At 48.8% G+C, this 55,252-nt stretch overlaps 1 protein-coding gene and 1 non-coding gene across 2 annotated transcripts; both read left to right on the forward strand.

Moving 5' to 3' along the window:
• Positions 1–29,174: 29,174 nt before the first annotated feature.
• On the forward strand, positions 29,175–51,023 carry HSPA9 (heat shock protein family A (Hsp70) member 9). Its single transcript, XM_074915891.1, has 17 exons — positions 29,175–29,346; positions 30,395–30,453; positions 31,820–31,907; positions 32,021–32,202; positions 32,709–32,833; positions 34,334–34,407; positions 34,488–34,594; positions 35,403–35,565; positions 36,209–36,301; positions 37,975–38,184; positions 40,567–40,794; positions 41,597–41,701; positions 42,766–42,883; positions 45,214–45,308; positions 47,518–47,610; positions 49,300–49,440; positions 50,243–51,023. The coding sequence occupies exons 1-17, from the start codon at positions 29,260–29,262 to the stop codon at positions 50,300–50,302; spliced, it is 2,028 nt and encodes a 675-aa protein (XP_074771992.1). The 5' UTR covers positions 29,175–29,259; the 3' UTR covers positions 50,303–51,023.
• On the forward strand, positions 41,044–41,115 carry LOC141965286 (small nucleolar RNA SNORD63). The gene has a single exon (XR_012634447.1). It is a non-coding gene; the product is annotated as a small nucleolar RNA SNORD63 (small nucleolar RNA).
• Positions 51,024–55,252: the final 4,229 nt, after the last annotated feature.

Consider the following 55,252-nt stretch of genomic DNA (forward strand, 5'->3'; position numbering starts at 1 on the left):
TTCTGTCCGGTTGCCTCTGCGTCTGTATTTCTGCAAGTGGGCAGCAAGCTGGGAAGGGAAAAATATGTTGTTCACTTTTCAGACCAAGGGCAAATGATAACTCATTGGAGCAGAGCTTCTCAGGCAGTTTATGCCAAGAGCTGGCTCATCAGATGTCCCCAGTGCTTTTCCTCCCTCGTTTCCAGCTGCTAAGCTGTCCATTCTTAGCCTTCACTTTCACTGTGAGCTTTTCACACCTGAGAAAGGGGCAAGGTAGTCCCTGTGGTTGCAGAAGGTGAATTCATTGCCCATTGCACAGGTTTTGCACTAAAATGTGGTCTTCACCAGGAAGCAAGTATGGAAACCACTACCTTTAAAATGTAAGCCTTGATGGAAAGTTGCTTGGGTCTGCGTGCCGAGAACAGCTGCCTGCCCTTGGCTAGGGCAGTTTTGAGATCTGAAGGGATGACAGGGATGGCTGATGCTCTTTTGGGGGAGACTTGAATTTCCCAGTGCAGATACACCCTGCCAGAGCTTTTAAGTTCCAGATAATTGGAAGGGATCATCTTGCGGATGGTACTCGTTCATGGCCCGGTGCTCTTCACTGGCAACCAGAGATGGTAGGAGTCAGAGTGAGGATTTGTTTGATATTAGGTATCTGTCCCAAATCATTATTTTATGCATTTGCACTAATCGTGACTTCTCAGAAAGAGGTAACACTGTGCAGACATAACAATGTTCAGATCATAGCTGGACTTAGGGAAATACTTGTCATCAGTTAGTCTGGTCTTGCAGCTGAAAGGCATGAAGGATGAGTAGGAAAGCAACTGTGACTAATGGAAGCTTTTCTCAAATGTATGTAGTCATAGGAGTTAATGAAAAGAGGAAAAAGAGCTGGCTCTTGAACTCTCCATCAGGATAAGTGAAGTGTAACTCTATGCAGAAAAAAAAAAGGAGCTATCATTTTCAGATTCTTTTCCAGCAATTATTTTGCAGTTTCAAGTCTCTCTGAGCTCCCAGATCAGCTTAGGAAACTGAATTTTCTGAATATATCCTGGAAAGACCCAACACTGCAACAAGAAATCTTGCTCTCGTCACATTCCGACTCTTCCTTGCAGAAGTAGCAAGTGCAAGGGGAGGATTAGCTGAACTCCTGTCCTGACGGATGCTTATCCCAAATGAACTATTTTATCACCCTAAACCTGGCTCTCTCACCTCTCCCAGTGGTATCTGCCTGCCACTCATGCAATAAGCAGCCCAGCTACCAATTCAAGCCACCCTTATTGCATTCAGGAGCGTAAGTCCAAGCAGCTTAACTTTATTGCACTAGGAAAGTTTGTAGGAAGGGCTCCTCTATGAAAGCAAACAGGGGAAAGCAAGTAGCACCACAGCACCAAAAAACTCTCTTGGTTTATGTGAAAAGTTAGAGCTGGATTAATTATTTGTGATCCTTTATGGGAGATGACTACATGTTGCATAGTGGATTTTGAGGTCTTTCAAAGAAAAGCTCCCTTCCTGCTCTTCAGTCTGGGCAGCAAGTTTGGACAATTACTTTTTCTACATCCATGGATTAATCAGCACTAATCGAAGCTCCGTCCTCGGCAGGTCGCTTGGCACATGGACCAAGCACACAACTCGCAGCCTGGGAGCCTCTCCACTGCCTCCCATATCCTCTAGACCCAGACCATGTTGCTCATGTCATACTGATCATTTAGTTAGCATCTGTTTCAGACATTTAAATGGAGAATGCCTCACATGATGCATTTATTTGATTAATGCAAAATATGTCCTCCAAATTCTGAATTCAAGCATCGCAATTGGAGCTCTGCAGCAACCCCCCGTGCCAACATAAGCCTTGGGAGCTTGTGCTTTCCCAGGCCAGAGGCAAAGCACGGTTTTCCCTGCTCTGGAGGGAGAGAAGCACTCAACCCTCTCAGCACCCGAAGTAGGCTGTGTACCCCACAAGCCTGAAACCCCAGGGCTGCTGCCAGCTGGGGAACTGCAGCGCAAGTGGAGCTCTTGGCACATCCAAAGCCTCCAGTCTGTGGCAGAGCAAGGATAAAAGGAGCTTTCTTGAATTTGGCTCTTTTATTCAAGTTACATAAAGCTATTACCCAGCTTCAAGAGAGCTGGCCTATACCCTGCTGGCTTCGGTTTGCGTCTACCCTGACAGATAAGAGTGAAGCTGCCTGCTTCCATCAGACAGCAAACAATCTGGGTACAGCAGGTGCTTAAAATATCCACAGGAGGAAAAATCAATTAAAGAAATGAAGGGCTGCTGGGGCAGGCTAGGTGCTTGGAGGAGAGTGAGGAGAGGAGCTGGGAGGGCTTTTAGGGGTGAGGGATGCTTAGGTAAGGTAGAGAGGAGTAGGTTGGGGGGGGGTGGTATGGGTTAGGGAGGAGGTGTGGGATGATGCTGTGCCTTGAGGTCACTGGCTCTGCATGAGAGAACCGTCTCCTTGCTCCTATGTATAAGCTGAGCCCCTGGGCTCTCTCTGTCCCTTTTATCTCCCCTTGATCCCTGTTTCAGGTCTGTAAGGCAGTGTGTTAGCAACCTGACTGCCTGGGTTGCTGGTGTGAGAGTAGGAAGACCTACAAGGACTTTCTACCTGCTTTAATTAAGCTGGTTTTTAACAGGAAATCTCCTTGGGTAAAATATAGCCCTGGTAATAGTTAATAGCAAAACTTTACTGACTATAGAGGAGCTAGGATTGTCCCTAATTAGTCTTTGATAAACCTGTTTTGGTTTTGTTTTTTTCCTGGTTCTGTGGATGCAAGGGCTCTGCCTGCAGGGTAGGGCTCACTCTGATCCTCAGTACAAGATTTGTCCTACCTTTGCTGGGGATGCAGGGTGCTGGGGCTGCACAACCTGGTGCAAAAGCCATGGTGCAAGCCCTTGAGAGGCTAGGTCTCCGCCACCACATGTGCCTGGGAAATCCCTGCAGATGTGTCGGGGAGTGCCACATGCCACGAAGACATGTCCAAGCTGGGTGAGATCTCTAAAACAGCTGCTTGAACCCATTCCTTGTGTTTCTACCTGCTTTGACAATATAGTTTTTAACTGTCCTTCTTGTTTGGGATTTTAGCTTTAAAAAAATCAAGATTACTGCTGGCTGGGAGGCAAACGGCAGCAGGAGCCATGGGAAAGTGATGGGTGAGGTGGTTTTGGGGATGGGCAGGGCTCCCACAGTGCTCTGGCTTTATATTACCTTCCTTTGCTTCCTCTTTTATAGTGCTGGTGAAAGAGCCAGGCTGAGCAAGGCTGGGGGTTACTGTTGAGGGTTTTTTAATGCTTCTGCTTTTCTTCCTTCTTTATCAATAAGCCAACTTTGAAACAGAGGGAGTGAGTTTCCTAGCTGGTTTCATTGGGGGTTCTCAGTGACCGAAAATAGCTGTCAGACACTTAATATGCTCCTGCATTTTGTACAACTGAGTCTATATTCCAGTGTATTTACCATAAAGTGTGTTAGATTCTGGCTGTATATGTTATATTCTAGCTTTTCCTAATTTTTTAGCTTTTAAATATGTTGGAGATGCCCACTGAAATCAATAGCAGCATCAACAATGGTTTTGCTGTGGATTTCACAGTTCTGGTATTTCAGTAAAGCTCAGGGTGTAATTGTGGACACAGCTGAGCAGCGGTGTTGAACATGCACCCTGGGGTGTGTAGCTGGCTGTTGGGGGGACACAGGGCACCCCACAAGCACAGGGGGCTCCTCCATGTCTGTGAGACCTTCAGGCAAATGAGTCAGACTCTAAAGGCGTGGAGGGCTTGATGTTTTCCACGTGCATCTCCTGTAAATTATGGTCTGGAAAGCAGCAATGTACTTATGTGGATCTTGATAGTGAAAATCTCAGTTGGCACAGGAGGAAAAACAACTCTGCAAAATTTTGCTAGCCCCTAAAATTAAGGGAGGAAATCCTGGCAGTGTGACCTTCCTGGGGTTCAGAGCTGATGAGCTAGACCCAGCATTTGTTTAGGTTTAAACATTCTGATATTTAAGACCCTCATTTTTGCGGGGAGCTGGATGTTCCTTGCTGAGTGCTTGGAGTCAGATGCTGCCACTGGAAGTGTTGGTCTCCCTGGACCACTGGTGGAGATGGGTTGGCCAGGGCTGTGCTTGTTGCCTGTTCTCTCTCACAGGCAGATATTTACACCAAGGCAAAGTGGGGATAAATTACAGCCCATGTGAGCTGTGTTGGTTTAAATGAGTTTGCAGAGACGCGAAGCGGTCACTGGTCCATGGGCCCTCTCCATCAACAGCTGTGTCCATCCCTGTGCCTGTCTGGGGCTCTGGGTGGTTGCAGAACTGGGGTATCAATCCTGTGGTTCAGGTGATAGTCCTGGGAGCCATCCAGTGCAGCAGGAGGAGTTTGAAGAGCTTGCCATTGCATGGAGCTGCTGGTTGTTCAGAGCTATGCTGCTGACCTGCTACAGCCTGCCCAGCAGCACGACCAGCAGATTTATAATGACCAGCAATAAATGTTTTGGTAAAATGCTGGGGTGAGCCTTAAGGACATTTCATCCCTTTCCCCTCAGGAGATATTGAACACACTGTTTGCTCAGGCAGCAGCTGATGCTGTGTTGGCCTGGCTAAACAAACAGCTGAATCCAGTCCAGATCTCCTTCACAAAAACGTATCTCTCTTTTTTTTTTTTTTTTTTAATTTTATTTTTCCTTTAAAATCTTTGCACTTTCTCCATGCTCTGCAGCACTGTTTGTACATCTCAGGGCAGGCAGGACACCTGAGCTGCAGCCAGGCTCCAGACTGCATGGAGGGGGACAGCTGAAGCAAGACCCTGCCTGCTGACTACATGCAGACCCAAAATTCAGCCCACCAAGTACCAGGTGAGATTTTTTTGCCTTTTCTTCCCTGCAATGCAGACCAGTCCAAGCAGTGCCCAACAGGGTTTGCTGCCCTGAGTCCTGGAAGGGTGTTTTGCTGGGGGTTTTCCCATCAGAGGACTTACTGCTCATCATGACATCACCTGCATTAAGTCATGGCCTTCACTGGGACCTTGTGTGCCCAGGACAATGCCCAGAGCTCACCAGTCAGCCCCATTTGTTTAGGAAGCAATCCCTGCACAGTCCTCTCCCTGCCAGGCAGGCCCCCCAGCACACTCATCAGCTCTCTGGAGCTGATTAATGAATTCATACCAGCAAACTTTTATCTCAATTTCACATCTGCATGTTCTTGCCAAAGTAACTATTTCTTGCCGTCTGTCTGGGCTATCTTGCTGAAGGCTGAGGTGGGCTGGAGGGTCTGAGCCTGGCTGACCTGGACCCCTTGCTCTGGGGTTCTGCCTTCAGCTGCTTGGTGCAGGGGAGGCAACTGCTGGAGAGAGCAGTGAAACAGCAGCACCCCCCTCCTAACGATGGGGCCAACACACAGTCTCACTGCCCCAGTGCTATGTTGCACTCCCTGCTGGGTGTCTTCCAGCTGTATCAATACTAATTTCAGACTGATCTCAAAGCCAGAGACCCCCAGGTTGGTCTGAGCCTCTCCTGTGGTGCAGGGCAGTGCAGGGGACCCTCCAGAGCTGTCTGCTGGAACGGGGCCACTCCAGCCTGTGGTGCTGGGAGGGTGAAGGCTGCATGGGAATGGCAGGACTTCAGCGGGATATCCCTGATGAGCCACTGAGGTATCTCTGGCTGTTCTCAGGACCTCTCTGAACTGGAACAATAAGGACTCAAACCCTCCAGTGTCATCAGGTGCCTCTGAAGCACATGAAGATGTGTTCTTCATTGACAGACCTATGGCAAACTGGCTGGGAAACTGAGACCAGGACACCCCTGTGCAACCTCTTCTGCAGCATGGCCAGCATGGGTAGGTGCTGGGCACCCTCTTGTTGTGCTCTGCTCAGTCTCCAGGCTTTCCTTGCAAGGTACCTTTAGACTTCTCCATCCAAATATGCTCCTGACAACCTCATCCAACATGCTGTAATGGGAATACAATGCCAAAGCATCTGCTTTTTGGAGCTGCTGGTGGCTCTGAGCTGCAATGAGCTGTGCTATTTGGGCTCTAGGTGTAGGTGAAGCAGATCACAGCAATTGTGATGGATTTTTGTGGCCTGGAGAGCAGAGCAGCCTCCCATCCTGTCCTCACTCCCTGCACTGGTAGGACAAGGGAGAAAGCAAAGGGGCTGGTCACTTTGGGAGAGAGGCCATAATGAAGTAAGAAAAGTGTCCTTTCCAGTGTCTTGTTGAATTTTCAGAGTTTCGTTAAGGGCTCTCCCTGAAGCAGGCAGGGACATTAGAGCCATCTTTAAAAGGGAAAAAATAGATGTTACCTGCTGTTATGCTTAACACAAAAAATGATAGATCCCAAAGACCCCTAATGCTCACTCTGGCCACTTTAAAGCCTCTGAGATGGCAATGTCATTAGCTGCACAGTAGGACAAGCATTATCACTGCTTTCCAGTTTCCCCAGTCAGTCATCCAAAACTGCAGAAGCACAAGGAGATGAGCCCAGGCAGGCATTTCTGTCACTGATCCAAGTAGTGAGAGATAGTGGGCACAACCGGCCGAGATGTGGGCTTTCCTTGTCCTGCTCTCATTGCCAGCTCAGAGCATGAAGGACACCAGTGCTCTGTAGTCTGAAGAATTATTTCTGGGTTTTCCCAAATACAAAAAGCATTTCAGTTTTCCAATCGCATATCACAATCATATTAAGGTTTGGTTTTCATCAGCACCTGCACAGGCTGTTTTGGAGGCTTGCAGCACCTAAACCAACTGGCTGCCTGGGAGAACGTACCCTGAAGTTCTGGGATCTGCCATGCAGGAGTACAGTAAATATTTAAAGCCATCAGACCAAGGTTTCCAAAGGACTCTAAAGTGATTGATTTCTCCAAAACCCTGCTACTGCAAATGGAAATTTCATGCCAGCTTCCTTTCAGCCAGCGTTTCCCAGAGGGTCTAAATGCAGATCTCAGATGTACTTGACGAAGTCGGGACTCGCAGTTCCCCCGTCAGCCGCTGTGCCGAGAGCCCTCTCCTTAGCGGTAGCTGAAGTACACGGGCTGCTCGCAACGACATGCTGTTCTGCTCAGACATGCCATGCTGTAGTTTTTCCTGTGATTCAGGATGTCTGATCATGTTTTTCCTGTTGGCTCTCTCCATGCATCCTCCATCTCTCTTTTTTTTTTTTGACTGAGGGTTAAATGTGGCATCTCAAGCCAAGCTCAGAAGTGCCTGGATCTGAGGTAGGGCGAGGCTCCAGCTCTGTTTGGTGTACTTGTGGGAGGCTCAGGCTGGGAGGATGCGCTTGGCAGTTGGGATTGCACCACATGGTGGTAGAGTTCTTCTTGAGAGCCTCCACCTCCAGGCACAGCACCAAGTTGTGCACAACACCACCACCAGCACAACACCAAGGCTCAGCCTGCTCCCAGTCAGTGGGCGTCTGGCTCTGGAGCAAAGCCCAGCACAGGGATATGTGGCCATGGTCCTTTTCTGCAGAGGCCACACAACCCCCATGACACCCCATCAATCCACATGCACCACGGTGATGTAGAGGGGGGTCTTGCTGCTGCATTTTGGGGCCTCTTGCAGGGCTGCACCTTGGGTGGTGACAGCAGAAGTTTGTGCTCTTGCTGCTGAGAATCCCTCTCCCCTCATCTTGTGATGTTCCCAGGCTTTAAGTGATGGCTGGTACATCCCAGGCAGTGGTCGGTCTGTCTGTCCAGCTCCCACCAGTCCCCTCCCCAGCAGATCTCCAGCAAGGGAATGGTCTGTGATAAGAATTAGTAACTAGGCAGATGATGCACCAGGCACAGAGATTTGGAGAACCTAGGTGCTTTTCCCCACTTGAGCACTGACCTGGTACCTGCGTTGCTGCTGGTATCTCCCTCCCGCTCTGGTTTGTCACATTCCTGCATGTCCCTGCACAGACACTTTGTACTGTGTATAACTATGGTGGTTTTCCAGGTCTGGATGTTAACATTAGTGAGGAAGGACCTGATGTTAGGGAGCTCATTGGGCTTGCTGAGTGCATGCAGCAGGGGAGGACCAGAAGGAGAGACACCCTGGAGCCTTCAGGTGGCATCCCTGACCACCCACCCGGAGGCAAGCAGCCAGGTCGCACCAGAGGATCACAACACATGAACTACCACATGGCTGTGGAAGGGGTGGGTGCCCCAGTGTGTGGGGCAGGCGGGGAGCACCGTGTGGGGGAGCACTGCGTAGGGTACCCTGACCAACTCAGCCTTAAGCCAAAGAAGCATGGGAATTTGGATCTCTACTTGTGATGATATCAATTGTTCCTCTCTCATGGCAGTGAACTTCAGTAATACAGTCCTTTATCTCCTTGGATGCCAGAGCAGACAGGCACTGTTATCTTGGCATTGGCCATGAGGAAATGGGGGCAGAGAGAAGGTGCTGACTGGGTGGGGGCTGGTGCAAGGCTACAAGCAGCTCTCCTGTTTCTGGCTGGCACATGGCCCCTGCAGCCACTCATGTTACCGACTCAGGAACGTTTCTCCAGCTCAGCCCAGAAATGCTAAAACAAGCTCTGCCTGTGCTTGCCCGAGGCCAAGCGTGCGCTTATGAGCAATCACACACTGTGAAAGGCAAACTCTCTAGATTAAGGCCAGAGAGCACCGTCCCCAAACTGTGTCAGGGAGCACTGAAGCAGTGCTGGCTCCAAAGAAATATCGGGCAAGATGAAAAGAAGAAACGTAATAATGTCAATGCAAATTCGGGCTGAAATGATGTGAGTGAAATCCCCAAAGATGTGATGCCAAGAAAAATAAAACCCAACAGATCAGAAAACCAAATTGCAACAACTAACATAAGGGGGATGGGGGGATGGGGGGGGGGGGGGGGGAAGAAAAAGACTAATAATGTGGAACAGGCAGAAGAAAATGCAGGCGAGTGGCATCAAACTGGGTGGTACAAATCCCAACACCAGCCAGTCACCAGGAAAAAAACCCAGAGGAGATGATGAGTGATGCAAGGCAGAACCGGGGCAGAGCGACGCTGCGCAGAGCAGAGATGGGGCTGCGTGGAGTCACAACGGGCTGAGAGTGACTTGCAAACCAAACAGCGATTCAAGGGCAGGAATAAACTCGTCTGAAGAGCAAAAGGTAAACTGCAAAGCAGAGTGATGTCATGCCGAGTGCAAACAGCCAGGGCTCCTGGAAACACAGCTGTTTGAGGTGGATTGACACTTTGTGACCAAGAAAGCCAAGCTGGGACGAGTGCTGAGGCCAGGGACCTGGCTTTGTGCACGCTGGGGCATTGTGACTCCCAGGACAGGGCTTGTACCGTGCCTTTGCCATCGGGCTGCCAACCACTGCAGCCACCTGAGGGAGCTCAGCTGCTCTGTTCTGCAGATGAAGAAACAGGCATGGGGAGGGCAGGCAGCATGACTTTCAGGTGTCTCCTTGATGTTCTCCCAACCCTGCTGTCATCCTGGGGCCAGGATGGGAGTGGGAACATCACCCAAACATAGCCCTAATGTCCCTGTCCCATCCCTGCCACCCCGCGCTCTCAACTCTCCTTGAAACCTGCGCTTGTCTCTTACTGCAGCTGAAAATCACCTTATAGAGCAAACCTTGATTTCTGCATTTGCCCCAATAAAAAGCACCAGTGAGCGCCTGGCCCGAGGTCAGGCAGCTCTGGGAAGGTGGGAAGGGCAGCAAGGATGCCAGAACTGGCTCCAACCACTCCTTCCCACAGTGCCCATGCGTTCAGGCAGCCCTCCCCAGCACAAAGCCCTCGATGTTAAATTCATGCTGCATGCCTTACAATAAATGGAGCTGCAGAGACAATAGCAACCCTGGTACATTTAGTACATAAATAACTTTAAAATATCAGTATTGTGGAAGGGAGATATCTGTCATTTTACTGCAGTACTTTTCCATCAATGCCATGTGCTGCCTGTCCCCTGTTTTGTGGAGGGGCAGGGAGGGATGTGCAGGCAGGAGTGAGGCAGGGCTTGCACAGATAGGGCCAGGCTGTTTGTGTGAAATTGGGGCAGCCAGGGAGGACATGACTTCATCTTCCAACAGCTTCATCCAGCCTTTTGCACTTGAGTCTATGCTGGGTTACTTTTGCTCTATCACTCTGTAGTAAGATGGGGAGAAACTCTCACCCCACCAGTGAGAGGGAATTTGGACTTTAGTGAGGCCCTGGCTCAAAGCAGCAAATATACCAATTTTCTTTTTAATTTCACCAGGAAATCTTTGTTTTTGAAGGCTGAGTGGCAGTGTGAAAGCTGAGAAGTCACCTGGGAGGGATCTGACCCAATACAGACAAAGCCCGAAGGCAGCCTCTCTTCTCTGTTTTCCTCTCACTCTCTCACCAGCCCATTCCTGGGGGCTCAGGGTCAAGGACACCCCAAAACCACCCTGTCCCCATTCCATCCCCTGACTCTTGACTTCCTTGCATTTGGGACAGATTTAAAACAGTGCTACCAAAGCCATTAGTCATGTGGGGAACGTCACCCTGCAGTGGGATTCATCCCTCCTTTGTAACTCCTTCCTGTAACCTCGGCTGGAGGATTATTTATATCTGGCATGAATTGTCCCCAGCAGGAGAGTGAGGGCAGGCCACCATGCTCTGGAGAACACCTCGGCGTGGGGGACGTTGTCTTCCATGGGGACATGTGATGGGGTGGCTTGGGACTGGAAGCCCCCTGGGCCAGCCCTTAGGTCATGGGGGCACCATGACTGAGCCCGCTGAGGTTCAGAGCTCCAGAGGGAAACCCCTTCATGCTGTCAGGCTTCCCAGAGCCCCAAACCCGGGTTAAAGGTGGGTTTGGGGACTGGTAGCTCTCAGCCCTGCCCAGGCTCACAGGCACTGGAACATGCCGAAGGATTCCTCCAGCATTGGCACTGCCAGGTCCCCCCCACCGCATGCCATTTGGGGGCTGCTGCTGGGGTCCCTAGTCAGTGCTGCCTCTCAGTGCCAGGAGTTTCATCCCCATGAGTCCCTTGGCACCCAAATGTGTTGCTCTTTAGGGCACCATAGGAGATGTAGCAGTTACACCAGCCAGGGAGGGGTCCGGTGGGGCAGCATTTAACAGCTAGAAATTACTTCCCTTCCCTTTAAATGTTGTGCATTGAAGCTTTTATACACCAGTGACTTCTGCAAATTAAAAAAAATAAGCACAAGAAAAGGAATAAATATTTAAACGGTAAGAAGGCCATTTAGCCTCTCACAAACATCTATATCCTGGAGCAGTTTCTCAGTGAGCAATTTGCGTTTCATTACGAGGAAAGTGGACATGTGCTAGCAAAATCCATCCTTTGTTTATACCTCCAGTGACCAAGGCGCTAAGCAGCCTTCCTATCTTTTTACAGCAGCCTCCCAGCAAATCAACCCGCTTCATGTCCCATTAAAGCCTTTAATCAGCCACCTCGGTGACTCGCAGCAGCTGAAACACAAACAAACCCTGCCAAGGTATTAAGAGGACCCAGCACCGGACTTTTGGGAGCAAATCCTGCATTCAGTGGGGTTTAGTGTGATGGGGGTCCCAGTAGTGTCTCAGTACTCTCGGGTGCCACCTCCCCTCTGCGTTCAGGGATGAAGAAGCTTCCCCCAAGCTCTCACCTGGCAAGATCGGAGGGCATGTCCTCTGTGGAGCTGCACTGGGACCAGGTATGGAAGGGGCTGTGGATAAGCTGCCCCAGGAGCAAACCCTGCAGCACAGGGCTTGAGCACATCCCACTGGTGCCAACTTGTAGGGATGGAGGTCAGGCAGGAATGGGCAATTTCACGGGGCTGCATCCCACAATGTTTTGTGTCTGCCCTTCTCCTGGCTTTTTGGCTCCCCGATGGGGAAGTTCAGGCAGGCAGGGATGGGACCCAGCCCAAATCCTGCCCAAGCCCGAGCCACTACAGGGGAAGCAGGAGCTTGACCCTATTTATCTTCTCCAGGGAATGGGAGAGGTGGGAGCAGCAGCGTGGCTGGTCCCCAAACCAACTGTGGCTGGATTTGTCCCCAGTCAACACCCCGTGCCCAGCAAGGCAGCAGGTAAGCAAGTAAAAGGCAGCTCACACCAATGCTTTACGCCGGGATGTTTCCTAGAGCCCGGATCCTCAGCCCCAGCCGGGCAGTCTGGCTAGAGCCTGCGATACAGGGACTGCCCACGTGCAGACACAGACCCTACGTGCAGCTACGGACCGGCGGAGGGGACAGCTGGGTTTAATCAGCCCTCCATGCTGAAGGATTAACAGCAGCAATCTTGTTTCCAGCCAACTTCCAGATGATACAACATAACAAGACATATAACAGCCTCTTGGAAAAAAGAAAGTTATAGTTCCCACAGCAACCGTAACTCAGCCATATTACACATATATATATATTAAGGCATAAATTTAACAACATATATTTTAATGCAAAATACCAGCAATACACACAGGGACAAATAACAGTGGTTGAGGGATCCATAACATTTGGCTCTCCCCGCTTCCCGCTGCTTGAATCTCTGGCAGCAGCACAGCAAGGAAGATGAGGCTGTTCTGGTTGTGAACCCTCTTCCTCTCGCTCCCACGTTTTGGCCCTGGGAGCAGCGCAGGGACACACACAGGGACCTATAGGTGCTCAGCCGTGTGCGCAGACATGGCGTGATGTATGGAAAAGCTATATAGTGTAACAGCGCATCTCACGGGGCACCCACAAACGTGCTTGGATGCGGCAAAGATTTCTCCTGTTGCTCATCAGGCTGAATGCAGAATGAGATCCTTTCAACAGATTTCTGGGTGTTTTTTCAACTATCTGGTGGAACTGCACAACGGGGATATAATTCTCTATTACATTTTATGAAATGGCTCAAACCCATGTCGTTTTAGCTCATTTTGCCAGCCGTCTTCTGGATGCCAGTAGCAAAGCATGCGCGGCGCTTTCCCTGCTAATGCCACACAGGTTGCTCCTGACGACTTGCAGGGGATAATTGCAGCTGCAGGAACAGAAAACATTGCGTGGGCAAGCACCGACCTGGTCACTGCCTCTCCGAGTCCCTTGCAAACGGAGATCCCCTGCTCTGCTCCCCTGCAAATGGAGTCATGTGGCTGGTGGGATTTGTCCTGCCCCCACCATCACTGCTTTCCTTCCCAGCCACACGAAACCCATCCTGGAGGAAACAATTCCTGCTGGGGAAAGGCTGTGGATTATTGCAGGTGATAAAAGTGCCTTGAGAGGCTCTGAGCATCGGGGTCCTGCTGTGGCACAGCTGTGCCCAGGGCTCCTGCTGCTGGGGCAGCGGGTGCTGAGGAGGCGGGACCAGCCTCACCGGGCACCTTCCCCCTTTGCTTGGGAGATGCATTCAAGCTGAGGCCTTTGCTCTTCACTTGAGCTATGGGGTGGCTTTGCCTTGTGCCTTGCCAGCCTTGCTTTGTGGGCATGGTCCCCAGGCTCGTCCTCTGTTCTGATCCATCACCGTGGCCTGGCCATCCCTGGGCTGTGGTGGGTGCCAGCAGCAGGCTGGCTCTGCTCACCTCCCTCAGGCCCCACGGATCTGCACCCCGTGGGGGGTCCCTGAGGCAGGGAGATGACTGCTTCCTCTGCCTGTAGCATTTTATGCCTATATCTTAACTCTACATGGCTTTATATCATCTTGATATTGCAGTAACAGGAGCTGAACAAGTGGCTGCAGTTATGGCTGATGTTGCCTGAGTGTCTGTTGGTATAAGCACCTACATTTGCACTTAAATTAGTTTGCTTAATTGCATCATCCCCTATATGGCTGCATTATGGGGAGAGCTGGGCTGTGCTACCAGGCTTTGCTGCACTGCCATGTTCCCTCTCCTGAGATCCTGCAGGGAAGCAGAGCTGGGACCTCTGCAAGTCTGAATTCTACACTGCCTGATTTAAAATAAAATAAACTAAACACATATATATGTATGTGCACTGTTTACAAAGCAATCACAGCTAATCTCTCTATCTAGCTGGGGCTTTAGGATGTCCTTTCAGCAGGGATTTTCAGAGTTTGCTACAGTTATTTCCTAAGAATGCATTACCCGGCTTTTCAGATGAATAATGTAGGTCCTTGTTCAGCAAGTTACTTACAAATGTTGAACCTTAAACCACTGAAGTCAATGGATCTACTTGTGTACTTAAAAGTTAGGCACAGACTTAAGTGCTCCAGTAAATCAGGGCCTTATAGCCTAATCTGGCACTCCTAATAAGGTCTGCTGATATAAATAGCAAATGGTATTGACCCAGGGGTACGTTTGCCTTGGTCAGTGCTGCATCCTGCACGACAAACGCTGATGGTCACGGCAACGAAACCAAAATATCTGTGTGGCTCTGCTCCGGGTGTCCTCCGCGAATACATGGCACAGCCCCCCTTCCAACAAATGCTTCTGGCCAAGGGTCTGTGCTTTGCAGTCCGAGGGTGCTTTTCATTTTAAACCCCCACTCTGAGGAGAGGGAGGTAGTCCCCTCCCTCCCTGGAGGTGATGGATACGTGCGCTGTGTGCCCTCTGAGGAGCAGCTGAGTTGACCTAAGGGTTTGCTGCTGCTGGGAAGGGGACGGGACAGCCTGAGTACACAGGCTTGAGCTGGGGCTGCCAGCTGCCCAGGGCCAGGAGCTGGCTGTCCCCAGGGTCCCCTGGGAGGTCCCTCTGTGCTGTGCACTGCTGCTTCTCCACCACGGAGGAGGACGGGGTTCTCTGGGAAGGGTTTCAGTGCCAGAGCAGGGCAGATGTGCTCCAGAGCCCTTTGGCAGTGCTTGCAGGAGTTAAATCCAAGCTCTGTTGCCTGCACAACCCCAGGGCAAGGGTGCCCTGGCAGGTGGATCCCCTCAGTCACCACTGGCCCTGCTTTGGCTGGTGCTGGAGAAGTGGACCACTGGGCTCACTGTGGCGTGTGCGGAGCCATCCCAACCACACACGCAACTTCACCCTGAAGGCTGAGCTGAATAAATGGGAAGTGCAATAGATCTCCCTTGGATGTTCCTGGCTCCGTGCCCTCAGTGGAGCCAGGGCTGCAGCTCTGCCCAAGTCAGCAGGAGCACTACGTGAAATACTTTGGTCTTGTCAAAAGTGATTGTTGATTATTTATTTATTTGTTTAGGCTTGTGTGTGTGCAGCACGTGTGCTACCAATGGGGTGGGATGGGCAGAGGGTCCCTTTGGAGCAGGAGGGACCCATCTCAGAGCAGAGCCCACAAGCACAGAACAGAGGCTATGTTTCAGCAGAGATCTAATTAGTGGTTCTAATTAGTCCTGATTTCCTTGTCACCTGCAGGTCTCAGCTACAGCTCAGGCTGCATTGCAGACGTAAAACATCAAGGGGTACATGTGGGTGGGGGATCCCTCACAGCAAAAGCGCCCTGAGATAGCACAACCCTCTTCACCTCCCTGTTTCCACATTCCCTGCTCATCCTGCCCAACTGCAGGGACACCAGCGGGTGCAGAGGAGCAGACAGTGAGGCAGAGGAGTGCTAATTAAACTCTTCCCCAACCTCCGCCGTGCTGTCAGGGAGCTACTCCAAGGGGAATAAAGAGTCATCGTAGAGTAGAAAAATGAGGGCATGGGGTAGAGGGGCAATAAGGCATAAAATCACAGCTGGACAAAAGAGGATGGAAAACACTCACAAGCTGTGAGCTTTGCCCTCTAATTTTCTCTTGCCTGAGCAGCCCTGGGAAGAGATGCTCCCGGGTCACAGCCAGCCCGTCCTTCCTGGCACAGCTTGTCCCATACAAGAAGGCCAAAGTCACATCTTTATCTCAGACCTGTTGGGAAGTGGCTGGGACAAGCAGCGTGGTGGTTGGGATGCCCTTTGGACAACACAGAGCAGGAGAAAGCAAAGCCAAGCTTAAAGCACATAAAACCATGGTTATCCTGGTGAAGAGGGAGTCACAGACGTGGTGCAAAGCAAAGGGAGAGTCTGTGTCCCCTTGGAGAGGTGGGTGGGCTCTGGCCATGGCACTGGGAGCCTGCAGGCAAAAATCTTTATTCCCCATCATGGTCCCTTCCCTGCTCTCCAGAGAGGCTCATGCTTCCCATGATTGCTTGGACAAATTCTTGTGAGTGAGCCAGCAGCTCTCCTCTTGTCTCTTGTAATTACTGTCCCAGCATTCTCCTTGAGAGAGTCCATCTGCTACTCCTCCATCACCAGTCATCTTCCCATCTCCCTGGCTTAGCCCTTTCTCCAGAGAATGTGGCTAATTGTGCTGATGGTGCATCTCCCGAGGTCCTGAGCTTCTTGTTATGCTCAATCAGATCAAAGGCAGCTGCTCCATCGGCTGATGCACCAGCCACACGCTTGGGGGGCTCTGCTGGTCCCCCACCCCCAGTCAAGAAATGAAAAGTCAGCCTGGTGTCCTTTGCTCTCAGCAATGGGAGCTGGTGACCCCACAAACCCTCGCCCCCATCTCTCCGTGCCTTGCATGGCTGCCGAGAGGACCAAGGCTCTGTCTGTAGGGGAACCCCAGGACCTTTTCAGAAGTCATCTGAGGGGTGGGATGTCTGCAGAGAGGCAGGGGCTGGGTGAGGATGAGCAGCCTGTGGCGGACGTGTGGGGACCAGCCCAACATGGGGCATTTGGGAGCAATGGAGTAACACCGGGCGCTGTTTGGGGGTGAAGCAGCTGAAACAAGGAGTTTTGGAGTCAAAAACAAGATGCATTTTGGAGATTTTGGGGGCTCCCAGGAACAGCAGGGCCGGGCTTCGAGTCAATGCCCCGGCAGCGGTGCGGGCGGGAAGCAGCACAGCACTCAGCTGCACCACAGTGCCCAGTGCTATTAGTCTCTTGCTTTTAATCAACAGCAAATGAGACTCTGGGGGCCTATTCTCTCACTGCAGGATACCAGAAACTTTCATTGAAGTCAATAGAAGTTACTTGTACCCTTAGGCAGAAGACTGTGGTCCTGGGAAGTTGCTAGGGAGCCGTGATTTATGCTGCATGTCACAGACTCAACCAAAGCTAGCGCCTGCCTCTTGGTATAATTCAAAACTAAATGTACATTTATATAAAAAATACAGTAAAACCATCACTTTTTATTAAGGGAGGGCGTGCGATAAATTTTTACGTCGAAGCTTCCCGCAGCCAAAGATGAAAAGCGTCTTCAGGAAAATCACTGCCATGGCAATAGGCTTTCATCCCACCCCATCAGGTGGCTCGTTTGTATTTTTAAGGAATCGCATTAGAGCATTAAATGATCTGTAAAGGGTAAAACATCTTTTTTTTTCAGTGGTTCTGGTGCTGGCCAAGCTTTGAGTCACCACGGAGCAGGGGGTGGGGGGCATATAGTCCCAGGCACAGACTGAGCCTGGCCTTTCTCTGCCCTGCAGCCCCATTCCCAACCTGCCCTCAGCCAGGCAAGACTGCCATTTTTTATTCATGCTCCTAACATCCTCCTAAAAGCCCCTATAAAACTGATTTTTCTGTCTGTTAATCAAAATTATTGTCTACAAATATATACATACACCTCCTCAAGAATTTATCCCAAAGCTTTAGCTGTGTATTTATAGCCCCACGCCTGCAGATGAGCCAGGTGCTGCCTGCGAGTCTCCTCCATCCAGCTTGCCCATGGCTTTCCTGGCATGTAAGTGGTCCCACGTGCCAAGCACCGCGTGCCGACTCCTTGCAGGCAGCCTCCAACCCTCTGGGCTGGGAAACCCGGCTCCTGGCTTTTGCTCCTGCACTCTCCTCCTGCTGTCCCTGCTTCATTCACCTGCATCCAGAAGCTCGTGTTGCTCTCCCCTCATGAAAGCATCTGCTGGCCCATCTGTGAGGCTTTGAGAAAGGGCTTCGTGGGCTCTACGAGGCCCTTCTGCTCCAGCTCCTGCCCTCCCCTTCCAAATCCCACACCATGACTTTGTGAGTGTATGCTGCAAATGAACAGTTTCTAAAGACAACTAAACACGTAACATCAGAAATTCTTAAATTGTTCCAAGGCCAGAAATAAAATCTAAAACCTGAACTCATGGAATTATTTCAGTGCAGCATTTCAGGTTTGAAACTGCTTGAGAGTTGGCAAGGATGGTTTAAGCATTTACAAGCTTCAAGGCTCACTGTATGAAGGAAGAAATAAAATGGTCAGGACAAAAAGAGATGAGCCATTTTGCAGACATTTGTCCCTTCTTTTAGCAGCATTTCAAGGACATCTGGCACCACCTGGGCTTGGTCAGCTCAGCAAGTGCAGCAGCTCTGCAGAGGAGCTGCGGGACCTTCTGTACCAAGACGATGCACTGCGAGGACACATCTGCAGCAGGGATCAGCCCCGGTGCAAGGAAACCATTTGCAGTGAGCCCCTAATGCTCCTGTTCATCCCAGCCTGGAGTGTGCAGTGGCTGCATCTCCAGCAACTGGGGCCACCCGCCAGAACCAGCCCAGCTGGGCCAGGAGAGGCTGGGGAGGGAGCCGATCTGCAAACCTCTGTGATATCTCTGTTATCCTCTGTGTAGCGGTTCCCAGCAACATGCGCTTAATTCCCATGAAAGCTTCCAATTCATTATTTTATAAGAAGATTGGTTTTCACAAATGAGTAGGTTCTAAAAATGTCTGAGTGTACATAATCAGAGCCTTCTGAACTTAGCCAAGGTTGGACATAAAACAAATAAAGGTGTGTGGTTGCTTTGCTTGCATACATACTATATTTTAAAAAATGAATAATTCACAGAAAATTATCCCTGTTCCTGCACAAGAAGGACTTGCAAAATTTGTGAAGTGCTCAATATTTTTTATGAAGTGTTTCTAACCCTCTCTCTTTTGTGAAGAAAAGCTTGGCAAGGGAGAATCTTACCTGTTCATAAATTAGCAGGCAAATTAAAGAGGATGTACAGTCTTATTTTTTTTCTCACTATGTTTAACCCAGCTCATGCTTTTAAAATGTCTAGGGGTGGTAGTGCTGCAATGGTGCTCTAGGAGAGGAGATTTGGCTGCCAGGTGTGAGGCTGGGACCAGGAAAGCAGCAAACCTGGCTGTGCCCAACATGCCTTCATTGCATCGATTGCATCCCTGCCCTGCATTTATAACAGCAAAAGGAGAAGCGTTGCTGTGTCATTAGCTGCTGAAGTGCTGACTGATGGAGCCTGGGAGCATGTACCAAGGGCAGGATCATTTTATATGTGGCCTAGATCCTATATTATTCCTCTGGCTTTTGCTCCCAGGCTCCATGACACTTGGCTTGGCCACGAGTAGCCCGGCTTTGGCAGCCCTTGCCCTCCAAATGTGCTCCTGGGTTTCACACCATGTGGTCACCAGCACTGCCCGTTCCAAAGCTCTGTTAACTGACATCTTGACCTCTCATTAAAAAGGGGGAGGAGGCTGGAAAAAGGAACCTCAATTAAAAGAGGTGAAAGTTAAAACATCAGGAAAAGCTTTTAATTGAAGAGCAGCCCTGCGGGGAAATGCAAAGGTGAGTCGCCTGTTTGGCAGTTTTACAGATAGTGATAATGTCACACTTTTTGGAGAAAGGAGAGGAAAAAAAAACCCCCTAGCTGGGGTGGTCAGGAGCTTTGAAGAAGTGCTGCTCCCCATCACAGCCTGGTCCCAGGGACGGGAGGGGACCCAGCACCTCCCTCCCTCTGGCCAGCACCAGCTCCTGGGGTGCAGCGGTGCTCCCCAGAGACGCCCAGCTCAGCCAGCACATACAGAAGTCCCATTTGCCCCGCTGAGTGTTTGAGACTCTTCAGGCTATGGAAAAGTTTCCCCTATTTAACTCAAAATGTTAAGGGAAAATACAGTTTCCTATTAATCTTATTATGCGGTACTGGCGCGGCTGCCCCAGCCAGTGTGCGGTGCCTGCCTGGATGCCGCCTTGGCAGCAGGGACCCGAGGGAGCAGGACCACTGCTACAGCCCTGCAGTTCTTCTTTCTTTCTTCTCCTCTTTCCACTCTTCCCCTTTTATAATTCTAGCTGCGTTTTTCTGTTGCCCCCAAGTGAGGAGAGGCAACCAGCGGCAGCATTTTGCACAGAAATGTTTTCCACATCTCTGCAGTTTATGATCTGGAGGAACAATTAAAGGAAGGTTTGAATCCCCCTTCTACATCCTTAGAGAAACCACCCGAAAATCTCCTTCCATTTGCAAACAGGGTGGGAATAACTCAGATAATTCAGTATTTTGCCACTGCAGGATTTTGGTGAGCTCAAATTTTTGCTTACGAGGTTTCACTGCTAATAATTCCTGGAGGGCTCTCAGCATTCATGCTTTGACATCCCGGATCCCTGATTACTGCTCCCAGAAGATGTTGCCCTCTGCAGGACAGGGTTGCAATGGCTCTTAGTCACAAACGGAGCTCCCAGGAAGAGCAACATTTTCTGTTCTTTTTTTAGGATACAGTCACCAGGGTTTAATTTCTCTGGTTACAAGCACACTAGCACTACCCTGTCCCTGTGCTCGCTCACTCACTCACAGGGCACAAAGCCAGCATGGGCTCACTGGTGGAAAGCACCTCAAGGAGTACAAGGTATGGCTCAACCCCGGCTTAATCAGTCTCAAGAACATAAATACTCCCAGAGGAGGGAGTTACGGCCATGAAGGTCCCGTAGCTCTTGAGATTCACCTATGTTTTATCTCGGCTCTGAGTTAGTGGGAAGCATCAGCTGCCGTTCTCGTTAGAAAGATGCTTCTCTGAAGGGCACCTTGCAATGAGGAGGTGGAAACCTTGGAGCTGCTGAAACGGAGGGGGTGCTCCCTTTGGCAGTGTCTATGCCTGGGACTGAGTTGTCATTAATATACTAGAGAATTGGTTTGCAGGCAGGACTGTTAATAAAAACGTGACAATTTACAATTTGATCCTGTAATGAAAACCACAAGACTGGTGGAGGATTGTGAAGAATAACAGTGAAATCACAGAAATCTCAGGGCAGGCTGGGAGCCAAATTGAATGCTGGATTTGTGGCAAGTCAAATTTTAAGTCATCTTTTCCCTAAAACCCTTTTCTAGGTTTCAGATCATTAAATCAAGGGAGGAGACCTCCACATCTGACCAAAACTAACCAGTCCAGTTTTAGTTCTCAAATTTTGTCTGGAACATGCTTACAATGATATGCTGAGGAGCAACCTGCAGCTGGGGAGTTATTAGCAAAAATCATTTGTTGAGTAGTTTGGAACAGCAAATAAACTTAAGAAACTTCAGCACTTGGCTGATCACAAGGAAAAAGAAGAGGGAAAACTTGGTGCCTGAATTATTTGTGATGAGTTAATTACACCAGCAAAGGAAGATGGGATGGAAGATAGGAACAGCAGTCAAAATTTTCTGCCTTTCCACCTATGCAGTTTTCTTAGATCTACTCAAAATTAATGTGGTGTTCAATATCAGACCCTCTCAAGAGCCATGTGACTCTGAGCCTAAACATTTTTTGATTTACTATTCTGTTCAGTAGTACTGTGCCTTTTTTTTTTTTTTTTATCTCTCCAAGATGTAAATCAGGTGGGAAGTGAAAGGCTTTGATAATCCAAGGTCCTGCTTCTGCAGGGGAGGTGACAGCCCTCCCTAGATGACCCTAAACACTTCAAGATGGGACAGAGCCTAGAAATAATGCAGTCATATGAAAACAAAAGCAAAATGCGAAGCCCAGGAGGTGGTGGTAGAGGAAGATGAAGCACAAAGACCATGAGCTGAGAGCTCCTGGGGACATTTGGACCTGGGAGGCGTGAAGCCAGGGGGAACATTTCCCATCAGGGCTGAGCTTGGTGATCCGAACCTCCCCACAGCCCTGAGCAGGTCTGTCCATGCCCAGCCCTACGGGACTGGCACTGGGGGCATCTCTTCCCAGATAACTGAAGGATTTACGCAGCTCTAATTTTCCATCCCACTAAAAACTGCAGAACTCCTGGGAAAGTGTCTTTCCCATGAGACTTCCCACTGAATCTTGCACATCCCAGAGGGCTGCAGAGCACCCAGCAAGCTCCGGTATGTGTAGGCTAAGCTAAATCCAGAAGCACACAGGGTATTCCCCATGGGGGTGCATTACCTGCTCTTGTGCACACAGCAGCTACCATTTGAGAGGAGATGAAAACCCTGCTGGGATCAGCGCACCTTTAATTAACGGCAATTTTGCAGAAAATGCTGTATGTCCAATGACCCTATGAAGCATTGAGGCACGCTCTCTTGCTCTGTTTTTTTTTTTTAATCACATGCACTGGGATTTATTGAGACATGCAGGCTGTGTTTTCTGAGCTTTAGGAGACTCTTTCTATTACAAATCCATGGATTTTTATGCATTTGGTAATGGATTGCTGATGGAATTTTGAAACTGGAAAGAAGCCACTAGTGGGGACTCTTCAGGGCATTGCTCTTGGCACCTAAAGAAGAAAAAAATGGAGAGGAAAAAACCTAATGAAAATATATATTTGTATAAACAATCAATGAAGATCGCGTTTGTGTGTTAAACAACCACCTTGAAATTGGTCTGTCTCAAAGGACTGAGCAATTGCAGACTACCTTAGCATGAATGATTTATGACATTCATGAACTTGGCAACTGCATCAGTTTTCCTAAACCTGGCAGCAAACACCACCTGCATATTAAGTGAAGATTTATGATTTATAAAACTCACCTCATTATGCAGAGGAACATGAATTGTCTTATGTGTGCAGTCTATAACTCCCGGGACAGATGAAAAGGCAGCTATGACACACAATTTATGTGTTCTTGCTGCTGAAGCTGGTGAAGGAAAAACAGGAAGAATAACTAGGTCTTTGAGTCGGGTATCTTCAAAGCTGTCCACATCTCTCTCCCTCCCCCCAGCATGATGCTGTGGCTGAAATTGCCTGCTCTTCTAGAGAAAAGAGAAAAAAATTTTAAAAAGCCTTGCAAAGATTAATGGTGGAGGTCATTTGAATCAATGTGCTAAATGATGCCCTCCCACCAAAAAACAGAGGAATAGGAAGCATCTGAGATGCTTCCATGGAAATAACATGCTTGGTGTTGAGCTCATCACTCATATTTTTCCCCACTCTGTCCTTTTTCTGATGCAGGTTCCTGGCTTCAATGAGTGAAGATTTTTGGTCTTGAAAAGACCAAAACATGGCATGTGGTTAGGTGTGGAGCTCATGTCCCCCAGAAAGGACTGAAGCAGAAAGCACGTGAGCTCAGGGTACAGCTGGTTTCCCAGTCAGGGGTCAGGGAAGCATCTGAGGGGCCTGAAAACAGACAACATTGAGGGACTGAAAAACGAGTGACATGACCCAAGGAGAAAACATGCCAGGGCACAATTTACCCCTGACCTACCATGTGATTTTGAGTGAATCATGGTTCATATGTCTCGTTTCCTCATTTGCTTGAGAAAAAAACAATGCCTGGAGAGCAGATGCTGGTACAGTTGGATAGGCAGTGCCGTTGGGGGCTGTCGGGGGCTGCTGGAGCTCCCAGGTTACTGTTGAGAGCAGGAGAAATCCCAGCCCAGGGCTTCCCCTGTGTGCCCAGGGCTTCAGAGGACAGAGACATCCTCTCCTTCACCACCCCGGCCTGGGCAGGGCTCCCACAGACTAGACAGGGCATCTGTGCTGTCCCCAGGCTCCCAGATGCATGTGTCCGTGGAGCCATTGCTGCTGCGGGGCTGGAACCCCACGGGGACAGCAGCGCAGGGACGTCACTGCTGGGGGCTGAGGCGCGATGCCTGCTTGTCCTGCCAACCCCAGGCTGCCCCTGGGTCTGGCCGGGGGGTCACAGGCAGGACACAGGGGCGCAACGGGGACATCAGGCTCCCTCTGAGGCTCCTGGTATGCAGCAGAGCAGCCGTGGGCAGGTACATCGGATCCAGGCAGGCAGCACCTCCCCTGCGTCCTCGCCAGAGCTGTCTCCTTTTGACAGAAAGGATGTGACCTGCGAGCAGCAGTTTAGAGCTCAGTCGTCTGAGCTGGCCCCTCAGCCGTGCAGCGTGTTGCTAATTACACCCAAGGGTTTTGGCTTCTCTTGCAGGAGAAAAACATGTGCGAAGACTTTGGGTTTGTAATTAGCTGCAGTGCTACTTAAATCAATTTAAGCCGCCTCCATGTCTGGCCTGGCTGCTTGTGCTCAACTTGCGCCGCAGCTGTCTGTGCAGGGAATTGGCTTGGGGAAGTGAGCTGGGGAAAGCCAGCCAGGCGAAGGGGCAGGGAGCCCTCTGGCAACCTGGGCCCCCACAGCCCACCAGCTGAGCACCCCCAGGTAAGCAGGGGCTGTGGGAGCTCTCAGAGATCAAGATGAAGAGATTTTAGATGCGTCCTCCTTCAGCAATGAAGGGGTTGTCTCGTGCCAAACGTGTCTGTGCCCTGGCATGATGGTGGGGCTTGGCTGAGCGGGAAGGCTCAGGAGGAGGTGAGGAGCTGAGGCTGGAGGCAGTCAGGATGTGTTCTCCTGCTGCTGCTTGGGAGGGACACAATTCACTGTTTATTTTCTGCCGTAAAAGCCTGCATTGAAGCTCTTCAAAATATATTTTGGTGCTACTGGAAAGGAGGGAGTCAGGAATGTGAATGATTTTATGTTTTCTTCCCTCAATGTCTTATTGCCAAGGTAGCAGAGAACAGCATTTCTTCTGTCTAAGCACAAATCGGGAATTTTTCTCCTCCAAATGTTACCCTTTTGTTTCATGCCTGTCTCATGAGGCTGATTTCCGAATTAAATTGTTGGAACTGTACGTATTAAATAAATTGCAGGCTCTACCTGGGCCGGGTGTGTTGGCAGCAGCTGATCCAACAGAAGCTTCCTGGCACAGGCCCTGCCAGGCAACGAAGAGTTTTTCTCTCCTGGCTCTGTATTCAGACAGTCAGCACAAAGCAAAGTGTGTTTGCACAGAGGAGCTGCACGAGGTTCACAGCATTGTAACTTACAAAGGAAAGGACATGTATCTAGAAAATAACAAAGGAAATAGCAAGTATGTATCAATGGAGTGATTTGTATTGTTTTCAGCATAAAAAGCTGTATTCTTTTTCAAAAGACAAAGAGGCTGCCTTGGGACTTACGTGCTGGCTGGGGAATTTTGCATCCTCGAAGCTGCATCGGGAATGGGAAGCGATGGTTCTTGGCTGGGTGGGTACAAATCCAGAGAGCAGGTTAAACTAGAACAGGTAAAAGGACAGCAGGTAATGGGCACTGCGAGGAACTAGCTCAGAGGGAACGGTGTGGTTACACACACTCGTGATGGCCTGGAGGAGGGCGTACAGAGCACTCTAAGTTCCTCCGGCTGTAGATTTGGTGACTCTGCAAATACCAGAGAGGGCAAAAAGAGTGGAAAGGCTGGGAGGACAGGAGGCTAGCAGTGAGGGACAGACCCATGCCAGCAGAGACGTGTATGTCACAGGATAGTGATCCTGCCAAAGCCATTTAATGAGGGAGATATTAGGGAAGCAGAAATGGGGAAACAGGCTTGGGTCTCATGTTGGCATGCTGGAGGGTATGTGGGAGAGCAAATGAGCCTATTCTGAGACACTGGGCAGAGCAGAGGATTGACATGTGCTGGAAAAGCCCACTGTGAGCCAAGGGGAGAGGATGCATCCAGCCCTGCTCAGCAAAGGGCAGAGGGGAGATTGGTGTCAATGCACTTACATGAGCCCATAACGGAGGGTCCTCAGGGCTTCCCCTGCCCCGAGGTCAGCTGGCTGAGCCCCGTCAGCCTTCCCACCCTGGCACAGCTTGGCTATGGGTGACCTTCAAGCCAGCCCATCCTCTCAGCAGGGCTGAGACCAGCCTTCAGAGCCACAGCATCCTTCCCAAAATCACTCTCTCTTTGTACCTCAGTCGCTTCAGATCAGGGTCAAAAAATCAACAGAGTAGAGCATTTGGAAGTTTTCATTTGTAACACACTAATTGCCCTCATTATTATGGTTCCTGGAGGCATCTCAGATCCTTATTACGGCAGCTGCAATTGTATAGGGGCGAGATGTGGTTTTCTGCTCCCTCCGGTCGCCTGCATCCTCAGCTGAGTGACAGGTCTCTGCCACATGCACTGTAGGAAGAAGGTCTGGTGAGCTGCTGGCAGACTCATGGGCAGCCGTCACAACTGTCTTGTTGCTGGTTTGTTGCTTCTGTGTTGCTTTCTGAATTATTTTGTGATGCTCTACAGGCTGATGCTTGTTGCCAGCCTCACTGGCATCATGGGGCTGAAACCAGGGAAGCCTGGAAGGCTGCTGTGGGGTTGACCAGCTCTGTGTTGAATGCCCACCCCAACCCTTGTGTCCCTGCTGCGATGCCCCCAAGATGATTACCCAGCCAAGCATCAGACTAATGATTCATTACAACACTGGTACATAGGAGCTATTAAACACCCAAGCTGAAGAGAAACGCCTGCATCCCTTCCTCCTCTGCAAATGGGAGGGCTTATTTTTGCCCTCTTCTCATCACTCCAGCCCTCCTTTCCCCCAGCCAGCCCTTCACTAAGCATGTGGGGATAACCCTGAATTCATATACGAGTTTCCCCTCCTGCGCACTGAGTGTGGGGTAGACTCAGTTTCTGATTCACCCTGACTCAGGGTGCAGCCTGATGCCACGCTGTGTTTGATCCATCACTGCTTTTTCTATTAGACTCTGTTTTGGTGGGCAGCAAAGCAACTGAAGGGCAGCTGTTTTGGCAGCTACCTCAGCAAGCCTTTTCACACTGGGTCACCTAAAGTCATGCTGTCATCGCTCGGGGTAACTCCAATGCACCTAGGAGCCAAAGATCAGGAGCTGCCCTTAAATCTTTGCCAGTGGGAAATAATGAAGGTGGAGAAGCTAATGCAGAGATCCCTGCAGGCCTTGTCACACTGCCAGCAGCCCCGGCCTGCCTCAGCACGAGCAGATGCCTTCAATGTGCTTCTTCCACTGAAAACTGTGTATAACCTCCTTGCATTTTTGCCATTTACAGTGACATCCTTCTGAGACAGATGCCTATGGAGCTGACAAATGCAGCCAAGTGGCTTGAGGCTTTGTATGAAAGGAGTTATGGCCCCACTCTGCTCCTGCAGGCATCAAGCAAATGCTCTGCTGCTGATCTCTGTGGGAGCGGGGACAGGACATCCACGTGGAGCCCTACGTTTGCAGCTGCCAAAGGGCTGCCTCGCTGCGAGACCAGTCTCTGCAGTGCTTCAAAGCAGCCTTGTGTCTGGCAACAGTTAACAGGGAGAAAATTAATTGGGTCCCCACAGGGCAGCTCCTTCACACTGTTTCTGTGTCACTGGGTTGTGGGCAGCTGGTACCTGGTCCTTGCTGCAGATTGTCCGAGAGGAATAGTATCACCCTCCCTCCCTGGCAGTCCCTCACAGTTTTTTGCCTTTCCTTAGGAAGGCTCAAGGGCAAGTAAGGGCAAGCTCAGGGGCCAGTCCTGCTTGATGCAGAGCATCCTCTGGTCACTTGAAGCCAGCAAGCTGGAAGCTGTGGCTCTCTTGCAGGGGGAGAGCAGAAGGTGCAAAGGACACCGCAAGTGGTGCAGCTGAGGGCAACAACTAAGGGCAATCTGAAGCCCAAAGCTGTGACTCTTAATGAGCATCTCTCATCTCAGGAGGGGAGACTCAACTTGCCTGCTGGCTTTTTACCGGGGACTTCTGGGCGTTCTGAGGGCCCTCACGGCCTGCTGTTTGCTGTGCCTGGAAGGCAGACACGCAGGCACTGATACCTAAAGTCAGCCAGACCTCGAGGTGCCCTGCCCACAGCTGCTGCACATCACATCTGTCTCCTTACAAGCAGCCGGAGGGGGGATTTTGCGAGCAGGAGAATTTCCTCTTTTACCACCTCTGCAGAGACTGCTGAAACAGATTCGCCTGTTGCTTTGTCAGCAGCTGTCTGAGCGACTCCTGTCAGGGCCCAGGGTGAAGGGCTTGTTTGCTGCGGGATGGCACATGCTGCCTTTCTCCCCTCGGAGATGAGTGCGGGAGGAGTGGCGCAGACAGAGCTCCCAGAGAGCCGCTTCTAAGTGCGTTAGTGTTTTAATTGCAGCCTTGCCAAAACTTGGGAGTTGTTAGTGATATGAATTAAGCTGTCATTCTCCAAGGCTTATGATTCACAGGAGCAGCCTGGAAGCAGCGCTAGCACGGCTGGCTGCTGCCCCTTTCTGGCGATGAGAGAGGGTGACACTCGTACGTACCCTCCTCCTACGTGGCTGGATTAGAGGTGGCCCATCCCAGGACTCCGTATTTACATACGCAAAGATGCCCTAGCGAGCAAGTCAGGTTTTTCTGAGCCACGCAGAAACACTCTGAGCGGTTATCCTGGGTGCACGCTAATCCTGGCGCAGTTATACCGGCTGGTATTTCCCGGGCCCCAGCGATGGTCCCGAACCCCAGGAATGAACCCGCTCACGCAGCAACAGGCAGCCGAGCCCTGCCTTCCCCTCCGCCTAACCCAGGGACCCGTCCCAAACCCGCAGTGCTGGCGGGGACGAGCAGCCACGGCCCATGCTGCTCCTCGGGAGAGCCGGTGCTGGGGAAACGATGAGCTTCCACGGGCAATCCAGGCATCCCCAGCGGGCGGGAAGGCGGCCTTTCGGGAAGCGGGGAGCGCGTCTGAGCCCGCGTTGGTGGAGCACCGGTGCTGGGCTCCACACTTCTAGCTTCCAGAGGGGTTTAGCTGAATGTGCCTTTGGGGAAAAGTCATAAAACTGGCATAACTGGGGAAGAAATGAAGACACACCGCAGACAGAGAGACCTGCTGCGTGCCAAACTGGTACAGCCTTGCCTTCGGCCGTGCCCCCACCGTTCCTGGGAGCCGTGCGGCGGCTCGGGCCCTGCACTGGCGGGCCCGCGGCTCACCCCGCCCGCAGGGGGCGGCCTCAGGGTGGACCGTGTCCCACGCTCCCGAGCCCCGGGGCTCAGTTCAACCGAAGAGCGGGACCAAAGCGGCCCACGGGCCCGGCACCCGGGACTGCCCGCGGCCCCCGCCCCATCGCGGCCCCCCGCCCCATCGCGCATGCGCGCACTCCTCCCGCGGCCTGCGCAGCCGCAGTGGGACGGCCCGCCCCCTCTCCCCCCGCGCATGCGCTGCAGCACCAGCGCCGGCCGCGCAGGCGGGTCCCGGGCCGAGCCGCGCATGCGCGCCGCCCGTCCTGACGCAAGGCCGCTGCAATCGCTCTGCGCTTTATCCTGTCCGACCTTGAGTGCGCGGCCGCCCGCAGGACCCGGGCTGTCCTGAGCTGTGCCGGTGTGCACTCGGCCTCTTCGGCGCCCGTTTCTCGCCCGAGTCCCCGCCGGCCGAGGTAGCGAGCTCTCTCACGGTCTCACAAAGGCAGCGCGCAGCCGCTCTCCGGGTGTTGGTGTCCGAGCGGAGCGCCGAAAGGAGCGGGAGGATCAGGCGGTCGCCGCGACAGCCCGCGCCGGGGGTCCTGCGGCGCAATCTCACCCCCCCGCGGCCCACGTGGGTGGAGGTTTCCAGAAGAGCCGCGGCACCGCGCGCACCCTCGTTCCGCCGCCGGCCCGGTCCGCCGCCGCCCCGCCATGCTCAGCGCCAGCCGCGCCGCCGCGCGCCTCCCTCTGCTCCTGCCGCGCGCCGCGCCCGCTCCCGCGCCCCCCGGGCTGGCGCAGGTGCGCGGGGGGCGGCCGGGGCCGCCGAGGGACGAGGGGAGGCCGGGGGGGCATGGCGGGAGGCCGGGGGGGCGCTCTCAGCGTCCGAGGGACGACCCCGGCGGCGCCGGGCCCGGGCCGCTGGCCCTTGGGGTGTCTCAGTACTGGGGAGATTTTATTGGGAAAACTGTGAATCGGAGCGTGGGGCGTAGCGGCAGCCGGTGGGGAGGGCGCACCGGGAGCGCGCTCCGCGTGCCGGGGCCTGTTTTCAGGGAAGTTTGTCGTGAGATTGGACAATTCCTCACCCACCGTCTGAAAATGATAGCGGAGATGGGGCGGGACGGGACGGCGGTTTGTGAGCGGGCACGGGCGCCAGGCCCCGCAGCCCCGAGCAGGCCTCGGATCCGGACGCGGGGCCGGCCTGCTCCCTCCCGGCCCTTCACCCTTACCCGCGCACGGGGCGCGGCTAGGCCAGGTTCTCGAAGAGTTAGCAAAATATTCCTGTCTTGGTGTGGTCCTGCTTCTCTTTAAGATGTTTTATTTAAATCTCGCTCTCAGAAAAAGGAGTAATGCTTTTGGGCTTCTCCAAGATACTGACTTGCATGCTCAGAGTTACGGCCACTGCAGAAGGTTTAAAGAGTCACTGTAAAATCTCGACTGCAGATTCTTCGAGGGATGTAGTAGGTCATTTGCTGCTGACCACGCATAAAGCTTGGAGAAATGGAGTTAATGTTTATCTGCTGCTGTTCATTCAAAGCTGAAATTTCAGAGTTAATTGCTGAAATGTCTTTTGCCTGGTGGTATATTTGTAGACTGTTTTGTGAGGGAAACAGCTTTATTTTGGTAACAGAGATCAAGGTTATTCCAGATGAGGAAGTGTAGTAGTTAGTTTCTGATGGTATTCTGAATCTTTCTCAAATTCTCCCTTAGCTTGCACTTAAAATTTTTGAAAATAAAACGTTGTAGAAGGACTGTGTTGCTTCCGAAGTTGTTTACCTTTGAAAGTCTTGACTTGAAGATCACTTAATGTTTAAAACTGAATTTTCATTAGAATGTCTTCATTTTATAGACATTCTGGAATGGCCTCAGTCAAAATGTTCTCAGAGCAGCATCCAGCAGAAAATATGCGTAAGTATTTCCTTGTTTTTTCATGTTTGGCCGTTTGAGATTTATATCTACTCTCCTCCACAACTGATTATGGAGTCACAGGTGGACTGATGGAGTAAAGCCAGCAAGATAAAACCAGAACCTATGCGTGTAACTTTTCTAAGACTGTTTCTTTCTTTTGTTTTTTTCAGGGGAACTGTTCTTCCCCTGTTTTCCCACCAACAGTAGCATCAACAAAATGTGGATCATTGAGATTTGTTTGATTTAAAACAAACAAAAGAAACCCAAACCAAAATACAAAACAAACAAAAAAATACCCCAAACGTTGATGGGACAAATTGTTTTACGCTGGCATGAAACAAGAGTGATGCAGGGCTCCATTTCACTACAGATAAAGTTTATTTCAAATGGCTCATGCATTTTAATCATTTGTTTTTCTTGTTGGAAGATAATGGGTAGAGAGTAGCAGTTAGTTGTGTAACTTTGTCAGATGTTTTGTGGTTGATGCTGATTCAGGACACAGAATGGGAAATGTGTTTGTGTTAGGAAAACTGCCCAGTTCTGGTTAGCACAGAGAAACCGAGCAGTTGCACGTTTCCAAGATCACCACTTTATGTTATTTGATGTGGAGTTAGAGCAACTTAGCACCTTGGAGAGAGAGGGTGATAGCCTGGGAATAAACATGGTCCTGCTCTGCCCTCAGGATGCTTTCTCCATCCCAGAACATGACTTTGTTTATAACGCAAAGGTATGATACAGGAGTTCGCTCTAGCCTTGAAAGGGGTAAGACACCCTTCCTACAAAGGAGGAGGTTCAGATTTGTCTTGTGTAAGAACAACTTCCATTCCAGAATTAATTTGTTGCTCCTCAGGATCAAAAAGTTATCTCTGGCTCAGAGAACCCTGCGTAGGTTGAGTATTTTTTTATCGTTGTGTATTCTTTGTGCTAATCAATGATAAATAAACCAATTTATTATTAGCGTTTTGACTCTGGGTGGATGTTTTAAAACAAGTGTGAAGGTCAAAGGTAACCCAAAACAAGTCCTGTCTGTGTAGGGACAGAATTAGTTATGACTTTGTTTTATGTCAGAATCTTAAGAGATGTTGAGAATATATGTAGTACAGATTACTCTGGGGAAGAATAATATTTTATACAGTTACTTAAACAAGTGAGCATTTGCCTATAAGTGATCTGATTGAACACAGAGGCATAAGGTTATATTCCAGTGTAAGAGTCAGAGAACACCTTAGGTCAGATTACAGTGTGTATTTGCTTCAGCATCTAGTGAAAAACCACTTTATCCTGTCTTCAGGATAGAAAGGTTTTTTTGCTGTTCAGTTATTTTCCTTTAGTGGTAATTTTATTTTTCTCATAATATGCTTTACAGCTCAGAAGCAATTAAAGGTGCCGTTATTGGAATTGATTTGGGTACAACAAACTCCTGCGTGGCAGTCATGGAAGGAAAACAAGCAAAAGTGAGTAAAAAATGAATGTCAGCTTGCAGTAACGTTATTAGAAGTGGAATGTCCAAACTAGCATTCTTGGAGGCAGTGCTTTTTGACGGCACCCTGTTACATTTTTTACACAGGTGCTGGAAAACTCCGAAGGCGCCAGGACAACCCCTTCAGTTGTGGCATTTACAGCGGATGGGGAGCGCTTGGTGGGAATGCCGGCAAAGCGGCAGGCGGTGACCAACCCACACAACACCTTCTACGCCACCAAGCGCCTCATCGGGCGGCGCTTTGACGACTCTGAAGTGAAGAAGGATATGTGAGTGAGGGTGGAGAGCAATTCCACTACCAGCAGGGATGCGAAAAATATAACACTGTGTAGCATGACATTTTAAAATACAACTCTCTTGGCTGAAGTAGCTATGCCCTCATGTCTCAGGGTGTGATTGCTTATATTCTGGGGGCCAGGCTGTATTTTGCTCCATCAGTTGCTGATCATACTAAGGTTTTTGGATAAGAATTAAAAAAGCCTTGCTGATGCTGTACAGAATGGTCAGCATCTACCAATGAAGGCTTTTCTCATTCTTGAGGGCGTTTATAATTAAAGCTGTATGATCATACCTAAGGCTTACGATTAAATGATGTAGCTGATTAAAAGCAGAAGTATATTTGAAATTCTGAGACTCCCTGGTTCTGAGGCTGATGTTGGCAAGTTCAGTATTTTTTGTCTAGAACTTGGGTGTGTTCATCTGCTGATGCTAATTGTAGGGTTTTGTGCTGTATGCTGATACAGAAATTTGAGTGTGGAATACTTCTGTTTTTTAGTAAGAATGTTCCATTTAAAATTGTCCGTGCCTCCAACGGTGACGCCTGGGTAGAGGCTCATGGGAAACTCTATTCTCCAAGCCAGATCGGTGCCTTCGTACTAATGAAGATGAAGGAAACTGCAGGTTGGTACAGTTTGTGCAGTCTGTGTCCGCAAGTGTGACCTTGGTGCTGGGCCATGACATGGGGAGGGAGGGGAATCCCTGTATAGCAGGCCCTTATGTGGGGCAGACTGTGGAAGGGTACAGTGGTGGGCAGTTAGGAAGATCAGTGCCTCCCTCAATCTTGGAGCTTTGGTATTAGTGCTTTATTTCAAATACACTCTTACCAAAATGGAATAGTGATTGAGTTGATGCTCAGTTTGAATTGAATTGAATGCATGCTTACTCAGAAGGGGGAGCCCCTTTCCTTGTAAGCTGCAGTCCCTGTGCCTCCCTGGCTGCAGCTGAGCAGGGGCTGTGGCAGCCAGGCTTTTGAGGGGCTTTGTTCTTACCTACTAGGTACATAGCAAGAAAGGGAGTGTTGAAGGGACCTGGTTTTTAGGCTGAATTAATATCTTCTTAGCTGGTGGTGACTTTAAATCCCCACTAGGGGAAAATATCCTTTGGCCTGGAGAAATATTTTTTTTCTTTTCAATTTCTAATGTGTTTTTAGACTATAATACATAGAGCTAATAGTCAGTAGTTGTTTCCCACAGCCTTGTTTGGTAAAGGTGGTGCATCCAGTGATAAGTGTTTGGGGGCCAGAACTAAAGGTTGTTACTGAAGCTTCATCCAAAGCTGTTTGGTTTTTTTTGACACTAAAGCTTTCCACCCAAGACTAAAATATGAGTATGTGGTATGTGAACATCTAAGTGTGATGAATCTGATTTACTCATGAGGATGGTGTTCCTCTGCCTTGAGCAGGGGTCTGCTTCCTGTAGGTCTGATGGCTTTTGGCCTGGATGCTACATGAGTTCAACTATGGAACAATCTTTCTTTGCAGGCAGCACAGAATAATGCAGTGTGTAAAGTCTGTGCACTGCTAAAGCATAGGCATAAGTCCTATCTGTGCATTCTCACCACATCGTGCACATTCTTATTTTTAACAGTTCTGAATCTGCTTTTGATAACATCCTTCTTCTTTTTCGGAGACGTTTATGACCTTAAATTAGGCTGCAATACATATTTTTCTTGACTTGCTGTCTCAAATGCTTATAAAGTTATATACAGTATTTATACTGTATAAATGTTACCATCAGCAGGGTCTATAAACAGGATGAAAATGAGTCAGTTTTAAGTGCATCACATGTTGCATGCTCCAAAGAAATGGTAAACAACTTCAGTCTCAGACACTAAAACGGCAAATTAAGCTCTTGGATTAATTTTTCCTCACTAGTGGCATCCAGGCAGTGATTAAATCATGGAGGTGCTTTGCTGTTCTGTCAGATGTCCACAGACTATTCCATGAAGGACTTGAATTCTGCACAGCCCCCTCTGCATCTTCCCAGAAAGCAGCAAGTTCTTGAGCAGTGAGACTCTTCTGTTCTTAGTTCAGGAAAATTATTTCAAACTACATAACAACAACTTTATGGTATTCTTATCTTCTAAGCATAACTTTCTGTTTTGTCTTCTCTTTTTTTCCAGAAAATTACCTGGGACATTCAGCAAAGAATGCTGTGATCACAGTCCCTGCTTACTTCAATGATTCTCAGAGACAGGTATTCAAGCTGTAAGATTTTTTGGGCTTATAAATTGTATTTAGTTTCAGTAGTCAGCACTCTTCCTCTTTTTTCCTCAGGCTACAAAAGATGCTGGGCAGATTGCTGGCTTGAATGTTTTGAGGGTGATTAATGAACCAACCGCAGCTGCACTTGCCTATGGTCTGGACAAGTCTGAAGACAAAGTGTAAGTGCCTGTTCATAATACCTACCCTCTCTTAAAGAAGCATACCGTAATTTGCTTTGTAAATGCCTCTTCTGCTTTCTGTTTTTTAAAATCGTTGGTTGGAATTCTGCCAAAATAGATTTACAGCTGTGAGTCAGTGCTATGTAATGTCACCCCTGTTCTGTGCCAGCCATATTTGTTAAAGAAAGTGAGTCCATAACTTGGAGCTACAACTTAATTATCAAAGCTGAGTGTCAATGTAATTACCTTCCTGGTAGCAGTGATGGGTGTGGATAAGGACAGCTGGGTGAGAGCCTGTGGCTGCTGGTGCTGAACTGTAGCCCAGGAGACACACTGAGATTTGGTGCCTCATGTCCACAGTCTGCGTCTTCTTCCCTGACTGTATTCAACCTTCTGTCAAGGGTGGTTATGTAAACGCAGGGGGGTTGTTACAGATTTGTATTTCTGATGTAGATTATAGTGCTATGAAAGTCACACGTTTTGAAAAATGTGTTTCATAATGGTTCTGGTGTCCCTGCCCTTGTCATTGGATGTGAGTGGGGGGTTTTTTTGAAGAAAGAAAAACTGCCCTCTGAAATAATGGGCAAGGTTAAGCATCGTGTAGCACATTTTTCGGAGAAGACTTCCATGTGGACTCACAGTGCTCAAGAAATGTGCACGCTGTGCACTTTGTTTACTGTCTTTAGAGAGAAGCTTTTAAATTTTGTGGACAGTGACATGAATTCTTCACACTTCATCTCCTGAGGAGAGTGATTTTTGAGCCACACAATGTCTAGGAAGTAATGTTTTTCTGCATCTGTCCTTGTAGTATCGCAGTCTACGATTTGGGTGGTGGCACTTTTGATATTTCCATTTTGGAAATCCAGAAGGGAGTCTTTGAGGTGAAGTCCACCAATGGTGACACTTTCTTAGGTGGAGAAGATTTCGACCAGGCTTTGCTACAGTATATTGTTAAAGAGTTCAAGAGAGAGGTAAGGTATCTCATCAGAATTCAATCTTGTGTGACACTGTTTTTCTACCTCGCTTAACTTACAGAAGAATGGGAATTTCCTTAAATTGTTAGGACTTGGTTTGTAATCTATGGCACAGCTGAAATTTGAGAGTGTTAAACATGTGTTAGCCTGGCTTCCAGTTCTTAAATTTGTTTTTTTGAGGTGGACTGCACCTCTCCTGGAAGACACAGACTGGCAGGGCTTCTTTTTCCCTCTAGTGTAACAGGACTACCCTATACATAGTCTGCTTACTTTTAATACTAAAAATCTGTGGTCTCATTGAACGTGTCAGCACAGATGCATATGAAACTGCAACGTCATTCCATCTCCTTTGCTAATTCAGTCTTGCCTTTATATTCTGTGATGCAGCAGCTTTTCCAGGCTTTGATCTGTAACTTACTGTATCATCACTGCTAGAGCAGAGAGGGCTAGCAAATGTTTTTGAAATGCTAAATACATTTGCCAGAAGTGAGAGAGGTGAGCAGAAGTGCACATATCAGCCTGTATCTCTACAAGCATTTTGCAGTCAAGAGTGATAGGAAGGTGAACTGCAGTGCAGAAGAGCTCTCCATGACTCCTGTGCAAAAGCTGAGTCTGTTAACCTGTATTGTTTGTTGCTTAGATGGGCGTGGACCTGACTAAAGACAATATGGCCCTTCAAAGGGTGAGAGAAGCATCAGAGAAGGCAAAGTGTGAGCTTTCATCATCTGTGCAGGTAGGTGGCTGGGTTCAAAGCAGTCCAGTAAAACATTGTAATATGCTGAGGTTTGCATTACTTTTGTTGACAGAGCTCTATGAAATTGCTGCTTTTTTCTTGTGGCAGAGCAAGATTCTGTGTAACCAAATGGCATTACTTCAGCAAAGTCCTTGAGCAGGGTAGACTGTTTAGGAGCACACTTAGTTGTCAGAATCCAGGAATGTTAGTGGGTGCTGGGTTTTGCCTTTCTTCTGGCACCATGTTTTCTCATCTTGCAGGGAATGTGACCTTGTTTCCAACTTACGTATTTCAGAAGTATGATGGACATCGGGGAATTTAGCTGCAGCTAGTACTGCTGGGTTACTGCAAGCACTTGCAGCTTTTTGCAAGCAGTTCCAAAACCTTGGTGCTGTTCATTCCACTGAAATGGCTAATTAATAAATAATTTTTCTAAAGGATCGTTACTTATTCACCTATAGAAGAGTTGTCTAGACAATGGGTGACATATACACCCTTGCATTTTTCCGTCTGCTTTGTATATTAATTCATTCAAGCATATCCTTTATTCCCTACTGAATAAGGAGCTGGAGAAGCAACAATTTGGGGGTGTAATAGTCTTGCCTAAGTGAAATTAAGGTCCATTATATAGTAATTGAAATGGGGACTCTGCCAGTTTCTAGGTTCTGAATAAACGGGGGGGGGGGTTTGATGGTGGTCTTTTTGTTGGCCAGTGGGGAGCTCATAGCAAGGAGTTTAGGCCAGTCACAATGGATGCATAGTTCTGCCAGAGACATAGCAGGCTCTGTTTTACTAGCTCAAGAGTTGGCAAATACAGTCTGTTTATACCAGAAGAAACTGAATTCCTTAACTCTTTAGCAGTGAAAGGAAGACAACTTGCTTTTGGCCCTATTTTCCCGTAATATTTTTGACTATGCTATTTATAAAGTGAATACACACTTCTAGCCACATGGGTTTAGTTCTTGTTGTATAAACTTAAATCTCTAGAGCTTAAAGCATTCATGTTTTTATTGCTTTGATTTGTAGTATCTTTTGATGTCAGCATGACTCAGCACTTGAACAAGATGGTTTCAGTATAAGATTTGCTTTAAAAATCCAGCATGCAAATTTGTAAGATCATTCACAAATAGCCATGAAAAGTGGGGATTATGGTCCCTTGCACAGATGAACTTTGTGTTAAATGACAGTGTGCTGGCTGTTTAATATGAGTTGTTTGCATTTAGAAAACAGTCATGAGGTATTTCCTTCGAGTAGCTTACCTTGTATGAAATGTTAATCATATGGCAGAATCTTTCAGAACTCTGGACTTTCTTTTCTGTTGTGCTAAAGGAAGAGGATTAAGGTTGTCACTTCCAATGTTTCAGTTCTTACCTCCTGGCTATGATAGCAATTAAATTGTGTCTTAACAAGAAAAGACCTCAAAATGACACAATATTAAAATTGGAACTTAACTGATAACCATGAGGTGTGTAACAAAATAATTTTCTCTCTCAACTGAAATGTCAAACATAGCAGTATGCCTACTGCCACTTAAAGACTGGGCTGCAGAGTGAACAGGCACATAGATGCTTCAGTACAGGCAGAACAGAACCTGTAACTTGATCTGAAACCTGTATGTAGCTGCCTTATTTTCCATTAATGTTTTTTACTCAGTGTCTGTTTCTGTGCTGCAGACTGATATTAACTTGCCATACCTTACTATGGATGCCTCTGGACCAAAGCACTTGAACATGAAGCTGAGTCGCTCGCAGTTTGAGGGCATTGTAGCTGATCTGATCAAGAGGACGGTAGCACCATGCCAGAAGGCCATGCAGGATGCTGAAGTCAGCAAGAGCGACATTGGTGAAGTCATCCTTGTCGGTGGCATGACCAGAATGCCAAAGGTATGAGATAAGTTCCTGTTACAGCCGAAGCTGGCCCAGATACCCAGGGCTTTCTGTCAAGGGTGATCTGTAACAGAAAAGTTGGGAGTCTGATAAGTTCAGAGCTCCAGCTGCTGAAGGCCGCAGGAGCGGAGCAGATGTGCTGAGTAGTCACATGAAAGCAGTGGCAAGGGACTCTTATCCTGTTCAGTTAGCTCAGCTTGGGTCTGAGGGCTGTAACTGGGTTGCACTTTACAAAGATAAGTGGGAGGTATCGGGAGTTGAAAACTCAGCTTTCCAACGTGGACTGAATGTAAGCAGCATTGTTCAGATACACAGGGTGATTTCTCTTGTGGACTTCAGTGGCAATAACCTATCAGTAATCTTTGCCTTCCAGTGGATTTCCTCCCCTGTGTAGGGCGCTTACAGCTAGCTGTGAAGAAACTGCACAAGCAGAATGGCTCTGTTACCTGCTGGTTGTGTGTATTTGGCTTGTTTGAGGCTGAGTGTTGTCAAGGATATTTAATGGGCTGTTTCAAGCACTCATTACCTAATACCTGGCCCTTGTGTTCTGTGGTGATAAATACCAGCAGGCAACTTAGAAGCTTGCTCTGCTGACATGCACAGTCTTGCAGATAAGGTGCTGTCTGCTGGTAATTTACTATTCTTGTTCATAGCAGGGCAGACTCCTGCTTAGCTCCCCTGAAGTCAGAGCTGAACATGTATGTACTCTGCTCCCTTCAAGGGTACAGCTTGTACCTTTCTATAGAGATCATCAAAATCTCATTTCATAGGAATCAGTCAGGCTTGGACTGTTCGTTTGCTGTTAAGATTTGTGATTTGCAGGTCCTTTCTAAGATAGTACATGGTCCTGCTTGGGACTGATTGGGGGGGAGGGTGTGGTGTTTTCTCCCTGTGTGAGATGAGCCTGCTGGTTGGGGGTGATAGTGGTGTGTGCAGAAGGTCACCCAGGCAGGGGAGCCAGAGGAACAAGATAAACAGAAGCTGCTGCTCTGGCCAAAGCTCAAGTAGAGTAACTGTGCTGTACCTTCCCAAAGGCCCTGTTGTTCCAGCTGGGTAAATGGTATGGTTAGCTACCTAGGAAGTGATGAAAAACACTTTTAGAAGTGGGGAAGCCCTTCCTGACACGTTATGTGTCCTTTAGGGGTGGAAGACAGTACTTAAATACTGATTTTATGTTTGTATTATTTTTACTTTTTTACCCCTAATTATAACCCCCAGCATCTGTGGCTTTGAGCTTACACAGTGCTTTCCTGCATGGCTATATTTACAGCTCTGGCTCTGGGGTCGATGCTGGTATGTTACACGCAGCACACAGCCTTCTCTCGTGTACGTTGCTGGGTTCACTTCACCCTGCTAGGAGGGAACATGCTGCCTTTGGAGCACTCACGTGGCCAGTGTTCCAGGAAATGTACAGTGGGTGGTTAGGAGTAATGTCTCTTTTGTACTGTAAAATATGCCTCCAGAGGGAAAGACTTGCACTTAATTATATGCTCATACAAAGTGTCTTCCTCTGTAATGAACACTCCCAGCAGACATCTCTTGGCTTAAGTGCAGAGGAGTTGGACATGTGCTTACAGCACAGTTTTCCAGGCACATCACGCTCACCTGGGTGGATGTGTGCCGAGGCAGCTTACTCACTCGGAGAGGAGGAACCAAATCCCACACCCTTCTCTTGCAAGGCAGAGGGGTGGACTCTGGGCTGTGCTCTGGTGCAGGTACCGTACTGTTTTCTAGTCTGGATACTTAAGCAGTAAGTCTGTTGCCATCATGAGCACATCCTTCTGAAAGGGCGGAGCAGTGAAAAGCTAGTAAGGCAGATCAGATTGTCAGCTGACATAGCAAATCTACTTCTGGGTAAAACAGCCTGTTAAAGAGTTTAAAAATACTGTACTCAAACAGTTCAGACTTTTTCCTTAAGACACATAAACAAGATGAACTGTCCTGCTCTGGATTTTTTTTTTACCTTCCCTGTGTTCTGCCTCCACAGTTGTACCATCCTTGACAGCTGTGTTGTGCCCAGTGTTGGCTTGTCCTTGACTCCTGCTCGATAAGCATGGAGCTTTCCCTTCTGAATATGATTGGGCTACATGAAAGGAGTGATGAAGGTTGACTTGGAGCTGGCAGACTTAATTGCAAGAAAGCCTTCAGAGGAGGGGTTTTCTAGACTGAAGCAAGTGCATTGGAGAGGGTGTGTGGAAGACGGGGAATTGGAGAGCAGTCACAAATGTGAAATTTAGTATTCCTGTCATGCCACAGGGTTACACAGCAGCAGGAGCATGAAGATACAAACCTGTAGCCAAGGCTGGCGTGTTTGTGTGGCCACAGCACTGGGCAGTAATGGTTCACTCTGCATATGAGCTGTGCTTTCTCTCCATTCAGGTGCAGCAGACTGTACAGGATTTGTTTGGCCGTGCTCCTAGCAAAGCAGTTAATCCTGACGAAGCTGTTGCTATTGGTGCAGCTATTCAAGGTGGCGTGTTAGCTGGTGATGTTACTGATGTGCTGCTGCTGGATGTAACTCCCCTCTCCTTGGGGATTGAGACACTGGGAGGTGTCTTCACAAAGCTCATCAACAGAAATACTACCATACCAACTAAGAAGAGCCAGGTACAAATTGACTCTAGATGGGTGGGTCTTTTGTGGTGGTCTCAAACACCCAGTGAAGGCTACCCAAAGCATGCCAGTAGATAAGTCTTGTCTCCTCATCTGGCAAGGAAAAGCAGCGTAGAAATCAGGTTTAATGTCAGCCACTGAGTATCTGTTGATTTTTAGTGTGCCCAAGAGGGGAGGTAAGTTGAGTTAATGTGTGCCAAGATACCCCAGGATGTTTGTGGCCTGGTCTGGATTGCAGTGCATGTGCTGTGATGTTAACTGTCAACACATCATTCTGAAGAAGAATTGTGTGGAGACTTTCTGTAACTGAGCACCACACCTGTCTGAGACCACCTTTCTTGGTTTGCATGCCTTGAAAGGGATTGGGTTTTTTCCTGTGTAAGGCCCTAGTAGACTTGGGTGTGATCCTTTCTTTCACTTTGTCTTGTCTGGGTTTGCTACTGTGTGCTCTTACTGATAACATTTGTTCTGTCTGGGGCATGGTGTTGGGGCAGGAGCTGTGCTGCTTCAGAGGGAGATGTTCCGGGTCATGTGGCTGTTAGCCTGCTGCTGGCATGGCACTGCCAGTTTTAGTGTGCTCAGGTGCATTTAGGACAAGATGCTGGTGAGCCTGGCTGTTGCTAGTCTTGGTGCCTTACTGTTTTGTTAGAGGAACAGGGGAACAACCAGCATTTAATGATTCTCTATCTTTTTTTAAGTGGCTTCTCTTTATTCTTGTTTAGTCAGCTTGTAACTGCATCAGTTCACGTGTTGCAGTTTACTGGCTATCCAGTAACCTTCTGTTCCTTTTCCACAGGTGTTTTCTACAGCTGCTGATGGGCAAACTCAAGTGGAGATTAAAGTATGCCAGGGAGAGAGAGAGATGGCTAGTGACAACAAACTTCTTGGCCAGTTCACATTGGTATGTTGGCTACTCAGTATTCATGACCTTAGACTTGACCTTCTTTGAGAAGTTTAAAACCTTCTCCATTTCAGTTGACCCCTGAAGGTAGTGTTGAGGGGGAGTCATCTTACAGAAGACATTTGACCCTATTTGTAGTAAAAGAGCAGTTTATAAAGGAACAGCCTGATTCTGGGACAGCCTTTCAGTGGCAGGGGAGCAACCAGCATTTGAGGAGCTCGATGTTTCTAAGCAGACTTCTGTGGCACAGGGGCTGCTGCACCTTTAGGGCCTGGTCACCTAAAAGCGCTGCCTTACTTCTGGGCACAGAGAGCTAAAAGAGCTCAGTAGTACCAGCCCGTGCAGCAGATAACCTGAATGCTGGCCTTTCCTCTGGTGTTGCAAAGACAGGTCTTGGAGCAGGGTCCATGATGCCTGTAGTCCCTAGGGCAACACTTTCGAGCACACAGTTTCAAGCTTTTTCTGTGGATGCCCGTGGAACTGCCCTGCTTACTGAAGCACGGATGAGCTGCAGGGGTTCATGTGTGCAGCATGTGGTTGCCTAACCAGCTCCCTGCACAGAATTGTCTTGGTCTGTGCTGTCAAAGTGTGTCACTGTTACAATTATTTGTCCAAACTTGCTGTTCCTAGGAAGAGTCCCACTGAAAGGAAGGGCTCTGCCTTTCTCTTGTACTTTTGAAGGAAATTGTACTGCCTGCCACTCTCTTAAAATGGTAGCCTCAGAGGTAGCCAGTGCAGTCGAGTTATGTCCAGAACTGAGGAAATCGAGCATCCTGCCATGTCCACATCCATGGTGGCTTGTTTAGCAATAAAGCAGAAACCAAACTTGGATACGACCTCTCATGGTTTCTGTGCACTTGTCCTGGGTAAAAATCTGTATCCTGTTAAATCTGTCAAGATACTACTAATTTACCTCATGGTACCAAGAGGTATTTCGAGGACTTGGCTGTGAGGCTTAGTTAAGGGTTGATTCAACTGACAGATCACCAAGATAACATGCCCAACAATGTACCCTGAGCTCATGTCTGTGTAGGAGCTGATGGCCAAGCACTTCTCGTTCTCAGGTTGGGATTCCTCCGGCGCCACGTGGAGTGCCCCAGATTGAGGTCACTTTTGACATTGATGCGAACGGCATCGTTCACGTGTCAGCCAAGGATAAAGGCACCGGGCGCGAACAGCAAAGTAAGTGCTCTGGGATGCCCCCATGGGGCGAGGGGGAAGGGTGGAGCAGTGGTGGTGCCATAACACACACAGCACTGAGGTGACTCCAGTGCTGCCTTGATGAGCATCCAACAGCCAAGGCATGGGGAGTGTGCAGCATCTTCCTTGATCAAGAGTAAGGATGACACAAGCAATCTGTTGCCGGTGCGGCATAGATGCAGTTGAAGTCATCAGCCTAAGTGCCTCCTCTGGAAAGGAGGGCAAACAGTTACTGCAAAATGAAGTAGGGAGAATTGACAACTGACCTGTAGCATCATTTTAAGGACATAAAGTTTGTGTAAACACATAGCACTCCACCCTCTCTGTTAGCCTGGTGACAGACACTGCCAACAATGGATGCTCACTCCTTGCACATCAGGTAGAAATGAAGCATCTGCCTATGCCAAGGTCAAGGAAGCCCTCACTGGCAGGGTTTTACCATGTTCCAAGTAATCTTGCACTGTATGACAGTCCTTTCCTGATCTTGCAGTCTGCTGTGATGGCCACAGCAGCATTTCAGCAGCTGTTTCCTGGGGTTTCCTGTATGTATCAGCCATGCCTCAGTCCCCAGAGAGCTGTTGGACATATAGGTTGGCTGAGGGCTCACAGGTGTTTGTGGAGCAGTGCTCCTCTGCTTTATAGGGGTGTCCTGTGTCGCCGAGAGCTCAGAGCAGTGACATTGCACCCTATGTTACCCTGAAGGGATAGAAACTCGGGTTTGGGAATCCAGCATCTTGTAGAGTTGTTCTTGACCTGTGCTCCTGGGTGTGCTTCTCCTTTGCGAGTGCCCTCTGCTAACACACGAAGAGATTGCTGTCTGTTTGAGGCTGCCCGCGTGAAGGTGCCAGCTTCTAAGGGAGAAATCAAATTAGGAAGATTTTTGCAGAATCCCAGGCATGTCATGTACAGCTGAACAGATCAGCCCTGTGCCAAGACCCTGTTTCGTTTCTAATTACTCCGTTACAAAGGTCTCACAATTCAAGTATTTTGAAGCAGCAGGTATTTTGTGAAACTACCTTATTCATTTGCATCCATTTAGGCTGGAAATATCTCTAAATGGCAGGAGGCTTGGGGACTTCAAGCTGTCAGTATATCTCTGTAATGCAGTGAAGTGTTAGGCCTGGTGTTCTGGGGTAATTAACGACACAGTTGACATTTTTCTGAAGCTCTGTTGTGGGCTCAGAAAATTAATTTGAAGCATTTACAGATTCCCCTGATATAAAATAGATCTCTTTTGTGCTGCTAACTGGAAAGCCTCTGTACTGCCCTTCAGTTGTTTCTTGGAGACAACCACTTACTTGAGCAATCAAATGCGTGCTCCAGTTAAGACAAATACTGTTAACTTTGTTTGCAACTTGAAGGTATATGCCGGTCTTCACCGTACTGCTTGCCTTTTAATGAAGATTTGTTTCCAAAAGCACACTGCTTGTTCCTTTGATTTCCTTGTAGACTTTCCCTGTGTGGCCTTCAGCCTTCTAGCTCTGAGTAAATGTCTCCTGCTAATAGGCAACTAGAATTTTTTAGCTGCCTATCTGTATGCAAGCATGGTCCTAATTGTAAAGCTGAGCCCCTCATACCACGTCTGCATCCAAGGGACACGTGTGTCTCTGTTTAGAGTTCTGTATTGTGCTCCAGACAGATACGGCGTAGAAAATTTACTATGAGAATCCTAGCATACCTTTTTTTTTTTTTTTTTTAACTTTGCAAAATCCAGGATATTGGTCCTCTCTTTCCCAATGAAATTATGCTTTACTGCAGAACTAGCTTATGCCTGGGCTGTAATTTTGGGCTTTTTTGCACAAATGGAGAAGAACAGAGGACCTTCAGGACCCTACCTGTAGAATCTTGTCATATTGTCTTATTCTGCTACCAGCCTGGGCTGCTTTCCAACAGTGAAAGGAATCTCTGCCCTGGTAAAATGAATCCTTCTGTTTAGATTTTTTTTCAATTGGGTTTTTGCTGTTTTTTTCATTTTGTGTTTTTAACCTGCTGGAATGCCTCTTTGGTTTGGGGTCTTTGTGTCCTCATGTTTCCAGGAGTAACTGAAGAATAGTAAAAATGACTTGTAGACCAGTGGACAGGAAGTGTCTGGCAGGTCTGGGGAGCTCATAGATCTAAGATATCAGGCTTTTATCTTGCCAGCATCATCACTGCCTCTTCAAAGACTGGCTGTCTTTGTACTGCCCACGGGGTCTTCACAGGTGCAGACTCCCTGACCAAGGCTGCTGCCGTTGAAAGGGTTTGGGAGATAATATTCTCCTTTCCTCAAGGATGAGAGCATGTTCATTATTAATGCTTCTTCTCTAATGCAGTTGTTATCCAGTCTTCTGGTGGCCTTAGCAAAGATGAAATTGAGAACATGGTGAAGAATGCAGAGAAATATGCAGAGGAAGACAGGCGAAGAAAGGTAATGTGATCATGATGGTGTCCTCGCTAGTCACGTACCTGCTGGTTATTGCTGTTCTGGGCTCTTAACTGTGCCCACCTTTGAAGGAACTGCCAGTTTTGTCTGTGTGGTCTTGAGCTGTTTGCTTGTGCTGTTACCTGGAATATCTGCTTGCTTCCTTATATTCAGTTTACACTCCAGAGTTGCAAGAAGGTGTATGCAGAGGCGTTTGGATTTTGGGTTTGGGTTCAGTAACTTGCCCTCTGACTAGCATTTTAATTCCTCCCTGAAGAATTTCTGGGACACAGAGGCAACAGTAAGCAAACTTGCCTACCTATTACTCATGACAAACAGCTTTGCAAGTCTGGTTATGCTTTTTGTCATCAGTGCTCTTTGCTGTTCACCTGCCTGTTATCTGGGCTGTTTATTTGAAGCTAGCCTGCTGCAGCTGGGTTCTCACAGTCATGTTCCATTTAAATGGAGGCAGTATGGGGGTATTTAACCTACTTTCTCTGGGTTTAATCTAAAGCTTAATTTATAGAACCTGCCAAGCAAAGCTTCTTCCTTCGTAAGTGGGAAGTTGCTTTCCATAGTGCTTAAAGTCTCACTGTGGCATCTAGAATGCTACATTCATCTGAGCACAGTATTTGCCCTCAGCGCAGGTGAAGCCGTCAGGAGGTGTTGGAAAACCTCACTGACTTTGCCAGGAAAAAAATGACATTTGCCATGGTTGAGTGACTGAATCTGTGATATAAATAGGATCAGTGGTTGAAACTAATTGGTTTAATGAGGGTAGTACTAATGAATTACACTACTAAATATAGAGTGTTGATTTTCAAGCAGACACAGTACTGGCCTGCTCTGAGATGCAGGACCAGCATATGTTTAGTGATTTGCTGAGACTGGCACACTGAATTGATTCACTTGGTGTTCTCTAGTCTGTAGAAACCTGTCTTGGGTGTTCAGGCAGTGCTGTAACATCTCACCCTCGGTAGCAAAGGGATCAGAAGAGGGCTGAAGGGGGAAATGCATCGAATAAATTAATGTGAAGCAGCATTGCCTTGCCTCAGAACCTCTAAAGACACGAAGCATTGGCTTATTAGCATTTGTAAGTTAGATGGATAACCTTTAAAGACCTTGGTCTGAGTCCCACTGTTTAAATGATGGTGGCCTAGTGTTTGAAGAGGCTGAACTGAAAACTTTTTCCTGTTGCCTTACTTTGGATCTTAAATTGCTGAATAAGTTCCTCCCTGTTGTAGTGGGACTCATCTCTGTCCAGTGACCTATCAGATTAGGTTACTTTCTTAAGTAACGCTTCTCTTTACTTGACCTACATAACTGTAATTGTCAGAATTCCCTCATTACACCTTTCTGATCATGGTTTTATTGCCATGGAAGTATCGTGAGTGTGTAAACAGTTACCACTCTGCTGGACTCAGCATCCTGCTGTGAACTTGGACAGCCCACTACGAGTGAAGACATAGTGTAGAAACAAAATTATTTTTCATCAGCTTTCCACTGTAAGTGGTTAGTCTCCTGAGAATATTATCACACCCTTGTTCAGGTAGGTTGTTCTTTCAGATGGAGAGGCTGGATGTTCCAGAGACTGTTGCTGGTGAGATGGTTCGTGTTGACACTGCAACTGAATTACATCTCAGCAAGAGTACTGCTCCTCTGTACTTGCAGCCTACCCTGTCCTCTTGCCTTTGCAACAGTAATGTTTAGGAATGGGCATTTCTTACCTAGCACAGAAGGATTTTTCCACTGCTGAGATGTTACAAGCATTTTGTAATAAGGGGACATGAGTAAAAGAACCCAGCATTTTAGTTATCTCTAGTGCCCTTGTTGCTGAAGAGGCTTAAGAATACTTTCCAAAAGCTCTGTTGCTTTCCCGAGGAGCAGAGCAGAGCCCTGTGCTGTCTCTGCAGTTGCTGGCTTTTTCAGTGGGCCAGCATTAGTTGCTTCTCCTTCCAGGGAAGTGAGTTTGAGCGTGAAAGCATGAGGAGTGACTTGCAGAGACTGCCTAGTGGGCTTTCTGGTGTAGGAGCACATCTGGAAGTGGTTTGCTTCCATTTCTTCTTGCCTCCTTGCCATTAAGGAAGGACCCTGGATGGCAACTAGAATGGAGTTTGGTAGTTTGGGGGAAGAGATGCCAGCTGCTAGTTCATAGGTGCACAGCTGGTGTCACCAGGGCTGTATGCTCTAAGTGCTTACGAGCTCTCTTACCCAGGAACGCGTGGAAGCTGTAAACATGGCTGAAGGCATCATCCATGATACAGAGTCTAAGATGGAGGAGTTCAAGGATCAGCTGCCAGCGGATGAGGTAGGTAGTTTCTGATCCCATAACAGTAAAGGAGGGTAAGATTTCTTAATAAATCTTTGCTCAATTTCTCACTTAACTTGTAGCTGGCTCTGGCCAGCAGCACCAACTCTGTGTGTTTCCATGCTGTGGAAAGATGGCACAGTCATCGACTCTTCTGGGTTTTGCACTTGATTGAGTGGGATGATGGGAGGATGTAAGGACATACTTAGAAGAACATGGCTTGGATAATAGCAAATATCCTATTTCAGAGTGTGAGTTCAGTGTCACTGAAGATCTGAGAGACTGGGAAGCTCTTAATGAAAGGCTTCTGCATGAATTATGCCCTTGACTTGGCCTTGCAGTGATTTGATAAGAACTGTACTGCGGCCTGTGTGAGAGCAGAGTTTTGCTCAAAAGTGAGAGGTTATGAACAGTGCCTACCAGTGTATTAGCAGAGGGACAAAGGCAAAGCTGCTGTGCAGTCCCGGCAGTACATGAACAGCACCCAAGAACTTGGGAAGTACTGAAAATTACTGTATCTGCTGAACTCCCATTTTTCTTCTGTATTTGGAGTGAAGTGGATATTTAGTATCAAAAGAGTGCTTTTCATACCACTCTAAGTGATGGCTTAATTTCTGCATTATGGATTTCAAAAGCCAAGTTTAAAATGGATTCAACAGTCTTCTGTTTAACAACTCTCGGAAGCAGAATCAAAGAGCTCCTAGGGGCTCTGAGAGATGTTTGAGGGAACAAGATTATAATTGATTGGTAAGTAGCTTCTGATCAGTTTAAATGCTGGTTTTCAGCCCAGCTCCTCTCTCTAGGATGGATATTGGCTGACTCTGTGTTTGGGATTATGATCACTGGAGTTTTCTCTCACAGGAGCAGAGAGCCTAAATCCCTGTTGCCTGCAGGGACTGTTCCCTGTCACTTTTTCAGGGGGGAATACCAAAGGAAAGAGGGTAGTAGTGCTTGGAAGAAGCTGTTTGGGTGGCGATGTGGCCTGACACGGGTGTTGTTGGTCACCTCTCCTTCCTGCGGGTCTGAATGAGGACTCTGCCCGCAGAGGCTGCTGAGCCCGTGCTGCCGGCACAGCTGTCCCCCAGCAACCTTGCTCTGCCGGGCCTGCCTCTCCACAGCCTGCCAGTCTGACAGAGAAATGCCAGACTGTGTGGAGGGTTTGACAGATGGCTACAGGGGCTGCGATGAGACCGCATTGCTTTGGTTTGCCTCTCTGCTCCTTCTCCCACGTGCAACAAAAGGATTAAACAGCGTGGTGAACAGCCTTACTTGTTGGCTTTCTGACAGTGCTTTAAATATAGATGAAAACCAGCTTTCTTTTCCCTTTACCCTGGCTCCTGAGGTGACTGACTCAGTGGTGAGGTGTGCCAGGGAGAGCAGCTCTCGTCCTTGGCGGGCTTTTCAGTCTCTGCAGGGCTTTCTGTCCTTGGCGCCTCTGCTGAGACTGCAAACAAGGGGACCAATTAATGCCAATTGTGGCACGTTTAGTGAAGTGGACAGGTGCCCATTGGGAGCGGAGCACAGTCCTGGTCCCTGCAGACTGTGTGGCTCAGTTTGAGACTTAACTTCATGGCTTCTGGCAAAAAAGCGGTAGTTTTGCTGTGGCCAATATGTGGGTTAAATGACAGCAATGAGATTTAGTGAACAAATTGCAGGATTTCATCATGTTTGTTTGTGACTTATTTGCAGTGCAACAAATTGAAGGAAGAAATTGCTAAAATGAGGGAACTTCTGGCTCGTAAAGATACTGAAACAGGAGAAAACATCAGACAGGCAGCAACCAGCCTGCAGCAGGCTTCCCTGAAGCTCTTTGAAATGGCGTACAAGAAGGTAGGTTCACAGTCATTTCCATTTGACAGCCCTCAGATGGGAAGGGGTGAGTCAGGACACCAGATATGTAGGTAAGAGCTGTACTTGGAGGTAGCACTGGGTCTCAGTGCAGCTCCCTCTGAGTGACACTTGCTGAAGGAGCAGCTGTAGAAAATTGGGTAGAGTTGAAGGCATGGAATTTTAGCCATCCTGCCGTAGGTAGCCTTCCTCCCAGGCTGTGTGTTACGTTTCTGAAGGGCACTGCGTGGGAAAGTGCTGGAAGCTCATACTAAGGAGCATCAAGAGCGTGAACAGGGCTTTCCGCTAGGTGTGTAGAATGCCTAAAGAAGTAATGTCTGGACTTAATTTAGAGATGATTGTAAAACAGGCTTCCTGTTCAGTCTGCCTAAAATTAGTGGGGCCGTTGGGACTTTCTTCCCAGTCTCCTTCCCAGGGAAAGGTCCACCCATTCAAGCCTTGGCAGTTGTGGAAGCCTCCCAGCATGGAAGTGGCACTCTCTGCCCAGGTGACCTTGATGGTGCTGAGCTCTCCTTACTGTGGAAAGCTGCTTTTCCATTGTCAGGCTGAAAAGGTTCAGTGTTGCAATGTAAGCTTATTACACACACTGGGAAAGCGTAAATAATGGGAAAATTCCTCCCTCTTAGTAGCCATCGTGCAGTGATGAAGATTGTTTCCATTCTCCAGTGAACAATTACCTTGTTCACTGAGGGAAGGGTTTCTTCAGTCTACAGCTAACCTAGGAAAAAATGTAACAACAAAACGCTTCTCACAGGCTACAACTAATAAGCCAACTCTTTCACAGATGGCCTCCGAGCGAGAGGGTTCTGGAAGTCCAGGAGATCAGAAGGAAGAGAAGCAATAAGAAGTCTCTGTCTTGCCTTGACTAGAGTATGAAGAAGAGGTGGATTTTCTTGACGCTTGGGAGAGAAAGGACCTTCCTGAGCAGCAGTGGGCAGAATTCAGACTTACTGTGTTTTTGCAGTATTCTATATATAAAATTCTTAAATGTATAAACTTAGTGATGTGTCTGCTAGATAAATTGTCACTTGATGGAAGTTAATTCATGCCAGACAAAGACCTAAGTGTTTGGCCCTGTGGTATTCGACTGAGGCACCTGGGGACTCGCTGATCATTTATTTCTGATACTTGACACAATGGTGTACTAAATCTGATATCAAAGTTTGGAAACTGTGTCGCTAAATCGCAGGGTGGAGATAGAAGTCCTGCTGGAACTGGGAGGAGAGTAACACCTGTATGGGCCCTCCTTGCGGATCTGAGTGCTTGTGAGCAGGTATGAGGCTTGTGAGCAGCAGTGACAAGGCTGGTTATATTGCTGGAGAGCATCCTTATCTGCAGCTGCGTTAGTACCCTTGCTCTGAAGGAGAGGGGTTACTTCAAATTTAGCTGTAACATTATTTCTCATGAAAGAGGCTATGTGGAAGTTAAATACTTTGCTCGCTTGAGCCTTCTGCTCCATCCTGTGTCTGTTCTCTGCTTATGGTAAAACAATTTCCTTAATAAAACCGTTATTGGATCCATTCTGGATTTTTTTAAAATAAAAGCTGAAAAGTGTCCAACATGGAGTTCTTGGTCTCCTGGCCTTTGATGGAGAACATGAGCGTGTTAACTGCCTGTGAGAGCTCCTGGCAGGGGAGCAGTCAGCCAGCTGTGGTGGCAGCAGCTTTCTGGGATTTGTTCTTCATTCACATGCAAAAAGAACGTGGCGGTATCCAGAAGGTACCCGTCCCTTGGGAGAGTCATTGCTGTGCTCACACAAGGTGCTGGGAAGTCCTTCTGTGATCTGCAGCAGCAGTGGGACTTCACCTTCAGGCAGGGCTGGGGCCCAACCTTCGCAAACAGGCTCCTGCTTCGAGCAACCACGTCTTCCAAGGTGGTGCAATCTCCTTGCTACAATACATTCCTTTCTTTCTCCTTTTCTATTTTATTCTATTTGGTTTCCTAAATAAGCTATTGGGGAAGGCTACACATCCTGATGCTGTGAATGTTTTAAGTTAGGGACTGGAAGGGATGGTGACACTCCTTCAGACACTGAGCTCTGCAGTAGTCTCAGTGAGGAGGCCTGAAGCAGCTTCCACTCCAGAGTAAATCAGATTAGCCCCTTGAAGTGGACAGAGGAGAGGGGAAAAAAGCTTTACAGAGAGTAGCGACCGATCTGTTAAGTGAGAGGGAGCCTGAAGCATTTTGGCCTGGGCGTCGAAGGTGGTGAGGAAGGGCCCTGGTGCAGCCACAAGTGCCCAGCCAGCAGGACGCTGGGTGTGCCATGGTGGGGGAGGCAAGTGTGCAGGGGGCTCTTAACAGCAATTTGGAGTGTTAAGCTGCCTTACTCCAGGTGGGCTGGGGATTTCCAACCCAAAATTCAGTGCGTTTCTTCAGCAGGGGTGTTAGTGGGGTCTCGGGCTCCTGACTGCTGCGGCTGTCTGAGGAGGCTGGCGGCGTGCAGTGCCGTGTGCCAGCCTCTGGGGCTTTCATCTGCCTAGTTGTGAGGATATGGGGCTTCCACAAGTGGCCAAGCAGTTACAAATCCACTGTCTGTGGGTTCAGGTCCTGTTGTGTCGGGGTTTTTTAAGTGGCAGAGCTTTTATTTGTCCCAGGCAGATCATGGCAAGCTGAGATGTACTGACATATACTTAGCTCATGTGACCGGTGTGCTTCCCTGGAAGTTTTGAGGAACACACAGGGCTAAGGACGTGCACGTTTGCAGCAACTCCTGCTCCCAAGAGCCGTTTGTGCCATCCAGATGTTAAACTGTGTGTGTCACATGTGAAACTATGTGCTTTGTTCCATTGCAGAGTAACCCTGCCCAGTGCTATACGTGGGGTTTGGTAATGGCAGGGAGCACTTGGCTGTGCCTCTCCTGAGAATATTCTCCTTTACAAAGCTTGATTACAGGTGACTTCTGTCCTGAAATTCCCTCTGCAGCTGCTCCTAACACAAGCAATCCTCTGTATAAAATAGTCTCAAAAAAGAGTTCTCCGGCAAAATGAGTTGGGTATTTCAGGTGCTGACAGGAAATATCCTGAAGTGAAAAGAGTTCAAAAAGCATTCTCCGTGGAAGCTTTTACTGCTGCTTCCCTCAAACTGCAGCCAGGCATTCCCTCAGCAGAGCCAGGGGAGCCCAGGGCCAGGCTGCTGCCCACGGGGGCTGCGTCTGCCTGCTCTTACCTCTGCTCTGGGCTTGTAGTGCCGTCAGGTGCATCAGCTCATGGCCTCCAGGGTCCTGAATCATTGATCAGGGTTGGCCTTTTCTTCTTCAATGAATTATTTTCCGTGTCGTGGTTTAAATACATCTTTCATAGATGTTCATTATTTTTTAATGTGCTGTTCTTAGCTCCTCCTTTATAAGCTAAATTATTGAATTAAGGAGGGAAAAGTGAAACTGGCTGATGTGTGTCATGCTGAGAACAGTTTCTTGCTGTGAAAAACTGACAGGAAGGCAGGAGATGCAGCAACTGGGTTGTTATTTCTCGTGAAAAGGAGCAAATCCTGTCCTGAAGAGTTAACTGCTGCTGTCCCACTGCTGGGAGGGTGTTTGTCAGCACTGAGAGAAAGGGCATTTGGGCTTCATGGCCTCTGTGGAAAATGACACTGGGCAGATACTCAGGAACCCTATAGCCCCAGCAGTGCTGCAGCTCTGGAATGAATTACTGGTCTATATATGGTCTATATATGACAGTAAGTAAGAAAAGTTTTGCACGTATTCTGTGGGGGAAAAAGGTGACTGAGCGATGTTTGTGCTGTGTGTTTCCACCTGCATGCATCCTCTCACAGTGTCGTCTGCAGGTGGGAGCAGGTCCATGCAAAGCACAGCGTCCTTGGGCTCTGCAGTCAGACTGTCCTAAAATAATAACAGTCAACAACACAAACAGAACTGGGATAGTAGATTCCAGCAGCACAGCTCCTGCCTGACTTTAGGGGAGAGAAGGCTGAGATTTCAGTCAGGTGCAGGGTATCTCCACTTCCCTGCAGTGGCTTCTTTTCCTTTCCCAAAAGCATTTTGCCCCCTGCTCAGGACAGCCACAGTGTGCCATGTTTGGGGAGCATGCCTGGTGAGGACGGGGACCTGCTGTGTTGCCTGTACAGGCAGGAGATGCTCGGCTTCCTTGGGGATTGCAGTACTGCTCAGGAGGAAAGTGAGACAGAGTCTCTCCCCTTTCTCCGCAAGTCAGTGACTGCCAGCGCACTGTGAAGGCACATCTCCTTTTTAAACTGCCTCTCCAAAGAGTGCAGCAGTATAGGGAAAAAGTTCTCTCAACTCAGTGTCTCTGCCCTCATTGCTGCTCTTGTCTCCCTCCTCGTTGCTGCGGAGCCGTGCCGGCTGCCAGAGACAGGCGCTGCTCGGCATCTGTGTCGGCCAGCCGGCGGGAGAGCTGCGGGGGGACTGACGGCAGCGTCTGTCGCGTTGGGAAGCCTGGAGGAGAAAGTGCCACGGCAAAGTGGGCGCATCAGGCTGGCAGGTGGTAACTGGGATGATCAGCAGGTGCTTTTTGGAGTAGAGTCCCTGGATTGAATGGGAAGGGCAGGATTGCCAAGGCAAGCACTGGCTAAGTTGTCCACCTGCCTATCTGCATACGCTGTCCCTGTTGTATCAAGCACAGAAATTTCCATCTCAGCAGATCATCTCCTAAAGCCACGCATAATCCACCATCTTACTGTACTGAGGAGGATTATAAAGGGCTGTGTGGAACCAGATGCACATGGAAAAAATACCTGTAAGGGTTGAAATTGATGCTTGCTCAGCCCCAGAAGAGAAACAGGACTTTAAATCCAACAAGGTAGTTCAGAAATTCACAGCATCTCCCCAGCATGACCCTGTTGATAGAAAAACTTAGCTTCAGGCCGGGTCCGAGATCAGTCTCTACTCAGGCAACCGTGCTGCCCAGCTGTGCCCCGTGCCCAGGGCTTCAGTGCTGCTTTACCAGGGGGCTGCGCTGGGCCGGGGAGATGAGTGGCAGCACAGGAGGGAGAGGGGGCTGCAGCAGGCTCAGGCTGTGGCAGCACTTGCTGTTGTGGGAGCACAGTCCCCTCACAGCATGGCACGGCACAGCACAGAGGCCAGGCTGCTCCCCGGCAGGGCAGGGCTGGTGACCAGGCTGATGGCAAATGCCAGAGCTGGGATGTCCCAAGGAGGCAGACTGGGGCTGAAGAGACATCATGGCCATGGAACCCTCAGCATCACCTCCAGGGGGTCAGCAGGGAAGCAGCCCCCCTGCTACCACTTAATAAAAGAAACAGGTAAATGGCTTCAGCATCATTCATCACTGCATTTCTAGCCGGTCCCATTTCAGGCTGTCTAGAGGCAGAGCCAGCAGGTGCTTCCTGGGCCATGGCACTCCCAAACCCACTGCCAGGCATCTTCAGGGAAAAAAAAGGAAGGCTGTAGGTTGGCAAACCCAGGCCCAGGGCTGCAGCTCTGTTTAGATGCGGTTCTTAGCCATCTTCTCAGACACACAGAGAGGGGTTGGCTCCCCACAGCCCCGCTTTCCTTGCAAGCAGTGGCACAAGGGTGGGCTCGCCAGCTCATCACCGAGATATGCTCTCTGAGAGCCTGTGACTGCTGGGGCAAGTCACCTCAAATAACATAGATGATATGTTAATAGATAATAGATGAAGCCCCAGCCCACGGACACCACAGTGGCACACAGGGAACCCTGCTCCCTAAACCAAGCCCCTGCTGTCCTGGAGAGGGGCTAGTGTGAGGCCCCCACTCACCCAGGACCAGAAGGGGGTCTGCAGGAGGGTGCCCATGGCCAAGCAGGGCTGCGGGGCCAAGCTGTGGCTGTAGGGTGGGGCA

This window comes from Athene noctua, chromosome 12 (genome assembly GCF_965140245.1).
Source record: "Athene noctua chromosome 12, bAthNoc1.hap1.1, whole genome shotgun sequence".
NCBI lineage: Eukaryota > Metazoa > Chordata > Aves > Strigiformes > Strigidae > Athene > Athene noctua.

Bases quoted from the DNA above. Each gene is read 5' to 3' on its own strand.
- HSPA9 (XM_074915891.1), top strand. From the start codon at position 29,260: ATGCTCAGCGCCAGCCGCGCCGCCGCGCGCCTCCCTCTGCTCCTGCCG. The intron at 30,454-31,819 runs GTAAGTATTTCC...TATGCTTTACAG, and splicing joins GCATCCAGCAGAAAATATGC to CTCAGAAGCAATTAAAGGTG. The intron at 32,834-34,333 runs GTTGGTACAGTT...CTTTTTTTCCAG, and splicing joins GAAGATGAAGGAAACTGCAG to AAAATTACCTGGGACATTCA.